The sequence below is a fragment of the Juglans microcarpa x Juglans regia genome, chromosome 5D (assembly GCF_004785595.1).
Source record: "Juglans microcarpa x Juglans regia isolate MS1-56 chromosome 5D, Jm3101_v1.0, whole genome shotgun sequence".
Classification (NCBI taxonomy): Eukaryota; Viridiplantae; Streptophyta; class Magnoliopsida; order Fagales; family Juglandaceae; genus Juglans; species Juglans microcarpa x Juglans regia.
In genome coordinates this window covers 9,422,702-9,478,363 of record NC_054602.1, presented here as the reverse complement: position 1 = coordinate 9,478,363, position 55,662 = coordinate 9,422,702, and the positions used below count along the sequence as shown (strand labels likewise).

General features: G+C 34.0%; 7 protein-coding genes across 16 annotated transcripts in view; 3 read left to right on the top strand and 4 right to left on the bottom strand.

Moving 5' to 3' along the window:
* The first annotated feature begins 10,936 nt into the window (after window positions 1–10,936).
* Window positions 10,937–18,360, top strand: LOC121264753 (transcription initiation factor IIF subunit alpha-like). Of its 2 annotated transcripts, none has more exons than XM_041168056.1 (10): window positions 10,937–11,109; window positions 11,236–11,434; window positions 12,005–12,163; window positions 12,776–12,921; window positions 13,239–13,609; window positions 15,182–15,297; window positions 16,195–16,332; window positions 16,757–16,960; window positions 17,131–17,337; window positions 17,940–18,360. In XM_041168056.1, exons 2-10 carry the CDS (start codon window positions 11,264–11,266, stop codon window positions 18,027–18,029), a joined length of 1,602 nt encoding a protein of 533 aa, XP_041023990.1. In that variant the 5' UTR covers window positions 10,937–11,109; window positions 11,236–11,263; the 3' UTR covers window positions 18,030–18,360. The 2 variants fall into 2 exon arrangements, with proteins under 2 accessions (XP_041023990.1, XP_041023989.1); XM_041168055.1 differs by having other exon boundaries at window positions 16,757–16,975.
* A 405-nt stretch (window positions 18,361–18,765) lies between these two features.
* On the bottom strand, window positions 18,766–20,019 carry LOC121264755 (cucumber peeling cupredoxin-like). Its single transcript, XM_041168057.1, has 2 exons — window positions 19,647–20,019; window positions 18,766–19,313 (listed from the first exon to the last, which is right to left on the bottom strand). Exons 1-2 carry the CDS (start codon window positions 19,828–19,830, stop codon window positions 18,949–18,951), a joined length of 549 nt encoding a protein of 182 aa, XP_041023991.1. The 5' UTR covers window positions 19,831–20,019; the 3' UTR covers window positions 18,766–18,948.
* Window positions 20,020–25,137: 5,118 nt separating this feature from the next.
* LOC121265560 lies at window positions 25,138–26,009 on the bottom strand. Its single transcript, XM_041169223.1, has 2 exons — window positions 25,918–26,009; window positions 25,138–25,843 (listed from the first exon to the last, which is right to left on the bottom strand). The coding sequence occupies exons 1-2, from the start codon at window positions 25,960–25,962 to the stop codon at window positions 25,250–25,252; spliced, it is 639 nt and encodes a 212-aa protein (XP_041025157.1). The 5' UTR covers window positions 25,963–26,009; the 3' UTR covers window positions 25,138–25,249.
* Window positions 26,010–30,003: 3,994 nt separating this feature from the next.
* Window positions 30,004–40,285, top strand: LOC121265558 (phosphatidate cytidylyltransferase 1-like). 2 transcript variants are annotated; one of them, XM_041169221.1, is made up of 12 exons: window positions 30,004–30,269; window positions 32,542–32,680; window positions 33,333–33,586; window positions 33,721–33,872; window positions 34,080–34,221; window positions 35,331–35,487; window positions 36,791–36,838; window positions 36,934–37,020; window positions 38,236–38,364; window positions 38,459–38,515; window positions 39,785–39,868; window positions 39,970–40,285. In XM_041169221.1, the coding sequence occupies exons 2-12, from the start codon at window positions 32,612–32,614 to the stop codon at window positions 40,057–40,059; spliced, it is 1,269 nt and encodes a 422-aa protein (XP_041025155.1). In that variant the 5' UTR covers window positions 30,004–30,269; window positions 32,542–32,611; the 3' UTR covers window positions 40,060–40,285. The 2 variants fall into 2 exon arrangements, with proteins under 2 accessions (XP_041025155.1, XP_041025156.1); XM_041169222.1 differs by lacking the exon at window positions 30,004–30,269 and adding an exon at window positions 30,272–30,367.
* A 1,857-nt stretch (window positions 40,286–42,142) lies between these two features.
* Window positions 42,143–45,997, bottom strand: LOC121265562 (alkaline ceramidase). Of its 5 annotated transcripts, none has more exons than XM_041169227.1 (4): window positions 45,823–45,997; window positions 45,410–45,472; window positions 44,303–44,642; window positions 42,143–42,951 (listed from the first exon to the last, which is right to left on the bottom strand). In XM_041169227.1, the coding sequence occupies exons 3-4, from the start codon at window positions 44,554–44,556 to the stop codon at window positions 42,438–42,440; spliced, it is 768 nt and encodes a 255-aa protein (XP_041025161.1). In that variant the 5' UTR covers window positions 44,557–44,642; window positions 45,410–45,472; window positions 45,823–45,997; the 3' UTR covers window positions 42,143–42,437. The 5 variants fall into 5 exon arrangements, with proteins under 5 accessions (XP_041025161.1, XP_041025162.1, XP_041025158.1 ...); XM_041169228.1 differs by having other exon boundaries at window positions 44,303–44,670; window positions 45,414–45,472; XM_041169224.1 differs by having other exon boundaries at window positions 45,414–45,472.
* Window positions 45,998–52,926: 6,929 nt separating this feature from the next.
* On the top strand, window positions 52,927–54,634 carry LOC121264870. Of its 2 annotated transcripts, none has more exons than XM_041168199.1 (3): window positions 52,927–53,590; window positions 53,810–54,376; window positions 54,411–54,634. In XM_041168199.1, the coding sequence occupies exons 1-2, from the start codon at window positions 53,161–53,163 to the stop codon at window positions 54,334–54,336; spliced, it is 957 nt and encodes a 318-aa protein (XP_041024133.1). In that variant the 5' UTR covers window positions 52,927–53,160; the 3' UTR covers window positions 54,337–54,376; window positions 54,411–54,634. The 2 variants fall into 2 exon arrangements, with proteins under 2 accessions (XP_041024133.1, XP_041024132.1); XM_041168198.1 differs by having other exon boundaries at window positions 53,810–54,381; window positions 54,416–54,634.
* Window positions 54,635–54,878: 244 nt separating this feature from the next.
* LOC121264871 (phosphoribosylglycinamide formyltransferase, chloroplastic) overlaps window positions 54,879–55,662 on the bottom strand; it is a 6,407-nt gene continuing 5,623 nt past the window's right edge. For all 3 annotated transcript variants that reach the window (XM_041168200.1, XM_041168201.1, XM_041168202.1), the window contains exon 6: window positions 54,879–55,322. In XM_041168200.1, the coding sequence (XP_041024134.1) occupies window positions 55,209–55,322 (114 nt within the window). In that variant the 3' untranslated portion in view covers window positions 54,879–55,208. The remainder of the gene's footprint in view (window positions 55,323–55,662) is intronic.

The window sequence follows — 55,662 nt, the reverse complement described above, 5'->3', positions numbered from 1 at the left end:
TAAACTCACACGACTCATTAAAATAACGAGTTAATATGACACGATCCGTTTTAACTCGTTATTAATTAATTAAAAATATATTAATACAAAACGACTCATTTCAATCCATTTATATAAATTAGTTAAATTTATCCAAATAATACATTTGACCCGATTAACGCAATTTAACATAAAATTAAAATCATAATATCTCTAAAAAATATTAAACTCAATACATAAGTCTAAAATTACAGTCTAAATAATAAAAATATCAAAATTACAGTCTATAAGAACTAAGAAGTGTGGGAGGCGGTCATGGTTCGTGAGAACTGACTCTACTAAAAACTAAAAGAGAGAGTTAGGAAATACGAAATAGGATTAAGGTATTTTTGTTTTTATGTTAAAAATGATATAATTATAATTTTGAGTAAAAAATTTAATACGTCTAAACGGGATCCTAATGGGTTAAGTGGATTGACTCGTTAGTGACCCGTTAATGAATCATGTCATAACGGATTAATCCGTTTTGACCCGAACTCATTAACATCAAATTCAAATCTACTAATTTCATATCGTGTTCGTGTTAGATTAACGGATCGTATCACATATTATCACTCCTTTTTATTTTATAATAAATATTATTCTTACTACAGAAAAGCCCCTGTAGTGCACAAAATAGCAGAAATAGTGCCGAGGTGGATAAGTACAAAAAAAAAATAAAAGAAAAAGGAAAATGTTAGGATGCACACTAAGTCCAAATATGCATACCAATGCAAATGATTTTTTTCTTTTTTCTTTTTTTTTTTTTTTTCTTTTAAGCATTTTTTAAACATCTTTAATCTTTAAGAAAAAAAATACAATTTTTCTAATAATTATTTTCTTATCCATTAAAAAATTAAAAATTAAAAAAAATTTAAAATATATGAGTTGACATATTTAAAAGTGATACTAAAAATAAAACTGTTACGTACAATTGGCGTGTGCGACCGACTGACTGCCACTTCAGCATCTGTCAGAAAAATTTAAAATAAAACAGAGAGAGAACTTTGAGAAAAGTATAACCTCGAGAAGAAGATAATCCATTGAATTATAAACATCTGAGAAGAAGTAGAACCTCGAGAAGAAGATTCGAGAAAAGTTTCATATTTGAGTGAAAGAATTTCACACAAATCAGAACCTCGAGAAGAAGATTCGAGAAAAGTTTCATATTTGAGTGAAAGAATTTCACACAAATCGCATAGAGAATATACACTGTAAGCATTTCAATTATCTGGGAAGAAAAATGTTGTTCGAGTGCAGGCATTTTGAAGGAAAGGTAGTGCTGAAGCTATGTCGAAACCCATTTCGAAGGGGATCTCTCTCTCTCTCTCTCTCCAGAAATACACACTAGAGCTAAAGGAGACCGAAGGGACTTTCGGGAGAAAATCGAAAAGCAGGTGATCCATATGGTGAAACATGAGAAAGACAAATTGCTTAAAATCGGATGAAATCGAGTCCACCCACACAACAATCGACAGAATCGTGGTACTAAAAAGTGAAGACCACGTTAGATGAGAAGGTAGTTGACGTTCTAAGGCTACGTTTGAATGTTGAAATGAATTGAGTTGAATTGAATTGAGATGATAAAATATTATTAGAATATTATTTTTTAATATTATTATTATTTTAAAATTTAAAAAAATTGAATTATTTATTATATTTTATGTTAAAATTTGAAAAAATTGTAAAGATGAATTGAAAGGAATTTAAGTTCTAAACATACCCTAAGTTTTTTTTTTTTTTTTTTCTCCTATTCATTTCCTTTCAGTGACTTGTTCCTATTTTCTTCTCCTTGCCTACTGCAATGTAAAATGAAACACAATATTTCATTTAATGACATAGAGACTCCCCGCCGATTGCACAGACCGGTTGCAAGAAGCATTTTTCTACTAAAAAAAATATGATGGGCTCCTGCGCAAAGGAATCATTTTCCAAAGAAAAAAATAAGGCAAAAAAAAAACAAAAATCAAAACAAAAGCTTCTTGTACAACTTCTCGCATTTCTCCCTCAACCTGCGCAACTTCTCTTATCCTCCGGCCCAGGTTCACGAAAAAAAATCAAAACAAAAGTTTCTGCCGCACTACTAATTCGTGCATCCTCCTTGCAGCATTTCGCGCGTCAGGTATTCACCTCTCTCTCACCCTGATCTGTGTAATACGTGTGTAAAAGAAAGGATCTGTAAATATATTTTTCTGGGTAAAATACGTGTGTAAGGGATCTGTAAAAATATTTTTTTTAGGCAATCCAAGATTACCCTCTTTACATTTTATCTTCATTTTGTATATGTACTTAGTGAGTTGTAACTAAATTGATAACATCCATTTTATCTTCATTTGTATGTGTATACTTTCACCTTCTGCAGCTTAAAAAAATTTGAAAAATAAATGCAGAGCAACAACCATGGCCAAGACTTGTAGTGTTTTTTTTTAAAGAAATCATTTTTACGTACATCCTCGAAGTTCAAAGTTTACTCAATGGTGTTTGGTTGTGGATTTGATGTGAAATTGGAAGGAAGGGTAAAAGACAGATCTTAGACCAATGGATTAGGTAAAAACAAATCTCGTTTTAGTTTGATTTTGGACAGAGAAAATATATTTTATGGATTTGTCTCTGACTTGTAGTGTTGTTGGTTATCAGATTGTTGCTTTCTTGAAATAAATGATTTTGCACAAAGACCTTTATTTTTGTTCTATATTTTTTCCTTCAATTAGCAGAAAATTCTTCTTTTTCACCTGTTGGGCTGGACTCTGAGTTCATAAATTGAGCACATAACTGCATGGATGGCTACATGGATGAAAGCAAACGTGTTATACATTGTTGACTTGAAAGAAATTTTCTGATGAAAGCAAACGTGTTATACATTGTTGACTTGAAAGAAATTTTTTTTGTTTTTCTAAGTTTTGCCTACCTCTAAGGGTCAAACTCTTGCTGATGAATATGGCATTAAGTTTTTGAAACTATAAGTGGCAACGAGCTGTCAAGAGGTGGAGAAGGTTTTCTTCTCAATAGCAAGGGATATTAAGCGTAGGCTTGCAGAGACTGATTCAACACCCACCGGTGCCTATCAGAGATCGCCCCTATATTTTTTTCATCACTTGGATGGTTTCTAGATGTCCATTTGTATTGAACAATAAAAAGTTTTTTTTTTTTTGTGTGTTTTAAAACTGGAATTTTTATTGAACAATTATTTAAGCATGATGGGTTGTGATAAAACAGTTTTTGAAAATCTGATGTAACATGAACATGTTTATTTTTTTGCTTGCGCGGCTAGAGCGGCTTATGAAAGTTGGTTTATTGGTGTCTGTATTGGAGTTTAATATAACCTGAAACTTTAGGAAATCAACCCTGCATGTATGCATGCTAAGAGCTTAGTGGCTTTAGAAAAGAAAGGAAAAAATACAACAAAAAGAAAAGAAAAAAAGTTGAACGAGCAATACAATCATGAAAATATAAGCACTTTCTATAAAGATGAATTACAAAAGTACAATGATTGTCTGAAACTGATGAGTCCTCAGTTTGTGTGACGCCCCGACTCTCACGTACAAAAAACAAAGGAATTGTGACGTCAGGATGGTGACAATACGGTCACGCATCCCAACGAAATGTGCTCAAGTGTGTGTGCAACATGCAAAGGTGCACAATAAAAGTCGCAGCGGATAATATAAATAAGTCAACTAAGTACCAGAAATTTAAATACAAATATTCAACACAATTTATCTTTAAAAATATACAGTCATCCCAAATATAATACAAAAGGTAAATACATAAATTGATAAAAACATAACTCACTAAACAGGAGCAATCCCAGATCACTCCTCCAAAGGAGTCAAGCTAAGGCTCGTCATCATCATCTGCATCAAAATCTGCGATACCATAAAATGGTACCACAGGTAAGTATAAACCAAACAACTCTCGGGATAAAAATACATTAATGCAACCAACAATATAGCAAAATACATTTAGCCATAAAATACCATTTTTTCCCAGAAAAATGATTATTTCCAACACACGCCAAAAATCCTATTTTGGCCCAAAATATCCGTAAAATATTTTCCCATAAAATGATTCACACAAACAATCCATTTATCGGACACTGTAGGCGGGAATCGCAGGCGGGACTCTACCACCGTCCCTGCTTACCACCATCCCTACAGCGTGCACCGTAGGCGGGAATCACAGGCGGGACACAACCACCATCCCTGCTTACCACCATCCCTATCGCGTGCACCGTAGGCGGGACTCTACCACCATCCCTGCTTACCACCATCCCTACAGTTCCTTTACACACAATGAATACTTAACAGAGCACTGTAGGCGGGAATCACAGGCGGGACACAACCACCATCCCGGCTTACCACCATCCCTACAGTCTCTTTTTCTTTTACTCACATGAGAATCCAATTCCAATAAACACATGAACATGTATGCAATCATGTGAAAACCCAGTTTTCTTTACAAACATGATCATGCATGCAATATGCGATGTACATGAACAAGCCATAACCAACAACCAACAACCACAATTCACAATGCAAACAAACACATAACTCCGTCCACAATCCATCCGACCCCCGAAACTCCTCGGACTCAGTCCGGCAAAACAAACCAATTCACAGATAATATGTGTTAGTGCAAAAATATATTTAAATCACGAAAGTTCTTTAAGGAAAATACTTACAGTGCAATATAACAATTTCCGAAGGATCACGAAGTTGCAAGTGGTGATGTCTGAGCAACACTACAGTGTAAAATACACTGTGGCCGTGGGTCACAGATACCCACTTTTCAACGAGGACAAACGAAGACCCAAAAATGGTAGGGTAGGGCCTAGGGAGGTCGGTGAAGCCAATAGTGGTGGTGGTTTGCCGTGGGTGGCGGCGAAATGGGCGGTAGAAGACCAAAATGCCCAAATCGAAAATGTAGATGGTGGAGCTTCACCGGTGACGGATCGGAGCTGGGGTTGGGTCCAATAGGTTGCCAAGAGGTCGGGGATGAAGTGGTAGGAAGATGGTGGCCAATGGTGGTGCGACGGCGGCGCAACGGCGGAAAGAGTGCCGCGGCTTCGAAGGGCTACTAGTGGTTAACGGCGGCACGGATGGAGGTGAGGTTGGTGGGGTGAGGTCGCCGGCGGCTGGGGAAGCTAGCGGGCTGGGCGATGAAGGCCACCGCCGGCTCACGGCGGCGCTGGCGTGAAAGTGGCCCGCGACTTCGTGGGGTGCGTGTGGGCTACCGGCGGCGAGGTAGGGGCTGAGATTTGGGAGGTGAGGTCGCCGGAGGGAGGGGGAGCTGGTCGGCTGGGCGGTGTCGCGCACGGCGGCGCGACGGCGGCGGGCTGGGGGAGAGGAAGAACGGACGGAGAGAGAGGGAGGGAGAGGGAGTTGCGCGCGGGAAGGAGAAAAATAAAGAAGAAAAAAAGAAAAGAAAGAAAAGAAAAAGGAAGGAAAGAAAAATGGAGGGAAAAGAAATGAGGTCCAATCCTCATAACTTGGGTCACAAAAATGATCCAATGAAGATGATTTTAAAACCACAAGTTAAACAAAATAATTTAAACGTAATGGTAAAGTCAAATTGAAATAATTAAATCCCACAGTAATTAATTTAAATATTAAAAGCTATTTAAATGCATAACAATAAGTAAATATTTGAAAAGCACATAAAAATAATTTTCACCAAATTAAAATCATATAAATAAACTTACTAAAAATCCAACCAATTTTAAAATAAGAGGATAAATTTTTGAACAATAAAAAAAATAATCCTTCAGTAAAAATACACTGAAATACGGGGTATTACAGTTTGAAACTGATTAGTACAAAATACGCCTAATACAATACATTAATTAGCACTTTCTACAGTGATGAGAATGATGTTGAGTCCTCAATCTGAAACTTATTTATACAAAATATGCCTAATACAATACATTAATTAGCATTTTCTACTTCTCTCTTCAAGACTTTTATCATCCTTTTATGAAACTGAAGCTCTCTGTTTAAGACTTGCCTTTCAACTCAATAGGTAGCTCATGCCAATCTCACCTAGGCACAAAATTTACTTTGGAGTTTTGAAGGAGTTGCTCGAAGACAGAGAATAAATTGAGAAGAATGAATTGAAATTTATTTCTTAACATATATAGCTTTGCAGGTTCATAAAAATAAACTAAATCCACAAGCTTAGTGTGTCAAATATAGGTCATTTTGTCATTCTTACTTAGGAGTTTGATATGCTTATGTGATATTGGTATGAACAAAAAAATAAAAACAAACAAGAACTCTCATCATGTCAAATAAAGTTTAGCCACAGAAGTATATAATTCATAGCCAAAACTAGGCTTCAGAGCCAATCCCGTTTGGATTTAGAGATGAATTGAAATGGTTTTAGATGAGTCAAATAAAATATTGTTAGAATATTATTTTTAATATTATTATTATTTTAGAATTTGAAAAAGTTGAATTGTTTATTATATTTTGTGCGATAATTTAAAAAAATTGTAATGATGAGTTGAGGTGAGTTCTAAATCCAAACATAGCCGCCACAAACAAACACAATAGTGAAAATGATATATTATGCAGAAAACTAACCAAACATCAAATGAACCTGTACATGGTCCCAATAAAATAAAAAATAGAAAGACATTCAAACGCACATTTATATCCTTAAAAATGAGCTTTTTCTACCCAATAATTTAAAGACTAAAACGGAAAAACCTATAGTGAGAAAACAAATCAATCCGCCAAATTTACAAAAATAAACAAAACAAGACAAAATAAACCAAGAAGATACACGTCTCATCTAAAGAATTCTATAAAATAAAAACACATGATCAATTTGCAGTATCAATTTTATCATTAACTCATTTATTTACACACCCCTACCAAATTCAAATCTAAATAAAAATTAGGTTAAAGCTAAAATTTTCTCCTAATCTCTCCAAGACCGCTTGATTTTCTAGGAAATGTTTGTCGAATTCACATGTATGTATGCATGCACACAGACGCACATAGAGATCAAGGAAAATTTTAGAATCAAATAGAGGAGCGAAAAATGAGAGGATTTGGCATACACACACAAATGCATAAGGCGGTAAAAGATGGGGAAGATTGAAGTAACTGAAAAATTAGGGGAGCTAGTAGGGGGAGGTTGATGAGAGCTGGAGTAGGGGGGAACAGAGGTTGAAATATGAAATACCAACATATGGCCGGAATAGTTGAAGGAGAAGGGAAGCGAGGATGGTTTCCGTTGAACAGTTGAGCATATGTGGGTGATGCTCGTGGCCGAGAAGGGTCTAATGCTCATGGGTGAGAAATGTGGCTGATGCTCGTGGATGCAGAGTCTAAAAAATATAAGGTTGTTTAAAAAGGGTAAATTTGATATTTTATTATGTGCTAATGTGGAAGGTGTGTCATTCGCGTTTTATAAATGGAGTGCATTCTAGCATTTTTCTTTATCTTTTTATTTAGTTTCAAATCGGCATTTAAATACACCAAATTTTATTAATTATTATACGGTTTACGATCAAATAATTTAAAATTGTCATTGTACGTAATCTACATCATTTAAATAGTAAATTAGATTTATAAAATTTAAATTTTAAAATTTATCTTTCAAATCAAATTATGACATATAAACACTTTATTAAACGTGCTCTATATACCAATTTTTGAGTGATAACAGTTGTTGGAATTAATTTCCCCTGATGATGTTTTAAGTTGCATGGCCATTAATCATAATAGACGTGTTTGCAAATAAATTTATCGGAAATGATTATAGTCTTAGAGTATGTGAGACTCTCGCAATCTATTTGAAAAAAAAAATAATGTTATCTATTTTTATCATATTATTTAAGATGTGACACATTTATTATAATTGAATAATAAAAAATTATCTAATAAAAAAAACGTTTGGTCACCGATGGATGCCCATTAGTGATGTCCACTTTCAAGAAAAAGGTTGATAGAGAGTTTGCTTCCGTGTTGTAAAAGTGATGGGCTCTACTGATGATTAGATCAAATTATGTTGAAGAGATAAAATATATATATATATATATATATATATGAGTTTTGCTATACTTAAATCAATGAGTTAACACACCACTTAAAATGACTCATTATAATTTAAAAAATTAAAACATCAATCATTTTTCAGCATAGCTAATGTGAAAAACTTTCACATCAACGATGTATTGAGTGTGTGAAAAATAAGGCTTACAAATAGATTTTCTCAAAATATTTTTATAGTTTAAGACATGTTTGTATTGAAAAATTAAAGAAAATTTGAAAAAAAACAAACCATGGGCAATTGCAATCGTAGTTTCTCAATATGAGTTTTATTTTTTATTTTTTTCCATCAAACTTACATTCAATTAAAAATGAGAATACAAGAGGAGAGGGCAGGAGACCTTGACAAATATCCCTTCACAGAAGTTACAATACATACAATAGAATATAAAATAAAAATGGCGATGAGACCAATAAATTGGACCCAAACCCAAGGGATCGTTGCAATAGAAGTTTTAAAATCCAATTGTTGGATTTGTCGAATGCGGTTGTGATCCGCATTCGTGAAAGCAACACTGCAACCATATGATCTAGAGTCGTTGACAAAGGTCTTTACATTCTTTTACTCTAGATTATCGATTAAGGAGGTAGTAACATAGCCAAATAGCTAGAATCAGGAAATTCGGGTCGCTGGCTGTCTTTGGGAGGGCACACGGCAAAGCTGGTGACTGTGCTACATGCGCTGGTGTAGATGAAGCTTGGAGACTGGAGTCCAAAGGATCCAGAAATGGGGAGTCCAGTTGTGTTGCGCGTGTGGTAGTAGAAGGCTAAAAAACGCATCGGTGCGTCAGAAAACCGCACGGCTTTGGTGGCGTGCAAATCACGTGGCGGTTGTTTAGCAGCTCCTCCAGTGAAATTTTGAAGATCGACAGTTGGCGAACACAATGGTGGGTGCATGTGGTATTTTATCTGCCGGAAAGTGACAAATTAGACATGTCCGATCTAGTGGAAAAAGAAAATGAAAAAGATGAAGAAGAAGAAGAAGAAGACGACCTAAAACAGGTCGGATAAGCAAACCGGAAAACAAACTAACTAATGGTTTATGGAGTGGGGTCAAGATTTCGAACGGTTAGAGAGAAAGAGAGAGGGAGAAATTGGAGAAAATTTGATGAGTTTTATTTACTAGAAAATCCAGAAATTGTCTAAAATTTTCAAGATTTTCCAAAAAATAAAGAGCAGTGGTGCCCCATCCACACTACTTACTTGAAATTTTATGTTTGTATCCGTAAAAATGAAGTCCACTTTAAAATAGTGGTTTTGATATTTTCAATTTTTATTAAAGTGGTTGGGCCTACTAACGATTAGATGAAAATTATGTCGAGGAGTTGAAAAATCATGTTTAGGGTTATACGGTTGTAAGAAATTAAGAAAAGTGAAAAAAAAATATTGACGAATGGTTGACAAATATAATATTAGCAAAGAGAGATGTAACTGAATTAACATGTTTTCTGCATTTGTAATAGCAAGGGAATGATAAAATATTGATTCTTTTTTTTTTTTTTTTTACTAATAAAATATTGATTTTAATCATCACAAATTATCCTTTAAATTAATAAATTGAGCTTATGGATTGTTGATTTGCACTTTAACTTGTACGTCATTTATTTGTAATAACAATGAGGTTCGGGTTTTCAGCTGGATTTTAGCAAGATGTTTATTTTATTCCGTATTTTATTATTGTAATTTTGTCTCTTTTTTTCTTAAATATTTAAGTCTTGCTTGTGGGCTCCAGAAGACATATTTGATTATTTTTAAAGAAACCTTAATGTCAAAGTTTTTCTAATAATTTTTTTTTATGTATTTACGTTTTTTTTCAATCTCAATCTCAATCTATAGTTTACATTGTTTAGTTAACTGTAGGAATAATCATTATTCTACATTCCACGTAATAATCCCATGGAAATGTCTCTCTTTTTAGATATTAAAAAAATAAATAAATAAGTCGGGGATCTACAAATGACAAGTACATTGTTAAAAAAAGAAAACAAAAAACTAATGACAAGTACATAATGTAAAAGGATACAATACATTGAATATAAACAGTAAAGTATGTGCTTAATGTATTATTATGAAATTGTAAGTACATTGATGATATCATATTAATTAAATGAGTATTGCTATTTTGCCATCCAGTTATACTGATCACTTTACTTTATTGATGTGGTACCATTATATGGTGCCACGTGATTTATTAAATATATATATATTTAAAATAAAATAACATAATAAAATATAAAAATATAAAAATTAAAATTTTAAATTCCCTCTATCCTTTTTATATTTGTGTTTTTAATTTTTTTAATAAATCACGTGGTACCACACCACGTCAATGAAACAAAGTGAGCTTATAATTGAGACAACATAGTAGCGTTTTTCTATTTAGATAGAATAAGAGTAGAGTAAAAATATAATATATAAGATTTCTACTATATCAATGAAAAAATATCACGCACGTGTTGGAAAGGATACACAAGTTTGTTACCATGAGAGTGAAAAAAAAAAATATGCATTGAAAAATATATGACATCCGTAACATTAGATTTGAATTCAAGACATGCAAGTCCTTTATAAGTATCTTTAAATAATAAATTAAATAATTTTGTGAATAGTTATTTTTTTTAAAGGCTTGAATTCTTTTTAGGAAAAATTTGTATAAAATGAAAAATTATATTCTGTAAAATATATTTAATAAAGTATTTATATGATATAATTTAATTTAAATAATAAATTTAAAATTTAAAATTTAAAATTATTTATGTGATATAATTTAATTTAAATGATAAATGATAAATTTTAAAATTTGAATTTTTTAAATTAAATTTTATTGACATGGATGATATATATCGACGGAATAACATTTTCTTTCGATTATACTTCTCCTCCCACTTGCGCAGGCTATTCTCCGTCGACATGAACGAGCTCTCTTAAGCGAACCGAATCATATACCAAAATCAACTCTCAGTAATCAAAGCCAATTAAATTCCGTTATCACCAAAATTAAAACCCTCCTTGAATTCTCATATCAATCGATCAGAAGGTAATGAAATTTCTTGGTTGAATTGATTGTTGATCGTACGCTAGGTTATTGATAATTCATTCATGCTCTCCTCTTTCTTAGTGTCTGATCATCTCTGAATTTCTGTTTGTTTCACTGGAAAACAAGTTGTCGTTGTCGTTTTGAAGGAGGAAGCATGTCGTTCGATCTGCTGTTGAAGCCGTCGTGTAGTGGGTGTGGATCGACCACGGACTTGTACGGGAGTAATTGCAAGCACATGACTCTGTGCTTGAGCTGTGGCAAAACCAAGGCCGAGAACCATGAAAAATGCTACGACTGTGGCGCGACAGTCACGCGTTTGATTCGAGTTCTCTCTCTCTCTCTCTCTCTCTCTCTGATACACTGCACACACACACACACACACACACACACACACAAACTATAGGTTTTGTTGTTTAGTGTCTACATGCGTTTTTTTCCTTACATTATAATGTTCAATGTAAGCTGTTACTATTGGCAAAAAGAAAGTTCGTAATTTCTATGATTCAATTATGATTAGGTTTTGCTCTCTGAAACAGAATTTTGAGTTTTGATGCTAGTGAGGAAGTTTTTTCTTTTGCCGTGTGAGTGCTTTGATTTTATACGATATTAACTTTTACTCTGTGAAGAACTTGCCCAAGTTCTTGTTTAAGTTATGAAAGGGTGGGTATAAGGACAGACCAATAGGTTAAGAGACTCGTGCTATATTTGAACCTACTAAGTTTTTAGCGTTTAATGTATCTATACTTTTTAACAGTAATATAGTTACATGTAGACAAGCACATATTGGTGGTGTTGCCAATTTTTTTCCTTTACTGATTTCGAGTACCTTATAGATTACATGTATTTTTGTTGTAATCTGAAGGCTTATGTGCTCTTCTACTTATTTTCATTATAGGAGTATAATGTTCGTGCAAGTTCTAGCAGCGACAAGAATTACTTTATTGGTAGATTTGTGTCTGGGTTGCCAAATTTTTCGAAGAAGAGAAGTGCGGAAAATAAATGGTCTCTCCAAAAAGAAGGTCTACAAGGCCGGCAACTTACTGATGCTTTGCGGGTACTGAGTTCATCCTGACCTATTGGGCATTTTTTGCTCTTCTCTACCCTTTGCATTTGTACTATTGGGAATTCCCAGCACCTCATATTGGGAATTGGACTTCTTAGAATTATAATAGTTGGACAGTAACAATTTTGCTGTTTTGGTTGTGCCCAGTCTAGTCTAGTTTAATTCTTCATGGTATAAAAGCTGAAACAATATACATCAATCTCTCATTCCATTATAAAAAGCTGGTTTTGGTCTATTATTTGGTTTTAACTGATGGCGGAGTGTTGCATATGTTAAAAGTTCAGTGTTTTAAGTGAGATGAGCCATGTGTAAGCCTTTTTTTTTTTTTTTTTTTTCATTTTGCCCTTAATTGCACCATTATCTGAAATGAGAGAAATGCCAATTTGCATCTAGTATGGCTAGTAACATAAGTAACATAGCATTGTGTGATAATTGGAGGAAAAATGTGCCATTCTCAAATTGCATCCAGACCTTGATTGCAAAACAGATACCACATGAAGTTTCCTTGCTCCTGTTTAATAGACAGATCAAAATGCTACCTCTCTCGCATCTCATTGGCTTCTCACTCACTCATTCTTATTAATTTGTTATTGCATCATGTAGGAGAAGTACAAGAATAAACCATGGTTATTGGAGGATGAAACTGGGCAATTTCAGTTCCAAGGTCAGATGGAAGGTGCACCATCCGCTACTTACTACCTACTAATGATGCAAGGAAAGGAGTTTGCTGCTATTCCTGCTGGTTCTTGGTATGTTCAACCCAATGTATACAAGAGTTCTTGTCAATATGAATAGAATTGTTTTTGTTTTACCTTTTTTAAGGGTGATTGTTAAAAAATCTTGTTTTTTTTTGTTTTGTTTTTCTGTTGATATATTAGTTGAAAATGTATACTTAAATCATTCAGTATAGAGCATCGCGTTCCATATGTCAGAAAGTTGGTATTTTAATGTGAACTTAAATGTTACTCTTTTTTTCTTTTCTTTTTTTTTTTTTTTTTTTTTTTTTTTTTTTTTTTTTTTTTTTTTTTTTTTTTTGTAATGGTGGTTTGACCCATCCAATCTTTAGGTATAACTTTAACAAAGTTGCACAATATAAGCAACTTACACTGGAGGAAGCAGAAGAAAAGATGAATAACCGGAAAAGGACTGCTGATGGATATGAAAGATGGATGATGAAAGCTGCAAATAATGGATCTGCTGCATTTGGTGGAGTGGAGAGGCCTGATGACAAAGATAGTGGTGTGGCTGGTGGTAGGGCACGTAAAAAGATGACTGGTGATGATGAAGAAGGTAATGTTTCAGATAAAGGGGAGGAGGATGAAGAGGAAGAGGTCGCAAGGAAGAATAGATTGGGACTCAACAAAAGAGGTGGTGATGATGACGAGGAAGGTCCGAGAGGTGGTGATCTTGATTTAGATGATGATGATATTGAGAAGGGTAAGTATTTTTCCTTACTATACCCTGTTTTTCATCTAAAGAAGCTCCATGGATTATTTTCCTCATTTCTGGTCAATTTTTTGTTGGGACACCTTAAGTGACGTAATTCCATGCCAAAATACACAAAAATACCATTCAGATCAGTTTGGTTCGATCCTCCAGGAAAATCTAACATAAATGAGTGGAGTTGTTAGAGTCTTCATTCCTGTTAAACATTAAATGATGCTGAGGGAATTGTTATGTGTCACTTTCTTGAAGTGTATCTCTATTAGCCATATGTTTTATTATGCCACTTGATTTCTGAGTATTTGTTGCTGTCTATGATTTCAAGATATGACTTTAGATGGTATGTATGTTTTCTGATTCTCTTGTATATGTCCCATGTACTAGGACAATGCCTTGTTACTTAATACTAAGAAAATCTTTTACCTATAAAAAAGGAATAATGGAAAGTGGCATTTTTCTGTTGCACAACTGCCTTGGGAGAAATCTTGACGGTCAACATCCTTAAGCAGAGGGGTGAGATAGCTGTGGATGGGCCCTGCATGTGCAAGAAGAGTGAAAAAGCAGTTGACCATCTCCTTCTAGATTGTATAATGGTGTGGGAGTTGGGCTCACATTATCTCTTTATGGATGCAGTGGCGGATGCCTAGGACTGTGAGCAAGGCGTATGCTTGTTGGAAAGGAATCTTTTCAAGGGGGTTGCAGCTTGGACTTTGGAGGGTGGTTGCTCCTTTATGCGGTGATTTGGTGCGAGAGGGTTAATTGTACTTTTAATGTTATAAAGCATACCTACCCGTGGGTAGCCCAAGTGGTAAGGGCAAACTTGTGTGCATGAGCCCAATGTTACAGGTTCGATTACCCCTGGGATCAAAACTGCAATTTAAGTAGGAGGCCATGGTGGTGGGTTGTTGTGCTAGTCTCCCTAGGGGTTTAGGTTCCATGGGTGAATCCTAAGGACCCTGCCGTGGGGTGGTTCTCCCATCATAAAAAAAATGTTATAAAGCATAATCGAAGCTCCCTTTGATCCAATTTCCTGAGGTCTGCTTTGGGAGGTGTTTAACGTGAATCTGTTTTGGATTTTATACTTGGTTAGATTTATGTTTGTAGTTTCTTGAAAGGACAGTGTACACCTCCTATCTACGTGGTATTACTTATCAAAGTTGAGGAAAAAGATACAGCTCTAGATAGAGATCTGAGCAACAAATTTTATTTAAGAATAAATTATTGTGGCTTATCTTTGTCAGTTATCAGTGATCTGTTGAATGTATTTTCACACTTTTACAGTTCATATTATTTATCTCATCGGACTTCTATTCTTGAAAAAATTGCACGTCTTTGGTTGGTTGCTTTTTTGTACTGCACTAATTTTATCCTATTTCTAGCCCTTGTAAATTCAATTTGAATGTGGAATGAAGGAAAGGCATTACTATATGGTTTTTAACATAGTGTCTATGTTATGCAACTGTTTGTGTTAAGAATGTTCCTGTCATATTAATGATATACCTGATGACTTCCTCTATTAGTCATATCCATGCTTATCGTGGATCTGTTCCCTCTTGAATGTACCAGGTGATGATTGGGAGCATGAAGAAATATTCACGGATGATGATGAAGCTGTTGGTAATGATCCTGAAGAAAGGGAAGAATTGGCCCCTGAAGTTCCTGCTCCTCCAGAAATTAAGCAGGTCTGTCTGGACACTCTTGTGACTTCCTTATTGGGTTAACCCTTCTGGGAAATTATTGTTACTGAAGATGTACTACGATACACAGACATGGTCTGGAAAACTATTTATTTTAGAAGGCGTTATTTTTTAATCACTCTGCTATTGGATGGCAGCCCGCCTATGCCTTCCTAGCTTTTGCTTCCAGGATTTTTAAGGGTTTTTTTTTTTTTTTTAATTTTTATCTCTGTTTTTTCTGTCATTAGGTTTATCTGAAGTAGACTCCGTGTGTACCTTGATAAGTGAAATACTTATCAAAAAAAGATATGCCTTTGTCTCCTTTTCCTGATCATAAGCTTATCTTACTTGTAAAAGAAGACATTAAGACAATTAAAACTATCAGTTATGGATGGATCTATAACTTAACAAAGTCTAAATCCTGAACTAACAAAGGATGCATCTCTTTTAAAATATTGTCTGATGTTGGAAGACTCTAGGAGGTATCCTCCAAATCAAAGTGGTGTAGAAGATGGTTCCTATCTGCATTATGTGGTGTTTGTGGCAGGAGCACAAGGACTGGACGTTTAAAGACAAGGAACGCTCAATAGAGGAACTTAGATCTTTCTTTTTTTGAACTTTATTCCTATGGGCCCTAGCTGTAGACTTTAATGGCCTTGATTTTCATGACTTTCTTGTTTCCATTGCTTCCTAGATAGGCGTATCTCTTGTATATCATCTTGTATACTCGGGCTATGCCTATCATTATTAATACAATCATTTACTTATAAAAAAAAAAAAATTGTCTGATGTTAGATCTGTCTGTTTATTTTTGGACCAAGTCTAAATCCTGAATCAACAAAATCCCTCCTTTTTGGACATTAAAAAATGCCAAGAAAATAATTTTTTTGCCTGTTCTTGCAGGATGAAGATGATGAGGATGAAGATAATGGAGAGGAGGGTGGACTGAGCAAATCTGGAAAAGAGTTGAAGAAGCTGCTTGGGCGAACTGGTGGGCTTAACGATTCAGATGCAGAGGATGATGATGATGATGAGGAAGATGTAAGTTGATGCTTAATTCTAGTACTCGCAACATTAACACCTTGGGTACATTATTAATACTTTATAGGAGATAATGTGAAACTATGGCAATGGTCTTATTTAACTTTTCACGATCCTCCATTTAGTGCATTTTGTTGAATTATGGGGAGGCATTTTTCCCCTTTTTATACCAATGGTGAAGTCATTGGTTTAGTTTTGTGCATGGAGATTCAGAAGAGTTGCCATATACGGCCTTTAACCCCCCCCCCCCCCCCCCCCCCCCCCCCCAAAAAAAATAAATAAATAAAAAGAGAAGACTGTTTATCTAAACTGCGTGCACTTTTTCTAGGTGTCCTCGATGTCCGAGCAATGTAAAATGTATTCTAAATTTGCTTGCTTGCACTTGTTTTCCTCTCCATTGATGGAGCTTTTGTATTGGTTTCAGATGGATGATGAGATTGGTGTTACTCCTGTGCTGGCTCCAAAGCAGAAGGATGCACCTAAAGAGGAACCTGCTGAAAACAGTCCTGTAAAAACGATGCCTTCTGGACCTGCTCGGGGAACCGCATCTGCCTCTAAGTCTGCAAAGGCGAAGAGAAAATTAAATGGCGACGATGCGAAAGTGTCTAATGCTGCACCTCCAAAGAAGGTGAAAACAGAAAATGTACGACTATATTTGATGAATGCCTTTTATTTTACCTAAGTTTTTCTTCTATATGATGCATTTATCCTCTTAAGGTATTTTAAGGCTCCTAAAGATGATAATGTTTTAATTGAATTCTTTTGTCATTTTAATTTGACTTTTGTTTTCTTGATTAGGAATTAAAACCTTCTTTAAAAGAAGAAACTGTGCCTCCTCCTAAAAGCAGTGTGCCTTCAAAAGCTACACCACCATCAAAAACTGGGCCAACATCATCTGCTGGGCCTGTCACTGAAGAAGAAATCAGAGCTGTTTTAATACAGAAGACACCCGTGACAACACAGGATCTTGTTGCTAATTTTAAAGCAAGACTAAGATCCCCAGAGGTATATTATTTCAGTGTCTTAAGACTTGAACTGAACACTGCAATCAAGCAATCATAACCTGCTTTTTTCCTGGTCTGGGTAACATCCTTTAGCCATAACAAGTTAAACCAATCTTGGGCTGTTTCAAATGTTCAGATTTCCCGATCACGAACGCATGGATGGTTCTATGATCAGCCCAGTCAACTTAGTTGCCTCTTTTTTTGAAAAAAAAAATGTGTTAGAAGTTGCAGCGGGTGGAAAATGAGCACACAAGCCACTGCACCTCTTGTTTAATAGTATTGTTACATGTACCATATTTTTTAGACTCTTTTTGTCCTGAATTCAGCACAATTAGTGACCAGACATTTTGCGCACACACATATGCACACATTACACAAGTACCAAAAATATGGAATGGTCGACATTTTGACATCACTGTACATTTTGTCATGCCCGCAGATTAATAAATTCAATTCAAAATCAATGTTATGTCACTATAGCTATTATTTTCTGAATGATGTGGTAGTTATGGCATCTCACTTTAATCATGCTTGATCCCTTATACAAATATTCGTTTATGGATTGTGTGATGTGTTATTTATTGTTTCTGCTTATGGGTGCAGGACAAGAAAGCTTTTGCAGACATCCTGAGAAAAATTTCCAAGATACAGAGGACAAATGGATCTAATTATGTTGTTTTGAGAGAGCGATGATTGGATCCCAGTACATCTGCTTTTCATTTGCAGTTGGTGTCCACCCGCTTAATCCAACGATCTCATTTCCAGTAACTCTTCCCCACCCTAAAAGGTGGTATTAGAAAGAGTTTGTTTTGTATTTCCGACTAAGAGCTGTGTCACTTTATGGTTATGGATGATAAGCATGGGTTTCTTTCTTCCGATTGATGAATTCTACTGTCTATGCATTTACTGTGTAACTGTATTATTCTGCGGTGACTGGGCACTAATCGCATCCTGTATATTTATTTCTGTACCATTTCTTCCCGTTACTCCATGGAGAATGGATCAATTCTCTTTTTGATCTGAATTAAGCGAATTCAATCTCAAGAATAACTGTTCTTTTTTCCCTCTGTACTCATTCCCAATAGGGAAATACTCTAGTAAAAAATGGATTACACAAAAGCAATCTCACAAACTGATGTGGCTTGATGTGATTCGTTAGATTATAAAGTTATTTTTATTGTAAAGTAGATTTAACGGATTTAGATGAAAACACTAGTTTGTAGGATTGTTTTTGTGTAATTCTTTTGTAGATGTAGCAATACTCATTCCAACATACTTTTCTGAATTGACTTTGATTGGATCAAATATGTATCCAATATATGTTTTGGGTACACCGTACACCCACAAGCGATGATATAGAAGAGAGATGTCCTACCTAAACAAGAGATTATGGTTTATTCCGTAATATTTTGCAAGATTCAAGACATTGACAACAATTGCAAGCTCTGAAAGCTCAAAGTTTTTATAATTTCCTTTTAATCCATAATAATAAGCAAGATCCAAACTGATTGTAGATAGAAACTCCCAAGTAGTCCTAATTTTTAAATTTAAACATACCAAAACGACAAAGAGTCGTTTCTTTTCCATTTTCAAATTTTACCAAAGTCCACCTTCAAACACCTACAACAGCATAGCAGCAAAGAAATCCAAAGGCCAAGAGGATAAAGCTTCCAACAAGATGGGCTGAGCTAGAAGGGATTGCGGGCCCATCAGCTACGTCTAGAACGGAGCCCATCGATGTGGCTACTTTTGGGATTTCGGGTTCTCCCTGAGGCAGCACCTCAACGTGTAACTTCAGCCCGTTCTTGCAGCTCTCAGGGTTACTGCTCGCGAAGTAGTGGATCCCTTTCTCTTCCAGTGAGATGCTATCCAAGCCGTCCGTGTACATTCTGATAGGGTTGCTTACATCGCACAGCTCGAATTCCTCCTTGCTCTTCAGCTCAGCGATGCTTTCCCGTGATGAAGAGTACGTGAACCCTGCCCATTCACAACGTCCATTTGTAGAAATGAAACACGTACGCTCATGGATGCAAGAAATAAGTAATCAAATCAAAGCTTATATTTTGCGGCTGCGAAAGCCCATAAAACAAAGAAAGCATGAAAAAGAAATCAGTTTACTAAATCAAGAGAGTGTTTAGCTTTAGATGTTTCATAGGAACAAGTGTAAGAATTAAATGACAGTAGAACAGATAACTCATGAAGATTAGCAAGTCCTTTTTCGTTGGAGTCCTCCCTTTGCTTAGTTACCAGCCATGCATGCATGTGATTTAGTTCCTAATTAAGCTTAAGAGAGGGATAGAGAGAGCTCACAGATTTTATCTCCGACCCTGAAGTTTCTTGCGGAGGACCAAGAAGAGACGTCGGAAGATGGGTCCCAGCCGCGGTCGCCTCCGACCACATGGTGCACTTGGGCTTCGACCCAGTTCCCTCCAAGCTGGCTCAGGGAGATCAGGAGAACCAGAGCAACATCCACCATCTTCATTAACGCAGCCATTAACACACCTACCACCCAAAACAGCGTTCACTCTCTCTTAGCTTTTAAAACTCGTGAGTGAGGGAAGTGAGCAAGGGGAAAAGCAGAGGATGCACTTTCAACTAGCTAACTATATGGAACGTACGGTTTCCAGGCAGCTTCCTTTCCCAAACCTACGTGAAGAAAAGACTGATGAGTGTGAGCCCACACGCGTATTCATTTCAACCGCTCCTTAGAGCATTCGTTGGCTGTATGCCTGCACACATACACTCTTTAATTTATTATTTGAGAAAATCTACTTTACCTTTCTAATTTAATACCTTCATTTGACCACTAGTCAAAATTTTTTTTTTTTTTTTTACTTTGTAGTTAAAGAAGTGATTTTAAATATATTGGTGAATTTTTTTTATTTTTTAAATATATTTAAATATATTAAAAAAATATGAAAAAAAAAAAAAAATTTACGCTGGGCATCAAAATGGGGCGGCATTGTAGCCGCCCCCTATTCGATTTCGTTTGAACGAAAAAGTAGGGGTGGGCAGCGGGGCCCCGCCCCCGCTGCCCCGCCCGGCTTCCGCCCCACCTCCGCATGGGCGGGCGGGCTAACCCGCTCCGCCCATGCCGGGGCGGGGTCCCCCGCCCCGCATATAAGAGTCTCTCTTGAACCTACCACCAGTCATCATGAATCCCTATTTTTCTGGTTAAGATAGTGTAGAAGTGTAACTTTGCTGCGTTTTGACTGTGCAGTTAAAGTTGGATAGTAAGAAAAAGTAATGAATTGTAATAAAAAAATAATAAATAATTTATGAATAAGTAAGATAGTTTGAAATCACACTAACCAAACATAGCTTAAGAGTAAGGAATTAAAATCTAATCAAATTCTTGCTTGAATTTTGAGTCTTAAAATCAAATAGTTTTTTTTTTTTTCCTTTTACGACATGAGTTCACTAGGGAATCCATTTTGGACTCCCCTTTTTTTTTCTTGACTTCTTTTTTTTTTTTTTTTTTTTTTTTTTATTTTACTTAATGATTAAGAAAATATTGTTTAATAATATTGTGATTTTTTTTATTTTTTTTAAATATTTAAAAGTGATAAAAAAATGATGTGAAAAAAAAATTTAAAGATTTTTTGTTTTTTTTACATTATTTTTTAACACTTTTAAATATTTTTAAAAAAGAATAAAATTCACAATATTATTAAAAAATATTTTCTTAATTATTAAATCAAAAAAATACTAAAAAAAACACAAAAGGCAATCGGGAAAATCAACCGGGAGCCCGTTTTATTTCCCTTCAATAAATTTTGTATAGATTCATTAATGTGTCTAGTTCTCAGTCGCTTGAGAGGAACTTCAAGATCAGATCATGCACATCTAAAAACAAATGCAATTGTGCATATTTTTTTGTGGTTTACTCATGCATGGCTACCAACTAGATATATTGTGATATAAGATGGGAGCATTAATACTATTTTTCATATAAAGATCCCTTAAAAGACAACAATTTTAGGACTTAATTAAAAAGAAAGTAAATAATATTTTTCATATACGTTAAATGAATTTTTAAAATTTATTAAAAACCTAAGCTGTTTGAAATACTCATATCATGGTTAATTATATATATAAACGTTATAAATTAAACTTACTTCGTATATCTATATCTCTTTTATTTTAGAGATATTGTCCCTAATTAACCATACTCGTATCTCTCACGTACAACGCATGTACATGACTTCAATCATACAAGTCGGACATGCATACCATGTGAATTTACAAGTCCATATACATAGATCACTACCTGCATGCATCTTTATTCATGTTCCAATTCTTAGCTCCCATTATTTGTAGGCAATTTTCTAACGGTAGTCTCAATGGATTAACTAAAGTTAAAGTATATTTTTTATGAATATAAGATGAATTTAACTTTTGACTATTCCATTCACATAAGTTTTCCCATTAAAATAGTAATTTTTTCATTATATGACAATAAAATAAAATAAGATGAATTTGGCTTTGGCTATTCACATCAAATCTCCACATTAAATTATCCATTTATTCCTTATATAATAATGAGTAATTAATAATTTCAAAAATATTTTAATTTTTTAATTATGAATTTATTTTATTTTATCATATTTTATTATTCATAATATTATATATTAATTAGTAATTATATTTTTTCAATTTACATTTAAAAGGGAGAGGTATTTTAGCTAAATCCATTGAGGATGCTCTAATTCCTCAATGGATTAACCAAAGCTAAATGACACTTTTGATGAATGTGAAATGATTTGACTTTGACTATTCACGTCAAATACCCACATCGGATTTTTCATTTATTCATTATATAATAATGAATAATTAATAATTAAAAAATATTTAATTTTTTAATTATTAATTTATTTAATTTTATAATATTTTACCAATTATATATTAATTAATAATCATATTCTAATTAAATTATGTTAATTAGTAATCATATTCTAAACAAAAAATAGAAGGTCTGGTACCATGCAAGGCCCCCCAACACATGAGCCATGCATTAATAGTTTTTTTTTTATAAATAAATAAAGCCGTGCATTAATAGTTACTTAGAAAATATAAACATTTACTTTGAAGTAGTTCATTTACTTAAAACCGTGCCCCCCAAATAATTAATTTACTTGAAACCGTGTCCCCAAATATCACCTGGTAATATTACTCTCGTTTAACTTGAAAGTAGATATAAAAGTAGAGAGAGAAATAAATGATAAAACATATATTTAGTATATCTACAGTAACTAATAAATTTGAAAATGATTTTAGTGTAGTTAAAGTCTAAATATTTAGATTTTAGTTAATTTATTGTGATGATATTTTGAAATTTAATAGTTAAATATGTGATGAATTTAGCTTAATCAATTGAAGGTACTCTTACCTTTGTCTCCATTGATTTGAGGAAACAACAACTTTGCGGGGGAATTAGTTTCTCACCCAACATTCGTTGTTTACTTTCTTGTCCCCTTGTGAGTAGATGGCTGCATGTACGGGTGGGTTAACCCTGGATCGAGTTTGTCGGCCAAATTTGATTGAGATTTGAAGCCGTAAGAATTTTAAAACAACTTGGGAAAAGAACAGAAAGCAATCAAGCATTAGCCATAATTGGTTGTACTAATTCCTTCATCGAAGAACTGTAAGTAGTACAAGAGCGTGACTTTAACTCATTAAAGCAATTTGGTTGAGAGATTTGGTCAGTAACTTAGGGTTGGAAGAGGTTGTAACTACAGTCTTTTTCGGTACGTGGCAGCAACCTGCATGCTGATAATATGTAACTCCGCCATTCTAGCTAGTAAAAACAAATCCCGGTTGAAGAAAGAGAGCCGGCCCGCTCTTTCCCTAGTCAATTTTAGATCATGAAGTCGTTGATCTGTCATGCGCATGCATGCATGGTTTTCAAGCCACAGTACGTACCATCTTTTGTCGTCTTGGGGCTGCCTTTAATTTGAGAAGCTTTCGCCTGCCTTTAATCATGAAGGATATACGATGTGATGGTGACCAGCTCACCTTACCTTTTTTTTTTTTTACTTACTGGGCATTGTCCTCTTATCTTATCTCAAATTTTAAAATACGATCCTCCATTTAATCCCGTTCACTTTGTTTCGTATGCGTAGGACACCCATCCTCCCCACCCCCCCCCCCCCCCCCCCCCCCACCCCCCCCCCCCCCCCCCCCCCCCCCCCCCCCCCCCCCGCCAATTCATGGAGTTTTTATTGAGTACATTAATCTCACAAGCCGCCCCAATTTTTACGAGGAGGAATGCTAGGTCGACACGATTTGTTGGACATGAACGTCTAATCTAAAGAGCCATTTTACTATTTATACATAAAATTTTTGATGTATTCTAAAGTTATTCATGTATAGAGTGCATCATTCATATTATTTAAATAGTATGATTTAATTTATAAAATTTAAATTTTAAAATTTATTTTTTAAATCAAATTATGTCATATTTTACTAGATTTGCTTGCACACCAATTTCATAATAGAATTTTTCTTCATATAAACAATATCTGAAGGGTCGTATACCATGTCCATATGATAATTTATGCTTCATGAGATAAAAAATGAAAACGGATACTCAAATGACCAGTGATTTTATCGATTTTGTGAGTATCCGTGCACATATTAGAACTCTATAGAATTGCAAATGGAGCACTACTTCATTCGCACAACATCTCTTTTTTTGGAGCATTGTTGGATGAGTAAAGCTTCAAACTGGACGTGTCATTTTGCATTTTACGACCTTCAATAAGAAATAGACACGTAGGGAATTTACTTGTATTACTGTAGAGTGTATTTCTTCTATCCTTTGTCCCTTCGTTCTCCCTCTCTCTCTGCTGATCTCTCCCCGGCCCGCATCCCCCCCCGGGCCCCCTCCCCTCCTTTCCCGTTCAATCGATCTCTCATCTCTCTTCTTTTTCTACAATCTCAAGTCAAGCATTTCTCCTTAGCTATCAAAATATCAAAACAAGAGAGAGAAATTTTAGTTAGAGAGACAGAGAGGGGGGGGTGCGAGATTCGGAGGAGAGAGAGAGAGAGAGTGAGAGAGAGTGAGACTTGGACTCAGCCTTCGATGGAGAGACAGTATTTTAGTGTAAGAGAGAGAGGTGAAAAGAGATGGGTTGGGGGGAGATCGGGGAGAGGATGAAATTAATTGAATCTTCTGCCATGCTCCTATTCAATATTTTGTTAGAATCTATACGTGTAATGTGATTATTGGTGGGTGTAAAATAAACAAACTCAGTGGCCATCTGGCTGCTAGCCTCTCCCAGCTCGTTGGATTGATGGGACGCTCGAATTCTTCTCAATCTAGCTAGCATGAAAGTCGATCTATGAAATTACGCCAAGCTCGACTCCAGACCCATCATATCTGATCTTTACTAAAGCAAGCAATCAAAGAGAGGATAAAAGAGTAAAGAACTCAAAGATAAATACTGGCATCTACATGAGTTGTTTATCGAAGAAATTATTAAGCGGTGGCATTAATAGGATGGTTTTTCATTAGTACGGCTTGACAAATTCATGCTACAAAATTATTTTGTTGGGGCGGTGTTGGTTGTTCCATTATTATGGCCAGTTAATTATCACCTTAATTAGTAATTTTCACATAATAATTTCTGATTTTTTTTTTTTTGCTTAGTTATCGTTTTGCAAATTTTATTTAAAAAAGAATTATTAACTAATTAACGTTTTAAGATGATCACCAGATTATAATAATTAACTACGTCTCCGAAATAATCTGAAGTGAAGAAAATGGCAGAGAAATTTTACCTTTGAAACGGAATAAATTAACAAACATAGATATATCATTTTCCAGCTAGAAAACCCATTAATTTATAACAACATGCATGCATGAAACAAAACAGCTTGTTTCAAAGTCGAATTAACGGAGGACATCGTGATCACGAACAATATTCTCGATCGTCATGACTTTCTGGAGACTGAAATACGATAATGTCACCCTCCTCGGGCAATCTAAAACGGACCTTCTTTTTCAACTTCCCACTTTGGTTTGTGCTTATAATCAAAGAAGATTCTGATTCTCCTTCAGCTGCTTTACCAGTACTCATGTGCAGCACCCTTGATCTCTTCAAACAGAAGCTGTCTTTTGCTTTAGAGGATAAAGCTGTATCGACTGATCCAGTACTTGAAGATGGGTGTACCCTTTTATAATTAGCAGGACTGAATACATACAGTTCATGACCTCCGCTGAAACGATCTGCCCTGCCCGGAGAAGCCATGATCAGCAAGTCTTCTAAAGTCAACTTTCCGACCTTTGTGATCATGCTCTTATGATCTGGTTGGTGAGGAGACTGTCTCTTCTTCATCACCTTCTGTGTCTTCCAGCACTCCGGTTTCAGCAGTTTGATGATTGATGACCCTTTAGTGCTGTTGTTGCTTTCATGGGCGCTGTCGTTGGAGCTGGCTGATTTCACCTCTCGCTCTGAATTAGAATGCAAGCAACTGGTGAGATTTGCTCCCATTGTTGAAACCACCTGTAAAGAGAATCGAAAGAGCAAGATGAGAAATAGATTGAATAAGAGTTTTCGAGGCGGTTATTCTAAGGAACCTTTAGACGGAGGGGCCTAGAGGATCGATGTTCATGATGATGCATGCGAACACAAAGATAGCTTGGTTCTTATCATTATATTATTGTACTTTAAATTGCTAAACCTTCCGAAAAAGTGTCCTTGATGAGGTTTTTTTTTTTTTTTTTTTTTTTTTTTTTTTTTTTTAATTTTTTATTTAGTGATTAAGAAAGTATTTTTTAATAATATTATAAATTTTTTTATTGTTTTAAAAATATTTATGATGATTAAAAAAATATATAAAAATAAAAGAAAAAAATATGCTGTTCAGGAAGTAAATTCGAGATTTTTTTTGGTAAGTGTAATACTACTCTATTGTACTAAATGCTAAACCTCCCGGGAATTAATTAGAGCTATTTTTAAGTAATTACTTTAATGAACGCTTTTAATTTATTCTTCTCCATTTGTTTTTAGATAACTGGTGTAACTATAAATAAATTTCATAAAATTAAATCTACGAGTTGATATTAATTTAAAAATAATTTTATAATTTAATATATCATATTAAATTATGTGAATTTATATATTTATTATTTTTATAAAATCTCTTTTATAATTAAAATATTTTTCTTATTATCCTTTCAACATAACTGTTTATATTTATTTATTTTTCATTTAAAATTCATAAATATAATATATCCCACCTGCCATATATAAAAACGACGCAATTTCTCGGCTTCCTAGGAATGCTTTGCTAAATCAGAAGGTGGACAGTACGCAGTACATGGCGATGAAACCAATGGAGTATAGTCAGTCAAAATGGAGTATTTATAGGCTTACCACCTATTCATAATTTATAAATAATTTTAAATATAATAATATTTTTATTAAATTTACAGTAATTTAAATAATACTATTTAATTTAAATAATATTATTTTATTAGATAGTTGTAAACTAATAGGCTTATTATTTTATTATTTTACTCTCTTGCCATCGTCTTATTATTTTATAGTGTATTTAAATTTTTTATTTTTTTATTAAATTTTTTTTAACATCTTTAATCATTAAAAAAATTTAAAAAATATATAACTTTGCTGATAATCATTTTTTAACCATTAAATAAACGAAATTAAAAAAAATAGAGTAAAAATGGGTGACAGGGGAGTAGTTATAAACCTATTATTATCCAATTGTTATATAGCACTAAGTCCATCATTTTTCGTCAAAATAATAGATAAGCATATCAACAAATGGATGAGACAAATTCATTCTCCATAATCATGGAACTAAATAAGGAAAATATTCTGTGTATATATAATTGGTGCATTCTGGCTTCTGAAGGATACAGTTCTTCAGAATCGATCTTTGCTGTCTTGTGTGTGTGTGTGTATATATATATATATAGATAGTTGAAGGAAATTAGACGTTATGCTTATAACATCCACTTAGGCAAGATTAATCTTTCGGCGCTCGAATATATATCGGATTAATGCATATTAAATGGTGGCTGTCAAGAAAAAATTCTTTGGTGTCGAACTTCTAGGCCTTGGCAGTTTCCGCGCAGGCTTGCGGCGGAGTACCAACGATGTTGATACTGCAAGAAATGGAATTATGAAGATATGTAACTACGAATAATTCATATAAAGATAATCACTGACTGTTGATTATAACGTAAATTTAACTACCGTTTTAATTTCTTAAGTTTTGCAATATATATGTATAATATACATATAATGAAAGTTTCAGAAGTTTTCAATATTGCTGTTAGAGGAATTTCCACGTATCAATATTAATATCTTATAGTTCATTTTACTTGTTTATCTTCTTTTCCGTTCATCCTACAAAAAAATTATTTATTTGTTGTAATTTATTTTTTGTCAAAATGATTATTTCTATCAAAATGAAGGTATTCTCTTTACATATAATCATTTTCATATCAAATGATTCGTTACAAATACTCATTTTATGTCGATCACCTGATTTAGCGTTATAATCAAACGCTATAATTAACACCAATTAAACAACCTTTGATCATGGTCCAGCAATCCACTCGGCTCGATCCCGGCCATTTTCTCTTCGACCTGCTTGCCTATATCACTTTTGGCTCCATTTATCACCTTTCTTGCTAGCTTGCCCTTATTGCATCCTATTCAATATTCCTTCTGTCAAGATCGAATATTATAGCTGTATATCTTCTCATATATCATGAATGAGAAATGTTATTATATTCTTTAATTTATATTATTCATTTTATCTTTTGATATGATATGACAATGTGATGTCAGGTGATTTATTATAAAATTAACAAAAAAATTTAAAAATATAAACATAAAATATTAGAGAGAATCTAAAATTTTAGTCCTCTTCTTTTTACATTTTCGAATGACATTTTGTTTTGAATATATATATTTTTTAAATTAATTTAATAAGTCACATATCATCATATTATAATGCCACATCAAGAAGGTAAAATGAGTAATATAAATTAAAAAATATAGTAGCATATTGACATCTATCATACTCCAAATCAAAACAAGAGTTCTAGCTACTCATCGATTTTTGGTTCTTTCCATCTCATCTGCACCGGATTTTAGTAATTATTCCTAATAAAATTGGCATAAACTATATAGTTTATGGAAATTGAATAGTTCATATACTCTGCCCACATGCAAAAGAAGAAAGAAAGGAACATTGCATATGTAGAGACTACTTGATTGAGACGTGTTGCATGGTATACCCGTATCAGCTTTATCATGTTTGCTCTGTGATGGAAATTAATGCTTGATTGGATTGCAAGTTTGAATAATGGGTACCGGAATTGCTAATTGATTAGATCTCAGTTTTGATATAATTGGGTTCTGATTTTTAAAAGTCAGATTTTTTTTTTCTTATAAAAATGTTAGATATAAATTTTAAATAGAAATATTTGATATAAGTTTTTTATATAAAATAAGTCTTACTAATAAAAAATAATTTTTATTTACAATATTTTTAGATTGGGTCAACTTTTTTATAATAATTTATATGAAACTTATCTATTTAGAATTTATATAAATTATTTTTCTTATTATAATAATATGTTGCAGAGATCAAAGTGAACCATCTAGGCATCTAAAATATAACGTCAGAAAGATAGCGTGGTGGACTTAAACAATATTTGGAATCTGAATTCACTTATTGATTATACTGATGAGATAAGATGAGATGAGATAAAAATTAAAAGTTGAATAAAATATATTAAATTTTAATATTTTTTATTTTAAAATTTTAAAATTTAAAATTATTTATTATATTTTTATATAAAAATTTTAAAAAATTATAATGATGAGATAATATGATTTATATAAATAAACGAGAGAGTACAATTGCCAAAAAGAACCGATTAAAGTTAGATCCATTTAATTATAAACTGGCACGATTAATTTGCAGTTTCTCCCCATCATGACGTGTTGTTGTCGTTACAATGTGAAGAATGTATTATTTTCTTCATTTTTGTTCGCCTTTCTTGTCTAAGTTCAATGACTAGATTGATACAAAAAATGAAAAGAATCATAATTTTAAGTATAAATCATCGATAATTTGAAGATGTAAAACAACTAATATTAAATACTCTCAGAGTGTGTAAATTCTGTATATTTTTTTAAAATATGTCAATAAAAAATAATTTTTTTTATGTAAATTTTAAATTTATCTATATTTTTTAAAATAATACGTAAAATTTATCCAAAATTCTCCCATGTATCGTCCAGTCTAACATTTTTTAGATTAGAAAATTAATTTACCTTCTAAATTTGCAATTACATGTTCCCTGTAGGTACAAGTCCAATTTGAGGATGACACCAAAAATAAAATTAAAAGAAAATCTAAAATTTTATACTATTGAATATAAAATAATAGAAAAAATATATTTATCATTATTTTTTTTATCATTATATAATGTGATATTAAATAATAAATTTATAAATAAAATATAAAATATAATAAATAATTTTTTAATTATTTAATTATTTAATATCACAACAAGAAAGGATGAGATGATAAAACCATAACGAAAATCGGAAAGATCAACATCATTACTCAAAACAATAAGGAGTTTCATATATATTTCGTTCGTGCAAGTGTTATCTCTGCACCACGTGTAAATCCGAACTGCCAATCTGGAGACTGGATACTGGACTCCTATAGCATATGCATATCCATTATTTTGGGGGAACCGAACCGATTTCCGAAATAATTAAAAAAATTTGTACTTCCCATTTTTGATTTCTCTACTTTTTCGCACAAAGATAGTAACGAGAGAGCAACAACCAACGATACCTTCCCTTGCTTCACTTCCTCTATTATTCGTATTCGCCTCTCTTTTCCTTCTCTCTCTCAGCGAAACCAAACCAGGTATCAATCTCCTTTCTTTCTCTCTCACTCTCATATGCATGTATGCGTTGATGTTATTTTGGCAACGATTTTTAGGTTCAAATTTCGCTTTCGACAAGGTCTGCTGCGATTCGATTTGGCTCTGGGAGCTATTTTGATTACCAGCGTTTTGTTTTGACTCCGCTGTAATATTAGTTCTGGTATTAGAATTGCCGAGCTGTTTTTTAGCCATTTGTTTATAGATTTGTTTTCGTGGGTTTCAGTCTCCTTGTTTTGAGAATTTGTTTGATGGAAAATTATTCGGTCGTCCTGAGTATTGTTTCATTGATTTTCTATTTGTGAAATATTGCTTCATTATCAATAAAGTGGAAATGCATGCTGCATGCAGTTTGACACTTTATTCTTCTTTTGTAGCTAGACATGCGTACGTAATGTGAGCGGAAATTATAGTAGTTCGGCAAAGAAGTTATTAGTTCCATAGCAAATGGGTTTTAATCAGAGTATGCGCTAGGTCAGCTGAAATAATAAATATAAAGGTCATAAAGCTTAGTCTCCTGTGGATTGGTGAATTGGAGGTCGTGCTTCTAGACCTCTAGTGATGAAGCTTTGTTGTGCAAAACACACACACCAACGATTACAATCTAAAGTAAAAGCAAGCATGATCAAGCACACGACACACAATATACGTGGTTCGGCAAATTGCTTACGTCCACAGAGTTGTAGAAATCTTATTAATCAGATGAGATTACAATCACTCAATCTCAACTCACACTCTCTAAGACTTTTTTGCTATCTCACACAATATGCACTCACTTGACAATTGTTATTTCTCAAAATATGCTGAAAGTCATACAAAACAAGTCAAATACAACATATTTATAGTAAATGGTGTTGAAAACCCTAATCTGACAAAAATTACATTCTTCGCTTGAGCGGCGTGTCGAAGCCCACTGTCGAGCGGGCCTTGAGCGAATTCATGGGTTAAGCTTCGCTCGAGCGCCATGTCGAGCGACGTCGAGCGAACTCTCTGTTTCTTGATTTTTTGCTCGCAGACCAGTCTCCACAAGCACTCCAACAAGCTTACTCCCGCTCAAGTTGATGAATTAGAGGTGAATCTTATGATAAAGAAGAGAAAGAGTGTGGTTCGAGTCTCTCAGCGGTGGTTAAGCTACTTGAGAGTTGTACATATTATCCTTTCTCACCACTATGACCATGTTGGGTGTTTTGGTCAGTTTACAACTCGCCTACTTAAGATAGCGTTGTGGAACCATGTAGGCTCCTCCTGTTTGGTGGCCGAAAGGTTGATTATCATAATGCTATCACCTAAATTAGGATTTGAAGCTCCGATCACCCCTTTAATTATGTTTTTAAAGTTATGTTTGCTTGCTTAGGCTTCCTTTTCTCTTGGAAATGGCTCCTATGTCACCCTGGCATGTGACATGCATGCTTGAATTATGGAAATTAAGTTACACTTTGTCAGAAACATCCATGGATATTAGTCCTAGTTAAAATTTTGGTCATAGACTATTAGAGCTTTTTTTATAGGTGCACTCCTGGATCACTGCCTATTTCTTTTTGATCTAGAATCACATGCAGTCCTGGAAGATGAGGTTCTTGCTCATATGTGGTATATTTGATCAATGCTCTAAGGAGAAAGAACTTTTCCCTTGTGTATATGATGTTTATGTCATCTCTATGGGAATGAGGTGGCGCCTATCGAAGAAAAAAAAATAGGCTAGGCTCATGGTCAATTGAGAATAACAACTAGGCTAGGCTCTTAGGTAGTTTGGCCATGTGATGGACCACATGACGTATTTTGACATATTAGAGACTCTTACAACCATAATTAGCTAGGAAACACTCTATGTTACGTGTCCTTGTTGGCCTTTGTGCTGGGGCTCCTGAGAATCCTGTAATTTGTCTCTTCAATTTTGTTGTTGTCATGCAATGTTTAAGTGGTTGCCTGATTCTCTCAGTCATTCATTCAAATGGATCAATAGGGCTTTTCCATGTGAAGTTTAACTGCTTTGAGAGGTGCACAATTTTCAATGAAGCTGATATGGCCTTTGCATTGAAAATTTGTGTTGTGCGTTAAAAAAAAAAACTGATTTTATTGAATAATATGGTTTCTGATCCCATGCCTGGTGTAGTATTCATGCTGTTTGTTAATTCCACTTTATTTATCAGTTACCTCCATAATAATGTTCAATTCTTTATCAAATTCCTCTCTCTTCTCTGCAACTCTATTTTCTATCTATTCCCTAATTATTTTATTGTACATTTGATGTTTCAGGAGGCTGTTTTCTGCATCCACCAACATTGCTGTTGTTATTCCTGTAGAGTAAAAATTGGTTAGAAGAGCCATGCAGAAAGATAATAGCTCCAGCACTCCAGCTCCTGCTCGTCTTCGACATCGTAGACGTTCAAATGAGGTTGTTTGCATAATGAATATGCGTCTGGCCTAAATTGGGTCTTGTGTGTGTGTGTGTGGTATATTTGCTCTGATAAAATTGGCAGACAAAATGGCAATCATCTTGTACTAATAATGGAGACAACCCAAGATTTTATTATCTGTTACATATCATGGGGTCTTTTTGTTTTTATTTAATAATAATTCCTTGAAATTATAGTTGGGGGCTTAGCAATGATATTGCCTCTGTAATCTGTGTCAACAAGTTAATTTTAATATCAATTTCACCCCTTTTGGCAACCATCAGTAGTAATCTATTTGGAAAGTTAATATAAAAAATTCTGATAAAAAAGAAAGAAAGTTAATATTAACAATTTTGTGAAAAAGAACATTCATTAGGAGACCTTAGGGATTTTTTCTTTAGTACTTTGAGTTTGTGGGCTAAAATTTTGTAATGGTTGATAATTTCCACAATTTGTTTTAGATTACCTTGTGGTATTAGAAAGTAGTAGGTATTTCCTTTGTATGCATCTTGTGTACTTGGGCTTATGCCTATTCTTGGGAATAAAATCTCTTATTACCTATCATTTTTTTTTTTTTTTTTTTTGTGAAAAGTCATAACTACAAAGTGAGTATGACATATATTTGATTTCTTTTTCTTCTTGGGCTGTCAGGTTATTCCAGAGGATAGCAAAGCAAATGGAAGCCATTTACTTGTTAATGATCATAATAAATACAGGTCAATGTTGATCCGTGCATACTCATCTATTTGGATGATTGGGGGCTTTGCATTTATTGTCTACATGGGTCATCTTTACATAATGGCCATGGTGGTGGTTATTCAAATATTTATGGCTAGAGAGCTGTTCAACCTACTCAGGAAAGCTCATGAAGATAAACGTCTCCCAGGATTTAGGCTGTTAAATTGGTATGAATGGCATTTCATTGACACTGTCAACTGATTTTTATTTCGAGGAGGGGAGTCGACTGACGTTATTTGAAATTAAGATTTCATTTATTACATATCATAAATATTTATGTATTTCCAATTTCTGTGCTCAGGCACTTTTTCTTCACTGCAATGTTATTTGTGTATGGCCGCCTTCTCAGTCAACGGCTTGTCAATACCATGACAACAGACAGATTTTTATATCAGCTTGTGAGCAGCCTTTTCAAGTATCATATGGCTATCTGTTATTTCTTATATATTGCAGGTTGGTTATACATGTTATCTTACAATGGTTTTGAGTAATCTTGATATTAAACACCCCTTTAATGATTGTCTAATATTTGAGATTTGATTATCATAAAATGAGTTTAGATCTCGTATTAAGTATCAAGTATCATGTGGCTTTCTTTCTGGGATATTGCTGATTGCTGATTGGTGTTTTGTTTCTTGTTTTGGTGTGTTATGGGGTCAGGATTTATGTGGTTCATTCTTACCTTAAAGAAGAAGATGTACAAGTATCAGTTTGGCCAGTACGCATGGACACACATGATACTAATTGTCGTGTTTACACAGTCCTCCTTCACCGTTGCCAGCATTTTTGAGGGAATTTTCTGGTAACTTTCTTTAGAGTGATAAAATATTGATTTTGGATCTCGTTGACAAACTATATTCTAAGTTGATGACATTTGTGCCATTGAGTTACTTTTATCCCCTTTCTTTGGTAGACTCCTTTTGGGGCTCTTTTCACCTCTTTTGTGATACTTGAATTTTAGTGGGTTACTTTTACTGGATTTTAGTGATAAATTCATTTGAAACTTGTCCGGCAGGACTAATGAGTCCCCATTCGGCTTGTTAGATCTCTTGAGAATCCTAATTGCTTGTTGCATTATTGGTGCTTTCATACACTCCAGCAAGTGGATAACTAACATGAAAGGTGGTATGAAATTATATGGTAAATAATGAAAAGGTAAAAGTATAATTTTTAGAATGTCTTTAATTTTTTTAGAGGTGGCACAACTTTTGATAAGAATCTCATTTACTTTTTGAAAAAAAAGGTGAGGGTTATAGGAATTGAATAAGCATATAATTCTCTTTTGGAAAGTTTCAATGTCTAGAGAGAATTCGAAAAGGAAATATTATCATCTTTTTTGAGATGGACTTATCAAAATTATATTTTTTGACACTAGAATGAATGGTTAAAAGGGCTTGGAGTTTCTATTTTATTAGTAGATATTATCATGTTTCATTAGTAAATATCTACTGATGCATTTTTTTATAGTTAAAAATGGACAGTGCGCATGGATAATTGTAATTCTGTACTTGCTTTTGGACATTTCCGCCTGATGTTTTGATTTGTTTTTTTTTCTTTGAAGGGATTGTGTCTTTACCTTATTTGTTTATTTCCTATCAATAAAATTTAGAAGATCATGGAAATAGTAAATCTCATGATGCCCACATCCTAAATAGCTAGCCTAGATTTTAATATGACGACTTTGAGAAGATACATTGAAGGGCTGTCAGTTACAGAGTTACAGTCCTTAATTTGTGCACTGCAATGGAACTCATACCACATTTGACCCTTGTATATCACTTTTTCATGTATAACTAATTGCATTGATATGCAAAGACTTCTATGCTCTTTATCTTGGTTCATCTGGCTGATAGTCAACTTTTTAAATCTTGATGTTCCCTTTGAGTTTTTACACATCAGCTACTTATGCAGGTTTCTTCTTCCAGCAACTCTTATAGTCATCAATGATATTGCTGCTTATTTCTTTGGTTTCTTTTTCGGAAGAACTCCTTTAATCAAGTTATCTCCAAAGAAAACTTGGGAGGGATTCATTGGAGCGTCTGTTACCACTATCATCTCTGCATTTATGGTAAGAACAGGTTTTTTTCCCGTGGTCATGGTAAACACATTTCCGTTCTATTATGTTTATATCGATTGCTGAGGCACTTTGGGAGGCATTTCAACCGGAGTTACGGAGGCCATCTCCGGTTGCCCTCTCCTACCCTTTTTTGCTCATGAAAAAACATAGGTACTTATTAACAAAAAAATCCGATTCGTAAACATACGTTTCAGTGAATGGCAGTGCCATGCACCAGTTCTCTCAATATGGCTTTCACTGATCTTGCACTTTAATTAATCATTATACTGGGCTCTGAGTGCAACCTAATGGTCATAGTAGATCTCAAATTTTCCCAAGTGTAGGTTTCCTATATCATGAGTAGATAGGATATTCTTTTTATGAGTATAAATAGATAGGATATTCATTACTTCTATTAAAGTCAAGTCACCATTTATCCACTTATGCCTCTGAAACATGGGGTTTAACATGATAATAACCTGATTTATCAAAAAAGAAAAAGAAAAAAAATCGGTGTCAAGTTGAATGATATATCCTGTTTAGGTTCTGTAGGTTTTATTTTTTTGCATTAGTGATTACTTTGCCAATAATGTTATCAAAATGGTCATGAGACATTAGTGATTAGTCTCCTTCAATTATTTCTTTCCTTCATTTTGGTTATCTCCTATGCCTAATGCATTATTTTCTTTTGTTGGTTACTCAATTTCACCCTATACTTGGGGAGAATTTGATAATAGTGTCATGTTTCTCACAACCTTACCGCTTTTATTTCTTAAATGAACTTATAAAATTGCAACGTGCTCCTTGGACCTAACTGTTGATGAGGATCCCCATCCCTTCATTTGATGGAACTCTCTTCTCCCAGAAATATGCATATGAAAAGCTTTTCATTCTTCTAGCAAGGCTGAAGTGTGTTTTCAGCGCTTCAAATGGAATTTTCACTTCATAAAACATTTCACCATCAAATTGTTCCTACTCATGTTTTTAAACTTCTGGCCATGTTTCTTAAATTCATGTTTGGTTACCAGATTACCAGGAAAGTGATTACGGGTGAGCGTTTTAGATAGTGATGTTTACTAGTTTGGCAAAAATTTGATGCAACTTCCATGACCTTCTTGTATCTGTACCTATAAAAAAAAAAAAGATTTTCTTGTATCTGTTTATAGCTCTTGCTAGGTGTCTTTCTCTTGTATACGTCCCGTGTACTTGGACTACGCCTATTCTTTCATTCTTATTAATAAAATGTCTTTTACCTATCAAAAAATTAGGGCAAATGGATATCTATAAACATTTATATGTTCACTTGTTTATGCAGCTTGCAAACGTCATGGGCCGTTTTCCGTGGTTAACATGTCCAAGGAAGGTAATTTGATGGAGCATAAGTCATTGATGTTTGAAGATGCATTAGTCTTGGGAAAAAAACTATATTCTTATTTTTATGAAGTTGATGACATGCAGGATTTATCTACTGCTTGGCTTCACTGTGATCCGGGCCCATTATTTAAACCTCAGCATTTCACTTTACCAGGATGGGTTTCTCAATGGGTGAGTTGTGGAATTCAATTGAATCTGCTTCTATGTAAGTTAGTAGCATGCATTTTTACACGTGCAGTAAGTAAATCACAAATTGTCCCAAGTTTATGATAGTATTATCTGCAATCCTTATTTTAACTATAAAAAAGACAAGCATCCTCTGTTGGCATATAATATGTATAATGTGTGGTTTAAATTCCAAAATGTATGAGACTCCAGCAAGAAGAACACATGATTTAGTTGACTTTATAAATTTATCCTTCCTCATCCTAGAAAAGGGGTTGTTTCACTCTTCCAAATATCTGAATTTGATGGCCATGCTGCATCTAGTTCTTGTCAAATTTGATTGTTCTTTTATGGAACTAAACCATAAACCATAACTGCCGGAATGCTGTTCATCTACTCAAGATTGTTCTGTGTGTTTTGTGCTATCTCCTCTCAGACTTTTCCCTGCTGGAAATTCTTTGTAATGCTGTTACTTCTATCCACAAGAATAGCATTGCACTTCTGGACATTTTGTGAACAAACACTGTTAATAGTCAACCTGTATATCGTGATGCATCCCTGGCCTGTACATTCGTTCCATGTGTGGTGTACCTATGTTGGACTTGGTTAGTAAGCAGGGCTGAAAATATCACTTACTACTCATAGGAGTGAGATATATCTACTTTCATGTGTAAGCATGTTAGTTCTAACTTAATACTGTCTTATTTCTGCGTTTTGGTCTATTTGTGCTGAAGTTCCAACCCGTAAAATTAGTGAATCAGCTTTTTCCAGCTATTAGAAGTTGAAAACATGGCTCTTGTCCACCTCTGAAGCTATTTGAAACTATAGAACTTGTTATGTCACCAATTGTCCCAAAAACTTAAACTGGAGGGAAGAGTTGAGCTTAATCATTTAATTAAATGTTCTAATACTTCCTCTGACTTGCAGGTTAGACTCTCAGTAGGTTCAACACGTAGAATTTTGTTAATTAGAATAAAGGTAAAAAGTGTAGTCAAAATTCAAATTCAGAACTGCTTCTCTGATACCATGTTAAATCATCATTTCAAAAGTTTAATTGATGGTAAGAGATGTTAAGAATTATTTCAATACCTTTACAGAACTCAAGTTACAAAAAGCTTACCAAGTACTGAACTCCTGTTGTAGCAAGTGAGATGTAGATCTTGTCTCTCTAGAAAATTATGGAACCCAAATCTAATGCATCATAAGTTTTCTCATACACAGTTTCCTTGGAAAGAGGTCTCGATTTTGCCAGTTCAATGGCATGCTCTCTGTCTTGGCTTGTTTGCATCTATAATAGCACCTTTTGGAGGCTTCTTTGCCAGTGGTTTCAAAAGAGCTTTTAAAATCAAGGTCTGCCCCTTATTCTTTCTAAATTTATGTGAATTAATCAAGCTTCCAAGATGTTGTTACACACTATTTGCTATATTTCCCCCTTTTCTTGCAGGATTTTGGTGATAGTATACCTGGGCATGGTGGAATTACAGATAGAATGGACTGCCAGGTAAGCTTTGTTGAAGTTTGGATCCAGCATGTTCCTATGAACTACTAATTGTAATATATTTTCGATAACTACTAATTGTAAGATTTGTTATTATGGCTTCTCATAATTTTTCTTGTTCTACTTTCCTCTTTTATGTAAATTGTTTTACTCAAGATAAACTTGATTACCATGCCCAATGTATGTGTGATTATTCATAATGTCATTTTTGGCAGGAAATCATGATGCCTTGCTTGTTTTATTGCTATTTTGTAGCCATAAATTATGTTTTACTATTAGTAACTTCTATTGAAAACCAAAAAAGAGATTTAAAAGATGAGTTTACCAGGATGAGCCTGAAACTCTACATAAAAATGCTGTACGAATAAGGCTAGATACACAGAATACTGTAGAAGCCAGAAGTAGAGCATATTGATAACCCAGTGACAATAGTGATGAAGAATATACTGAGGTGCTTTTGATTAAGATATCATGTCTATATTGGATTTGAAATTGGAAGCATATATCTGAATTTCTCAATTGCATTTCAACCATGGCACTTTTCAAATCCAGGTAGGAGACATTGATTACTTGCTTGAGCAAAGGGAGAAATAACTCAGATTAAAAGTTTAACCATGAATGCTGAAAGTTACATGAGCCTGCTTAACATGCTGAAAGTTCAGCTTTTGCTAACTAGTATAATCAGTGTAAACTGTAAAGAGTGATGGCCTCCACACTAGGTGCATTCTTTCTCTGTTAGGATTCCAGATGCATAACGTTGCATTCTTCCATATAGACCAGGATTCCTGATGCTGCTAGTAAGCATAAGCTTGTTCCCCTTTTGTTCAATGTTGTTATAGTGTCATGATTTGAGTACTAGCTTATTGGTTCCTTCAAATGTCACTTTTGGTCAGCTATTGCAACCTAAAAGCTGGCAATTACAAAATCCTTTATTTTTCTCAGTCTAGAGTTTTTGGTGGTCATCTATTTTTTGTCCGCATTTTCCTTTGTTTTTATTATGTTAAGTGCTAAAAAAGACTTACCTTAACCTGTACCTTACCTGCTGCTTGAAATAGCATCTGCTTTATTTTGAGGGCTAGCTAGGTAATTTAGGCATTATGATGGTAAATTTACAAATTAAAATTCCACTCTTAACTTTGTTGAGTTTTGCTGGATAACCATGATACCTTGTTTGTAAATTGTAGACTTGAACCATAAGTCTGTTGATTCGTCAATTAAATAAAATTTGGCTGTCATGCATTGTTCTGTGACTAATGGGGTCTGCTACTGTAGATGGTGATGGCCGTATTTGCTTACATCTATCATCAGTCATTTGTTGTGCAACAAAACCTCTCAGTTGATACAATCTTGAACCAGGTACTGCGTTTACATGCTTGTGCATAAAAATTTGCCTATCCATTTAGATAGCATGAATCAATATGTATGAATATGTAAGCTGATATGAAAATGTTTTTTAGATATTGATGAACCTCACTTTCAAGGAGCAGCAAGCTCTATACATAAAGCTTGGGGAGATCTTGCAGGAGAGGCTTGTGGGAAAGTCTTAGATATGCAGGACCCGGGTCTTATTTGGTGTCCTCTTTCTCCCCTGCATGTTACATGCATGGTGGCATGAGGACGAAAGAGAAGATTATATTTGTATATGGTGTTGTGTTCTAATTTCCTAGTGTAGCCTCATTCAGATACTTAGTCTGGGTAATTCTTCAGCTATGACACTGTATTGTGTATTTTAGCCATTTAATATCAATGAGCTCTCAGTGGAGAGTGAATCTCTCTCTCTCAAACTAATTGGTTGGATCATTTCTTTTTGAAAGTCAAAAGAATTTGCTTTAGTTATCATCTTCTTGGACAGTAGTAGTTGCGTTGGGCTTGGTTGGGTTGTCGAATGACACGGTAAGTGAGGTTTATTTGTAAATTTCTTTTACCCTTTGATGTTTTCAAGAATTCAAAAAAAAAAAAAGGAAAAAAAGAAAAAGAAAAAGAAAGGTGGGCTGAACAACAACAGAAGAAACCGGCCAGATCAATCGCCGGTGCACGGAACAGTTGGCCGGCGGTAGAAATTCCTTAAAATCGACTTCGGCCTGTTTGGTTCCGGTTTGAACCAAGTTTAAACCGCCAAACTGGTCAATTAAATAAATATATATTTTTTATATATCATAGTTAAAACGACATCGTTTTATATATAATATATTAAAAATATATATTAGTGAAATGATTTTTTTTTAATTTAAAATTAGACGGTGTCATTTCAATTTAAGCTCGTCTTCTTCCCCTCCCTTCTTCTCTGATTTTTCAATTTCTCTCATTCTCTTTCCTATGCAACACTTTATCTCTCTACTCTCTCATACGAACCTCACCACTAGGAAGGGAACTGCCAAAGAACTATAGGAGTCAATACGCCGGTATTTCTCCTTTGGCAGATACGGTCGGTTGTTCCATGCAAATCTTCTCTATCGGTCGGCGTCGGTTTTGTTCAAAAACTGCATTGATAGGGTTGGTTTTAACAACAGACCGTACCGGCCAATAGAGAGGAGAAATACCGGTCGTATCGACTCCAACGGTTCTTTGGCAGTTCCCTTCCTAGTGGCGAGGTTCGTATGAGAGAGTAAAGAGATAAAGTTTTGGTCAAGAATTTGGCTGCTTTGTGTAATTGATGTGTTGGAAGCTTGTATATAGATGGCTATCTCATAATCTTTTCAACAAAAAGGAAGAGGAGCAGCATCTACAAAATTGCTTCGGACGCCAGCTCTATGGCGATCATTTCAGAAAGAAATATTAGGTAGGAGGGCTAGCACAAATGGATGGTGGTAGCCTTTTCGTGGAAGTTTAGAACTGGGCAAAGCAGGTATGAAAATCGAATAAGATTCAAACGAGATCGACAGACTTTTGATCATTTTGAATAAGACTCGAATGAAACCATCAAAATTTGAACATGCTGAAATTCACCCAAATGTTGTAAGAACTCCCAGGTGGAAGCAATCCGTAAGTTTACAGTTTTTAGCACAGAGCTGCGTAAGACCATACATGGCATACGCTTTGAAAAACCTATTAATGATGGATACAAACCAAAGCATGCCTCTTTCTTTTGAGTTCCTATGTTTATATCCAAAACCCATCTATTTATAGAGAACATGTAGATAACCTGTTGACTAGGAGTAAACAAATATATAAGCTGTGAAGGGAAAATTGCCCCTCAAATCACTGCTTTTGCAATATGACCAAACTATCAAAGTTGAAATTTTTCACCCCCAACTATCATTTTTTTGGCGATTTATCCTTTAGATCCAACCATTCAAATTGTACCATGTCCCTATGGAGGCCAAGTGACATATTTAATAGCTTCTTGGTCTACAAAAGTGGTAATTTGGAGGGATAAATAGTGATTGTTCCAAGTTGAAATAAATCACATTTGTCAACTCAAGCCTGTCGATTGTGATAGCAAAAGTTGGCTTTAAAGAGAATATAAGCTCCTCCGTTAAGGATAAACTATGACCAGCTCATAATATGAACCCTTCCGTTGTGGACAAGTTTCGAAGTAAGTCCATCACAGTTAACTGGCTTAAATGGGGACAACAAGATTACCCAAAAATGGAAGTTCAAAATCAAAGACATGAGACTAAAAAAATCAAGAGTCATGAATATCTCCAGTTAAATAAAAATCATCGCAGAATCACAAGTTTCTAAAACCAAACAACAGATCTAAGTATCCAGAAACAAGCCATCTGATCTCATACTTGCCAGCAAAGACATATAGATATTGTACATGCTCTACTTTTACAAGAAAAAATTTGACTGGATCCCACCTAACCAGTGTAATATCCCGTCTAGAAAACAAAACAAAACTGGCAGCTTGCTTACGTCTGTCAACAGCCAAAACTTCTCAAGAAAGCCTATATAACTTGATTTCACTACCTTGGTGTCTCTTTCATTGAGTTTTTGGTTTTTCGATCTTCACATAGGGGAGAACACCCATGATATGGACAACTTTTGGCGACCATTCACGTTGCTGAGCACGGCAAAACATCAAGAAGGTATTTGCGAAGTAGGAACTAATGGCCATGAAGATGTGCCACAGAGCATGACCCTGTGGATTAATGGGCCAACCAGATATCTCCTTGCAGAAAACACGATCGCAGAACCAACACAAGCTACTTAGACAAAGGGTAGCCACATATATCTTTGCAAGCCGCTTAGCAGAAGCATCTTGTGTGTGAATGTAATACTTGTACATTCGAGGAATGCATAGAAGACACAATATAAAGTAATGCACCTTGAAGCCAATGCCAAGTTGGACTATTGCATGAACAACAGCAAAAACAGCACCATAAAGGAAGAGGAAGGTAGGCATTGTGCTACGGTAGTGCCAATCTGGTGAGTAGAGGATGTACATATAAAGTAGCATCTCCCACACCATAGGAGTTTCATCGCTCTGCTGTTGCCTGGAAATGTTCAGAAAGCCTTCAATTCAGCAACTAATCATCCAAAAATAAATTTATTTTCTAATAGAGTTAACTTTATCCTGACACAGTGCAACCAACATTATTTAAAAGAAGAGAAGACTAGCAGTTCTAAAGTGAACGTGAATGCATCAGAGTGCGCATGTGCAAAATCAGTTCTGCCGAACACATTACACATGATCATGTACTTTTGTTAAACCCCTTTATATGCTGCTCACAAGCTTGTTACTTGCACATGAAAGAGAACAACAGGTTTTTCACACACCATTCGCCTTGAGCTAACCGACTAACTCGACTCAAGACCTTATCCCAACTACATGCATCTGAGTGTGCATTTTTTTTTTTTTTTTTGATGTCAAGGAACCTCTCCAAGGCAGGGCCCTTCGGACCCACCCCTGCAGAGTAAACCGTGGTCCCATGCACCGCACCCTCGGAAGTTTCCCTACAGGAAACTGGTTAAATCGTTGACCTTTCACCAAGAGGTGTGGCCCCAAAAGATTGTTTGCACCCAAGAGGTGTTGAACCTTGGACCTTGAAGGGAGTGATACCCAAGACCAAGGCCTTCACCACTTGGGCCAACCCCTTGGGGTTGAGTGTGCATGTTTCTTTCAATTACATTAGTTTTTTGGTTTACTTATAAAAATAAAATAAAAGATACATTAGTTTTTTGGTTCCCATTTTCTTAGAGGCAACTCATCCCTCCCTATCTGGCTATCCCCCTCAACCGAGGCCTACACAAAGTTTTCAAATCCTCATGATTCCACAAAGTAAAGATCTGTATTTCTTTTTTTTATTTTTTTCATAGGTAAGTAAAGATTGTATTTCTAGTCAGTCATCACTTTTGTCCCTTACCATATTCATAAGACATTCCCTAGCACCAATCCTTCTAAATCACATAGAATCCAAGAAGCCTAGATGTATGTACTTGAGGAGAAAATCAAGCAATTGCGACAAGGCATGATCTAAATAAACATTAAAATGGTAAAATTGTGACAACCAAAAGGAGGAGTAGGGTGATTACAATGCCAAAGTATTTGCCTTCTAAATCCACAAGGCTTGCAAGGATAAGTTACTAGGGTATACACAACACGAAAGAACAGAAAATTAAAGAGTGTTGCCCTCTTTGGAAATGTTTGTCTCAAGTAATTTGAAGTCTCACTGTTTAGGCTGCAATAATCTAATTCACATGGTTTTTTACACTAGTACCAAGCCCCCCATTGATATGAACCCGTAGGAAATTGAAGAGTAGGCCCACCTTGGTTCCCATCACCCATATTATGATTTAACCTGACACATGCATTAAACTTCTGAATACAGCTGAGAAATTACTTACCCACGTTGCAACGTGGCATGGTATAACATGTTTCCAATGGCAAGTATCATATTAGATATGTGAAGAATGGTAAATCTCTTCTCAAATCGTTGTCTTAAGGCATTGATAAGACCGATGAGGGCCAAAAGAATGGTCGGGATGTTGGATATTGTGTTGTAAAATTCCGCAATATAAGAAGAGTAGGCATAATTCTTCTCACAACACTCGATAGTTGACGTGACAGGACCCCAGAAACTTGAGATTCCCTCAGCCATTCTTCTCTATATGCTCTGTGAAATATTTTAGTAGAATCCTTTACCCTACAGAGTAGCAGAAATCACAAAAGTCGCAAACCATGTGCCTGCAGAACAAAAAAAAAAAAAAAAAAACTGATCGGCAATACAACAGTTTATTCACGGAGGAAAACTCAAGTATGATGGGAACAACTTGAACAAATCACATTTACAAGTTTCTTAGATAGTGCAGCGGGAGAATATAATTAAGAAAAAGTTGTTGAATACTTATGGTGTGTATGACAAAGATAAAAATAGGTCGCAAGCCAATGCAATGTATTGATGTCTGTGAATGAATGTTCCCTTCCTTCACAGCTGCCTAGTGTATTGTTGGTTATATAGATGGGCAAACAAGCAATAATGATGTAACACCACCACGTCATAAACTAAACTAAATCAGATAAGCCCTTAAACATACTCCCAAGTTAAAGACAAAGGATTTAGAGTAATATCTCTTGTGATGACACAGAAATCAATTTTGAATAACAGAAAACAAAGAACCAGATGAGAAACTTTAAACTCGCAAAATACAGGCGTGAATGAATAAATTGCCAACGACAACAGCAAAAGAAAAACAAACCGTATGGATCGCAAACATCTACCGGTCATAACATGTACCAAGTAAACATAACTAAATGAGGAAAAGCAACGCTCATAATGGCGTCCACACGAAAACTAATAACAAACCACAAAACACTATCATATAGAGCATTATACTAAAATGCAACACAATAATCGGCCCAAGTATTACATGAAGCATGAACGTAACGCTTGCTCAACAAATGAATTAAAGAAAAAGTACGAAAAAATAAAACAAATAATAATTTTCATATACCCACTCGCAATTCACCAAACAGCATTTCAATCAAATGGGTTTGCTCGGCAACGTATCGATAGTCTGCCAGAATTCAGGAAGGAAATAAGCTACCTTAAAAAAAATATCGTCAGCCCAGATTAACAGAGAAAAAATTTCAAGCAAATCACACCAATTGAAAAAATACGACCAAAAATGCTGAAAAATCCAATCTCAACCATTTCATTACTCGAAACTCACACACCAAAAATAAAACTTCTCGTGCTAAAGAAAACAGAACAAATCACGATCACAATCAACAGTTCCAATAAAACAACCCCAATATAAACTCAAATATATGAAATAAAAACAAAGAAAACAAGAACGAGCTCCAGAAATTGAAGACATCTGGACAATACATATATTATGCTTGCATTGGAGTACATAAAACTAACCGTTTTTCCTGAATCAGATCTTATTTCTCTTGTCTGCTATAACCTAATCCCCGTCTCTCTAAGCTTGAACCGAGCAGGGGATAACTGGGGGCGCAAGGGCAAAGAGAGATTCGCCTTTCGGATTTCGAGGCATGGGAGGAGGCCGAGACTGGTTATTTCGCCCCTGCTCTTGTTATGATCAGTAAAATTTTAATTATAAGCGATTTTATATATTAATATGTATATGATTAGTTAAAAAGTAAATTTTATTAAAAATAATAATAATTTAAATTTAAAATACGAAGATAACAATATTAATATAAAGATTAATAGTTAAACTTACTTACAAAATTTATAATGTTCTTCAATTTGACTTGAATTACTTTCTTCGTTTATATATTTATATTTAAGGTTATTAAAATAAAGCTTAAAATAAGTAATTTATTTTAAAATGTTTGAGACTGCGATGTCGGCAGGGCCGTGCTAACAAAGAATAATGGACCGGCCCATTTTGGAGCATCAGACTGACAATCCAGGCCTGGACTTGACGAGTAATGTTGAGCTTCAGCCCAAGAAACTGAACAATCTCGTTTTATGACTTGGATTATGGGCTTATGACAATCTCGTATCCTTTCAGCACTTCAACTGTAGAAACGTAAATCTAAAGTCAATTCAGGTTATACGATTATGTTACTTGGGTTCGTTTAGATATTTAGAATATCACGCGGCATGTGCCATCAACGTACATTTCCAAAATAGAGATAATGAGTTCGATCCCCTCCCTCAATATATTAAAAAAAATATTTAAAATATCTCAATATATTTATGAAGAAAAATTTTATATACTACACTATTATCTCATTATATAAGATGTAATGCATTTATCACAATTAAAATATTCTTTATTAGATAATTTTTTATTATCTAACAGTGATAAATGTGACACCTTACATAGTGAGATAAAAGTGGAATGAGAGTATAGTGTACATTACTCATCTATGAATAATAATTAAATGTTTGAGTTAAGATATTTATTGGGTTTTATGAAAAAAGAGAAATAAATAAATAAATAAAAATATTATAAAGTTAAAAAATTATTTAAATATAAATTTTTAATATAATTTTTGTTTTAAAATTTAAAAAAATAGTATTATTTTTTATATTTTGTTTGAGAATTTGGAAAAATTATAATGATTAGGTAATGATTAGAAAAAAAAAGGTTACAAATTTAAAATTGAAAAGTATTTTGTATTTGAGTGATGTTTGATATTGAAATATCTGAGAATACTTGAGAACAATTGTATTGCTAAATGGACCCTTAATCTCCATTAACCTAACTAATTCAATGCGTTGATTATGGATTAAGCAAGTTGGAACGAAATTTGCCCGCTTATTAATCAAACTTGACACAAATTGACCGACAACCTATATATTATACCAAATTCTAACCATTTAATCTTATATTACCCCAAACAATAAACTATTTTAATCTGGTGCAAGGCTAGTGTCAGATGCGCAAGTCGTGTTAATAATTATCAGATCTATTAATTAGTACATGAGTACACACAATAAAATAAATAGAATGAATGAATTAGGAAGGAAAGTGCATTCATGATTCTATATTAAGGCTTTGTTTGGAAGTTAAAACTATCTCAATTCATCTTAACTTATTATTACAATTTTTTCAAATCTCAACATAAAATATAATGAACAATTCAACTTTTTCAAATCTTAAAATAATAATAATATTAAAAAATAATATTCTAACAATATTTTATTATCTCAATTTAACTCAACTCAGTTCAACATCCAAACACAACCTAAATCGGTATTTTTAGATGTTTTGACCGATTAAGTCTACAAAGAAGCCTTTCACCTAACGAGCGGTGATACTCTGCCGCTCAAGTGCATCACTCCATTTTACTGTTAGTTCAAGATTTATTTTTTATAAATTTTTTATTCATATTTTTCTTATCATTTTTAAATATTTTATTCACATTAGTGTTAGTTCAATACACTAATAGTTATTTTTTTTAACTATTAAGTAAGAAAAAAAATTAAAAAATAAAATAAAATATGGGGGCAAATAAAATGGGCAAAGTAATATTTTTCTTCTTTACCTAACACCTAAATCTAATAAATATGTAATTTATTATTTTTGTTATTTTATTTAAACACACAGATTTAAGTATTAAGATATAAAGATAAAAATGATAATCGATTAGGTGACAGTGTTTTGTGTCAGGCTTTTATGTAAAAGTTCCCTTACTAACAAGTTTTTGTCATATGTCGAAACTAAAGTGTATATAAGTCTATGGGTAACAAACATTATATCTATACTGCAAATAATAAAATAAAAATACAATACAATACAAACATTTTCCCATCTTTTGACTTTCTCTTAATTCTCTTTTTTTATACATGATTTGTTAGTGTTGGGATTTAGTCAATATCGATACATAAAATATTATAAAAATGAGAAAAAACCATACGAAATTATCATAGTACTTTTAGGTGATTTTATAGAACTTTTGTATGTAATTTTTTTTCTTTTTGAAAGAATATGTAATTTTGACATACGATTTATTATCAAATCTACCTTTGTACAACTTTTACATTTACTTAAAGGGGTCCTCCCATGTAAAAAATCCGTAAGTAACTGCACCTTTTTTTAACTGGAAAATAATTAACTAACAATTATTTTGTAATTTTATATTAAATTAAATATAGTTTTTACAAAATTAGAATTTATTTTAATAAAATGACATGTTTGTATGAACTAATCATAAAATAAATTACAAAAAATGATAGATTTATTGTTAATATTTTATATCAAGCACATTGTTTCAAGTGTAGCTCGACTGTTTTTAGAGAGAGAACCTCTCCCTTTTCTCTACAAAACTTTATCATTTGAGTGCTTTCGCCAAAGACCTCTCATTTTCCTTTCCATTTCCGCAATGTATAAACATTTTTATGGTAGTGTTTTTTTCCTTCTCCCTCTACCGGTTCGATTTTGGTCAGATCTACTACTTTCCGGCTGTCATTAGTCGACACGAGCCCCACCACCACATTTGTTAGCTGCCGATCTACTGGGATGATGCAGAGTCGCGCCAAAAAACTAGGCTCGTGGCCCTCACGCGCTGATATGCCCCGATGCCTCCGATAGCTACACACACCATACCAAAAGATTCCTTTCGCCGATATCTTCCAAATCTGGCCTACCTTACCTTCATCTCACTGGCGTGTAGTTGCCACGCGCCACCATAGATGTGCAGGAAGACAGATGATCTGCTGCAAATCAGCCCATCCAATACCATGCTTTCTACTATGTTATCGTTTTCCCTAATCAATGATCTTGGAAAAAGGAACTATGAATCTCTTCAAAAAATATTTCAGGATAACAAATTGCAACGCACCCATCACCATCACCGCTTCCACCACCATCACTAACAATAGTTCCATAGTTGGCATAACATTGCTAATTGCTTATTTCCGTCTTTTAAGACGACGTCCTCTTTGTAAGGTATGAGTAGAGATTAAGAAATTGGTTTCAAAACTCTTTTTTTTTTTTTTTTCCACCTCCTTTGCACTATAGTTTTTTGTACTGGGGCATTTGTTGGAGAACCTCACCCCTCCACATGTATCAACCTTTCTGTTTCTAATAGAAATTTGCCACCTTGTTTCCTTTTCAGGAAGAGAAATGGTAGATTCACCGATGATTTCTATAAACATTTTATACCAAATTCTATTTTTATGTTTATTTTTATTTTTATTTAATGGTTAAATAAATATGTTTTAATGAGTATGTGAATTTTATTTTATTTTTTAAAATGTTTAAATGGATTTAAAAAACGTTAAAAAAAATATAAACAAAAATTAAAAAAACTTTTACACTATTCGATTTAAAAAATATGTAGAAGTATCTATAGCCTACCAAGGTAGCATCACTTAGAGCATGTTTGGGATAGTAGTGAAAAATATAACTTATAATTTTAAAACTTATAGTTTATAACTTAATTAATAAGTTCTATTATTAAAAAATTATTTAATGTTTGGTAATTATATGTTTAAAATATTTTCAAACATGTTATGTTTGTTTAGAAACAAATTAAAAAAGTAATTTATGATATAGAAATTACGATTATTTGAATTTTTAAAAATTATGATCATATCTTTAAAAGCTTGAAAATTGTAATTATCTGAACGTTATATGAGTATTTTCATTCATTGACGGTATTTTTAAAATTTGAATTATATTCTGTATTATCTGAAAAAATATGTTTATACGTTTGAGGAAAATTGATGATTTTCTTTAAACGTATTTTTTAATTTATTTGAAATTAAAAGTGCAATAATACGTAACATCTAAATAATTTAATTTTTCTCTTAAAGAACTTTTAAAACTATTTAAATACTTTTTGAGACTACTACGATAATTCCAAACAGACACTTAGTTAGGATTGGTTTTGGTGGCTGTTTCAAGTTTCGTTGGTCACTGAGAGGATTATTAACATTAATAATTAATTGATTTACTACGCGCCCGAGAATTCAATAATAACATTCATTGAACCTGGTCAGCATACGGGGTTCAATGAACCTAGTCACACACGTGGGCATCCGAGGAAATGAGAATGAAGCCATGTTTGGATGTTTAAAACATTTTAAAATTTTGTAAATAATAGTAAAATGATTTGAATTAACATGTTTTATTGAGTTTTGAAAAATGAGTGAAAAATAAATAAATAAAATATTTTTTAAATTAAGTATTGTATTAGCATTTGTGAAAGTGAATATATAAAATTAAAAAGTTGTTTGAATATAATTTTTAAACATTATTTTTGTTTTAAAATTTGTAAAAAAAAAATTATTTTTTATTTAAATAATGATTAGATAAAAAGTTTAAAATTTGAAATAGAGAATTATTTTGTGTTTAAGTGTTGTTTACAAATAAAATTATGAAATTTTTTTAAAATATTTAGGTGTTGTTTAGATATTGAGTTGAGATAAAATGAATTGAGATGAAAGTTAAAAATTGAATTAAAAATTGTTGAAATGTTATTTTTTAATATTATTATTATTTTAGATTTGAAAATGTTGAATTGTTTATTATATTTTGTGTAAAAATTTATGAAACTTATAAGATATGAGATGAGATAACTTTTCAATCCAAACGGGCTTTGTGACGCGTTTGGATAATGAGATAGTTTTAGATAGGTTGAATAAAATATTATTAAAATATTATTTTTTTAATATTATTATTGTTTTGAGATTTGAAAAAATTAAATTGTTTATTATATTTTATACAAAAATTTAAAAAAATTGTAATGATGAGATGAGATAAGATGAGATTAGGTGAAATGATTTATATATCCAAACGAGCCATTAGGTCCTGTTTGGATTCAGAAAGTATTCATCTTATCTCACCATTACAACTTTCTCAAATTCTTACACAAAATATAATAAACAATTCAACATTTCAAATCCCAATTCAAATTTCAAAATAATAATAATTTTTTTAATTTTTAATTTTTATTTAAAATCATCTTATTTTATGTCATCTATAAATCAAAATCAGTTCTTAGTGTTATCCAATTCCAAACATTCTCTACTCTCTACTCCAATTTTCCACGTGACATTTAGATCCAAAACCCGGACAGCATGACGTGGGAAAGCCACTAAAGAAGTCCTATCGGATGCAACGCTTCCACCGCGTGTAAGCTGGTGTTAAGGGTTTATGGCTCGCGTGGTACACACGAGCGGGCGTCATTTATCGCATGACTTGATCATGGTGTTGTCCATGGCATAGTCAAGCGGTACTGCATGCATGGCTGCCGTTTCAACGGCGTCAGCTGGAAATGCATGCAGATGTGACAAATTGCTCCTCAAACGTGAGGAACATGCATCCTCAGTAATTCTAAAATTTGAGTCTTACCCTCTTAAAAAAATTACATAAAAATAATTTTAATATAATTTTATGTGATTGTCAATTCATTTTATAATAAAAATAACTATACAATTTAAGGAACCACATCATATCACATTAATTTGTAAAATTACTTTTATATAATTATTTTATAACTAGAATATTTATCCTTAAATTTACCCTTCAACTAATTACCTGATGCGGGTTCCTCTCATGTTTCTGCCAAAATTTAGATAGCTAGAAAGATATTTGAGGAATTAGGAGGCCAGCGGCCCAGCACTTTTAAATATTTTTGATAAAATTTAGATATAAAGCTAATTCGAGGCCAGTGATCAGTTAAAAACAAGGAAGAAGAAATCACTAACTTATAATAATTATATTATAAGAAAAAAAATTTACATTTTTATTTATTTAATATTTTACTATATTTTTATTTAATATTGATCATTCTTTATAATCGACAAGAATATTAACAATAGGTTTTTCAAACCAGAATATCTTCTTTATTCTTTTTATCTTGAAATATTTCCAACTTGAAATTTTCTTGATTCCCAGATCTAGATAAGAAGTTTTATAAATTGGTCTAATATTTTTTTTACTCAAGAGAATTTGTCCAAAGAAGTCATCACAGCATTTATTTTCCTTTTAATTATAAATTCCATTCAAATCTGGTGTCTAGGATATTCGACTACAAGTCTACAAGCCATGATCATGTGCTTTTGTTTAATTGTTTTTCAACAATATTAATGTGACAAATTGTTCAGGGTATAAGTACTTCCGATTCTATAAATATATAATGCTAAAACAGCTAGACAAAACAAGACCCATTAATTGGGGTCCACTGAATTGATAATTAATTTGATATTAACTACTGCTGATTAACAATGAGATTAATCCCCTGAATGCATGGCGTCCTTAACCTCACGCACGCAATCCTAATATATGTATCCTATACCCATAGAAACAAACTTGAACCAGGACGCAAAACCAGCCATGTTCATCCATTTATATATATAAAGCCTAATTTAAGGCTACATGCATGCTACTTGCTAGTGCAATTAACACACACACACACTCACTCTCTATACATACATACATACATACATATATATATATATATATATATAGGTAACGGCGTTTACATTCCATTATTTATCCATCTCTTGTCATCTTTATATAACATTATTATTCCGAGACAATATTGTCTTCTCATGTAAACGTCACCAAAAGCCACTTCTCATTCTCTGTTTCCGTGTCTGTACATGTGTGATTATATGTCTATAAGTATATGATCCATTCACTGTCTCTGCCCTTCACATCATTCTCTCTCAAAAGGGCTGGAGAACCATACAAAAGTGAAAAGAAAATAAGACTCGCATAGATATTTGAGAGACGAGGCCGGGATTGGAAAGAAGTTTCCCGGGTTAACAACATTAATGGCAGCTAGGATCCCCGTGAGGTTTGAGTGGGTAGCGGCGGCGTTTCAGGACGTGTCAAGGGTGGGCCTCTGCGAGAGCAGCGGGAGTGAGCACTCGCCGGAGAGTCCTGCCGATTTGTCCGATCTTGTGAATTCTTTCATCGAAAGAGATGGCGAAGTTGATGGAGATGACAAAGAGGTAGAGCTTGAAAAGGAACAAAACCATGAAGAGTACTCGCCGGATTCGTCTGATTCCGAGACCAAGGAAATGCTACGGGACCTGTTTGGTTGGGACCACGACGGCGCCGATGGTGATCATCACAACGATTTAAAGCATAAGATTCGTGCTGAAACAAGACACGCAAGCCGCGGGCTGATCGTCGACAGGTCGTCCCCGGCTTTTAAACGACAATTGATGGCTCGCCTACGTGATAGAGGTTTTGATGCTGGTGAGTATGAGAATTTAGTAATTACTTTCTTATTTGTATGCAATGCTCCATGCATAACTAAAGAAGTTGCCATGTGTTGCTAGTACCTGACGATGAGACAAATTAATAAGTATATTTATTTAAGAATTCAGATTTCAGCATACACATGGAAGATTTCACAAGGATACATCCTCATGATTTGTCCTGATGATGAATATGAATCCCATTTTGTATATGCAGGCCTTTGCAAATCCAAATGGGCGAAAAGCGGACGGTTCCCAGCTGGGGATTACGAGTACATTGATGTCAATATATCTGGGAACAGATACATTGTCGAAGTTTTGCTAGCCAGAGAATTCGAAATTGCTCGTCCGACGGATCGATACACATCGTTGCTGGATGTTTTTCCACCCATATTTGTGGGTACAGTGGAAGATCTCAAGCAGGTGGTGAGGCTTATGTGCAGGGCTATAAAGGAGTCCATGAAGAGCTCCGACATGCACGTACCGCCATGGAGAAGAAACGGGTACATGCAGTTCAAATGGTTTGGTTCTTATAAGCGGACAACAAACGAAGTTCCGAAAGGGAAAGCACGATCTGACAACCATGCTGTTGCCGGAAAACGATCGGTTGGGTTTGAGGCCTTGCCTGCGATATCTTACCATTGCAGAGTTGATTTTGCAAGTAAAGTCGGGTTAAGAGTTGGGCATTTGACTGCAGCTCTAGAGGGCAGTGGCATGGGCATGCAGTCGTTAAATGTAGAATAATTTTTAAGTTACTATCATTATTGATATATATATATATATATGTGTGTGTGTGTGTGTGTGTGTGTGTTCGTGTGTGTGTAATATGTATATACGTGTCTTTTTTATGGTTTGGTGCATTGCTGTGGTTGGACGTAAATTGTGTGGAAGCGTAAGCTAGGATATTTCATTTTTTTCTTCTTTAGGGAATGATTACGTCCTTCTACGGATTTTTGTTGCCTCTTGTCCAGCATCAGTGGGATTTGTAGCATAGTCTGTTCAGCAACACGTGAATAAATATTGGCATTGAGTTCTGTTTTTATCAATGTTATTTTTAAGCTTAATTAATACATTTTGTGGGGTATTTTCATCAAGAGTTTTGGAACAGAAGAACCATCATTTTCATACACATGCAATTAAATCAAAAGACTCGATACATGACTGCCACATACATCCGCTTAAAGACTATTTATCCATATAGGATTGTGCAGAAATTAATGTAGGAAGTCCCAATGCAAGATGAATTTATATAATCATCTCTGAAAAGAAGATGAATCAAAGTCAAATAAATCAATTCCGAAGTTCTAAAGCTCATTTAACAGTCAGAAAACGCCGCCTGTCACTGTGTCAGATTAGTATAAAAATAGCCAACATTACAAAAAATACTTGCAAGGCAGTTCATCCACATATAATGGATCAGTAACCAGGCTCCATAAATTGGCTCTCTCTCTCTCTCTCTCTCTCTCTATGTATATATATATTGGCTGGGTAGGAGTGCTTCTCAGTTTTGGGTATTTGAATGTACTCAAGTAGGGCATTGTATAAAGACAAGGCAGGGGTGATATATTGGAATCACGGGCCTTACCAAAAGGGGAGATTACTGATGTTTGGTTATGCTACCTGTAATGGCTGGGGTTTTCTTTGCAACGGATGAGAGGAACACCATCATCCCTCCAAATTATCCGCTCTTCACATAATGCTGCTGTCACCTCCACATACAGCCGATGTTCCTAAATTAAAATTAAAGACATCATGAAAAGGCAATCAACTCAGATTGGAACTTTATCATGCGCTGCAGGACAAGAATTCCATTTTTTTTTTATAAGAAAGAAACCTATATTTTTAATAAAATCTTCTATTACTTTTTTAAAAAAAAAACAAGAAATACCTAAATTATATCATCCAAATACCCGTTCAAAAAAAAATATATATATATCATCCAATACCAGTACTTCTTCAAAAGACAGCAGGGATCCAAACAATCATTGATAAAGGTTCAGTGATTTTAGAGGCTATTCTATTATTTGATTCAATAGGAGTCATTCATAAAGCAATTTTCCAAAGAAATTC

Coding starts and splice junctions, on each gene's coding strand:
- LOC121264753 (XM_041168055.1), top strand. CDS start 11,264: ATGTCGTTCGATCTGCTGTTGAAGCCGTCGTGTAGTGGGTGTGGATCG. Junction 12,922..13,238: donor GCTATTCCTGCTGGTTCTTG/GTATGTTCAACC, acceptor TCCAATCTTTAG/GTATAACTTTAACAAAGTTG. Junction 17,338..17,939: donor CAAGACTAAGATCCCCAGAG/GTATATTATTTC, acceptor TTATGGGTGCAG/GACAAGAAAGCTTTTGCAGA.
- LOC121264755 (XM_041168057.1), bottom strand. CDS start 19,830: ATGGCTGCGTTAATGAAGATGGTGGATGTTGCTCTGGTTCTCCTGATC. Junction 19,314..19,646: donor CAGGGTCGGAGATAAAATCT/GTGAGCTCTCTC, acceptor GTGAATGGGCAG/GGTTCACGTACTCTTCATCA.
- LOC121265560 (XM_041169223.1), bottom strand. CDS start 25,962: ATGCATCATCATGAACATCGATCCTCTAGGCCCCTCCGTCTAAAG. Junction 25,844..25,917: donor CTAGGCCCCTCCGTCTAAAG/GTTCCTTAGAAT, acceptor TTCTCTTTACAG/GTGGTTTCAACAATGGGAGC.
- LOC121265558 (XM_041169221.1), top strand. CDS start 32,612: ATGCAGAAAGATAATAGCTCCAGCACTCCAGCTCCTGCTCGTCTTCGA. Junction 32,681..33,332: donor ATCGTAGACGTTCAAATGAG/GTTGTTTGCATA, acceptor TTGGGCTGTCAG/GTTATTCCAGAGGATAGCAA. Junction 33,587..33,720: donor GGATTTAGGCTGTTAAATTG/GTATGAATGGCA, acceptor TTCTGTGCTCAG/GCACTTTTTCTTCACTGCAA.
- LOC121265562 (XM_041169227.1), bottom strand. CDS start 44,556: ATGGCTGAGGGAATCTCAAGTTTCTGGGGTCCTGTCACGTCAACTATC. Junction 42,952..44,302: donor CATGCCACGTTGCAACGTGG/GTAAGTAATTTC, acceptor GAACATTTCCAG/GCAACAGCAGAGCGATGAAA.
- LOC121264870 (XM_041168199.1), top strand. CDS start 53,161: ATGGCAGCTAGGATCCCCGTGAGGTTTGAGTGGGTAGCGGCGGCGTTT. Junction 53,591..53,809: donor TGATAGAGGTTTTGATGCTG/GTGAGTATGAGA, acceptor TTGTATATGCAG/GCCTTTGCAAATCCAAATGG.